This window comes from Suricata suricatta, chromosome 4 (genome assembly GCF_006229205.1).
Source record: "Suricata suricatta isolate VVHF042 chromosome 4, meerkat_22Aug2017_6uvM2_HiC, whole genome shotgun sequence".
NCBI lineage: Eukaryota > Metazoa > Chordata > Mammalia > Carnivora > Herpestidae > Suricata > Suricata suricatta.
Window position 1 is genome coordinate 63,029,489 of NC_043703.1, and position 72,089 is coordinate 63,101,577.

General features: G+C 35.1%; 1 protein-coding gene across 9 annotated transcripts; it reads left to right on the top strand.

Moving 5' to 3' along the window:
- The first annotated feature begins 17,579 nt into the window (after positions 1 to 17,579).
- Positions 17,580 to 52,803, top strand: POSTN (periostin). 9 transcript variants are annotated; one of them, XM_029938606.1, is made up of 23 exons: positions 17,580 to 17,723; positions 19,014 to 19,112; positions 23,344 to 23,408; positions 25,215 to 25,372; positions 28,098 to 28,262; positions 29,156 to 29,302; positions 29,803 to 29,944; positions 31,611 to 31,823; positions 32,408 to 32,542; positions 33,686 to 33,834; positions 35,178 to 35,314; positions 36,201 to 36,331; positions 36,842 to 36,972; positions 37,077 to 37,179; positions 37,286 to 37,353; positions 38,037 to 38,082; positions 41,279 to 41,359; positions 44,465 to 44,554; positions 45,233 to 45,322; positions 45,911 to 45,988; positions 46,361 to 46,444; positions 50,735 to 50,776; positions 52,032 to 52,803. In XM_029938606.1, exons 1-23 carry the CDS (start codon positions 17,605 to 17,607, stop codon positions 52,067 to 52,069), a joined length of 2,511 nt encoding a protein of 836 aa, XP_029794466.1. In that variant the 5' UTR covers positions 17,580 to 17,604; the 3' UTR covers positions 52,070 to 52,803. The 9 variants fall into 9 exon arrangements, with proteins under 9 accessions (XP_029794466.1, XP_029794468.1, XP_029794469.1 ...); XM_029938608.1 differs by lacking the exon at positions 46,361 to 46,444; XM_029938609.1 differs by lacking the exon at positions 44,465 to 44,554.
- Positions 52,804 to 72,089: the final 19,286 nt, after the last annotated feature.

Genomic DNA, 72,089 nt, shown 5'->3' on the forward strand with positions numbered 1-72,089 from the left:
ACTTTCACATTTTTTTTGATGTAACTCATAAAGGTTGTAAATAAAAGCTTCATAGCGGAAGAAAAACAAATGTGAGAAAAGTTTAGTACTTTTCCCTGTGTCAGATGACATGTTTGTGGAATAAGATGGGTTTTACATGTACACCTCACTTCAAAGAGGAAAAAAAGGAAGAGGGAAAAAGAGCAGGTACAAGATGGGGCATGGGAAGGAAGGGAAAGAAGATAGAAGAAAAATTAGCATTTCTTCAGATAAACATTTTACCTCAGACTTTCACAAGAATTATATTTCATAAACTCCTTTCCCATATCACTCAATATTGATGATCATAGAGGTTTTGTGATTTTTTCAAGTGATTCATAGCTAAAAGGTAGCGGAGCCAGGATTTGAACTAGGGTATTTTAAAGGCTCTTGTGATTATATCATGGTCTTTAACTTTAAGAGAAAAATAAAGGCAGAGTATATTCAGTTTGTTTTAGAACTCAAATTGATTTTCAGAAAATTGTATTTGGGCTGATTCTTACAGTCATGGTAAATTGAGAGATGTGGTAGTCCTTCTTTTTCACAACTCCCGTTGTTTTGGCTAGCTGGAGTTACATTGTTTACATTTATACATTAATACGTACACATTAGTGTGTAACATTTATGCACTAAAAATTAAAATATGAAGGGATAATGATTAATAAGCTACTGCCCCTTACACATCGTATTACCCACATGGGTAATTGTTTTCTCTGCCATCAGAAAACCTGTCAGAGAACCACTGTACAAACACGAAAAGACTTTTTCCCCTTTCTTTCTACCTCTATAGAACATACACAGCTGGAGTCCCCACGTGAGTCTCGAACACGATCTGAAATTAGCCCCAGGAGTGAGCTACACAATGAAAAATAGAGTGTGGTGTGACATTAAGTGCATTTTTCACTTCAGATGCATTAGAATTACTGTATTTTCAGTTAATAAAGGTAGAGCAATTTTAATGGGCTGTGCCAACTCCAACTTTTCACATCTGTTCTCTTTTCTGGGCTCCCATGCCATTTCATTGATTCATGTCATCACCAACAATATGCATTGTAGACTCTGTTAAAAGCTTCTCTGATCTGATTATTGAGTAAGTGATGCATATAATAACAGGAGATGAAAAATCACAAGTTACTGAAGTCGAATTCAGTTTTATGTGCAGAGAAAAAGAGAAACAATCGCATCAACATACAGTTAAAACAGATTCTATTGTCATAACGTAATGTTTTACAAAGGTTTACTGAATGCGTTTGATAGAAGACCAAAGGAAACAAATGCTGCTTCTGTTTGTAGTTTTTACCATATTTTTAAGATTTCTGCTATGAAATTTTTGATACCCAGTCTTTGCCTGACCCTAAAATAAAATAAATATCATAGGCTTCCCACACCCTGCATGGGATAACTTTAGCTATTGAACAGAGTTGGCTATTGACTGGTTGGAAGAAAACAAATGAGATCACATGCTCTGTGTCTATTCCTCTCTGTGCTTGTCCTTCATCCTGTCGTCTGCTGAATGACTAGTTCTCAAGATCAGTGATGGCTTTTTGCCCATATCAGAATACTCTCTTGACCTGACTCAAGCAGAGGTAAAATGACAATTGTTTCAGTTTTAATTATTTTTTAAATTAACATTTGTTTATTTTTGAGAGAGAGAGAAAGAGAGCATGAGCAGGGGAGGGGCAGAGAGAGAGGGGGGAAGGGGACAGGCTCTGACAGCACTGAGCTCTATGCAAGGCTCAAACTCATAAACCATGAGGTCATGACCTGAGCCGCTGAAGTTGGATGCTTAACCCACGGAGCCACCCAGGCACCCCTCAGTTTTAACTTTTCTAACACAGGTTGTGGTAGTAACAGTCTCTATTTTCAACCTTTCACTCGCTGTCAAGGAGCAGGTGACATCTCTGAGGGAATCATTTTGCAGAAGACATACGAAGGGATGTGTCCAGGTCCCAAATGGCTTGCTTGTGAGATGGCAGTGAGAACCGTGAACTCCAGTCAGAGAGAGAGTGAGTGGGACAGGGTGATTTCAAGCTGGGTTGGACCTCTGGATTTACTTTTGAGTGTGAGTTTGTACACTGGCGCATGTGTGTCTGTGTCATAGGCAGGGAGTAACCACACGGCCTGGCTCCAAGTTCAGAGGAAACTGTTGAAGGTCGTTCTTCCCAGTGGAGAACATTCAGGCAGTGGCAACAAGCTCAAGTGTCATATAAGCTTACCGTTGTGAACTTGGGAGAGTTTTCCATTCTCTCTGTTTATTTGTACCATGAACTTCCCTATGAGATATTAATATTAAATATAATTAGAAAAACCACAGAATATGATGCAGGCACTGCAGATCTTTTAAAAACATTTACTCTAAATCTTTCCAAATAATATGTGCTATTATTTCCACTGTAAAGATGATGAAACTGAGAGTCAAAAAGCTTAAAATGTTGCCAACTCCTCCACAACCAGTAGACCTGTGCCAGATTCAAATTCTGTTTCGAGTACTAGTTGCTTGAGTATTACAGAAAAAAACATCATCTACTCTATACTGTTAGAAATAAACTCTCCCCCACTTTTCTTTTGCACACTGCATGCTCTGAGCTTCTTGGTCTTGCTCTCTTGTCTGGGCTTGCTCACGGGAATCCAGGGTCTAAAATGAGACTGCTGCTAGGAAAAGGAATCCCAGAAATGTGTGAAGTAGCAGATGATCTTTCTTCCTGTGCAGCCGCGGTAGAGACACACCAGTCTGAGTCATAAAACTAGTTCAAAGAATCTTACCTAATAAGTAGTGAATCAATACCACTCTTTTTTTTTCTTTTCCAGGATGGAGACTTTTATGAAACTGTATAGCTATTAACTTTCTGTTTGTTTTCTGTTATGATAAAACTATCCTTGAGTGTATAGGTTGTATACCATTCTCTGAATACCGGAAATTGTTGCTTTGACCCATATAGAAGTAATATATTATTTCTAAAACTACTGTCATATTTTAAAAAAAAATAAGTTTGTTTGTATATTTTGAGAGAGAGAGAGAGAGAGCCAGCAAGGGAGGGGCAGAGAGAGGGGGGAAGAGAGAGAATCCTAAGCAGACTCCACACAATCAGCACTGAGCCTGATGTGGGGCTCCAATCCACCAACGATGAGATCATGACCTAAGCCAAAACCAAGAGTAGAGCATTTAACCAAGTGAGCCACTTGGGTGCCCCTAAAAATTGTCATCCTAATTGTCACCCTAATTGATTGTCTCACATAACATATTGTTGTACAGTAGTCTTCTAATTTATATGCTCTTAAAATGTGTAACTTTTATAAAAGTTATTTGTCGCAACAGTAGAGAATCATTGACACATGTCCTGTGCCAAAATGTATAAAGCTATAGATTTTTTAAAATTCATTATTCAGAGGAATATTTAAGAGTTGTTATCTCATTTAAATTAACACTATAATGTAGCTAAAGACTTTCAAGTAGAAGGGACTCTTTAAAATCATCTACTCTAACATTCTAATTTTAACTGAGGTCTTATGAAGTGAAATTATACTTACAAGTTTACACAGCAAGTTAGAGAAGAAAGAAACACTGAAATCCAAGTTCCCGGATTCCTAAGCCAGCATCTTAAATTTTATACTGAGTGGCATATAACACTGATTAAATGCTGTATTTTAGAGCTTCCTACATAAATCTCTCACATTGTATGAGACATGATTGGGGCTGCTCAGAATCTTCGTGAACTTATGGCAGGATAACACTTAGCTAGAACTAAACTATGCTTAGAGACTAGGTTGTAGTATGTAAGTTAGGCAGGATATCTCTACCAAGTCAAATTCAGGAAGTTTGTGAATGAATTTTTAAACCTGCAATAATTTGTAATATTTCATCTTCTTGTAGAATTTTTTCTTCTGGGTAATGCTAAGCAGCAGCACTAAAAAGTTTACCACAATCTGGGGTCCATTTATCACAATTTGGTTAGTAGTAGCTTGTTCTGACTAATCTAAAGCAGTGTAAAAAATCAAAAGGCTTAAAATTACTCCAGAATCCATCATTTAGTCTTATTCCAACTTGTCTTCACCAAAAGCTAGTTGCCTTAGAAATAAAATGGAGTTAATCATAGCATTTGACATACTAATAATAAGAACAAAATGAAGCTAAGTGTGTGAAAGTTCTTTGGGGTACAAAAAAGTAGTAAACAAACATAGGTTAAGAGCTGGCTATCTTGCCTGAATACAGTTTATAGATGTCACAAAAGCAAAGAGAGTTTGAAAGATGCCAGAATCTAACACACATACACACACACACACACACACACACACACCCCTAGAGAAAAAAACATGTTTTCATGTTACTGGGGACGGAATGTTAACCTAGGGCATTATAAAAAGAGCACAAGTTAATGGATAAATTTCTAGATGTCTATCACTAAGAGAATGGGTATCAACAATGTTCCATAAGTGTAATATTACATATTACACAGCAGTCAGAAGTAACAAACTAAATTTACATATAACTACATGGAATGATGTTTAAAACGTAGTGCTGAGTAAAAAAATAGATATATACACATAGATATATGTGTATCTATAGAAGAATACAATGGTATAAATTTATAATGTGCACACATAAAATAAAACATTGTACATTTTTTCCTGCCACACACAGATATTTACAATCACTGAGTTTCTATGGGAATAAGAGGAATGCCATGTGGGGAGAGTTTTGAAAAAAGAAAATAATAAAACAGAACAAGGAAGGAGACTTAGACTTCCCTACTCTGGCACTGTTTCATGAAAATCATAATCTTCAATCCACCAACCCCATGAATAAAAAAATGGCGGAGCAGGAAGACGAAGAGGAGTTAGGAAAGGAGGGAGCATCACTTACCATTAGGCTCAGCGGGCTGTGCCTCCCGTCTTCACTGTTGGTACAGAAAAGTGTCCATCTGACAGTTCCACAGCAACCACCCCAGAAGCACATGTAATCTTTAAGACGTGCAAACTGTCATTTTCTTTTATTGATAATTATATTCACACACACAAATCCCCCTCATGTCTTTACTGTCTGCTTAGATAATAAAGATACACTGAAGAGACTATATGTGTCTGACTCCGTTTTTGATGTTTGATCACTAACAGCTTCCAAGCCCCACTCCTCCCTTTTCTCCTCTTGACCCCCATCCAGACAAGCCAATGAGGGAGCCCACAACGCTCTCTCCCTTGGTTCTGGTAGGAAACTGAGCCAAGCAAACCCAGGGTCTGGTATGAGACCACTCATTCTGGCCTCACAGCGTAACTCCAATAGAGTCAAAGGCAGGTCTTCCTTCCAAATCTCCCAAACCACTTTCGAGCCTTCTCCAGGATCTACCCTGCTTCCAGAGAAAGCCTTATTACATAAGTAGTATGTATCTTTATACCCTCCTTGTGGGTGTGTGGCATCACTAGTCTTGACATGCAGACCAAATTTGAGTAGTGGAATCAATCCTGTCCCTGCACTCAGGGCAGCCACAAATCCAAAGGGAAAGTAAAATATACACAGGTACCAACTCATTCGCATAGTCATTCATATGATGTTGGCCTGAGAAGCCAGCACACAGTTATGTAAAAGAAAGTTTCAAAAAAGAGATAGGTATCGATTACCTTTGTTCTTCTACCTGAAATTACTATTAAGGCTAAAGGCAAATATATATATATAATTTTATCTCTATTTCATTCTGAATAAAATAAAAAGAGCACTTAAGCAAAATAAGTCTTTTATAAGCCACAGGGAAGATATTACTATGGTAACATGATCTCCAACAGAAATAGCAACACTGATCTTGACATGTTCCTGGGATTAGTCTTCTCTTGATACAGCGCCTGGCGTGGAGGGAAGACTGCAGAGGCCTCCAGCTGACCACCTGAGCTACGACGTGCCGCGGCCTCATGAGGGGCGGCTAAAGCTTTACCCGCCAAGTCCCCATGCCAAACCATCGGAGACTCCTCTTTAGACTGTGTATTTCACATGCTGAGAAGGGGCACGGAGCATAGCTGCTTGTCAGCACACACCAGTCAGGGGTCAGAGACTCCTTACGTAAAGCACTGGGAACCACCTATGTCTCCTGGCAGACAGGAATCAAAAATCAAAACCCAAACAACACAAACTCAAAATACCTTAAACCTTTCTAGACACAATGCTCAAAAGGGATTTTTAAAAGTCAATTTACATTTATTTACAAACAGGTGTGGAGAGTTATTGCATATCATCCTGATACATTTGAATAATATTCCTATGCATAGATACATTTTTCTCTTTAATTTAGATATGTTCTAATTTGAAAACTTGTCAGTTTAGCATCTCCCTGTCACTGTGACCTAACCATACAACCCTCAGAGTAAAAATTATTCAGCAAGTACTTTGCCTTTGCTATATACAAAATATACAGCATGGTCTCTCTCTTTGCCTCAAGTCATTAAGTTTTCATTTCTTTACTCTTAAGTCTTTTTATTTTTATTAATATTCAAATCTCCCTTTAAATTTTAACAGTAATACAGAAGTTTTCTTGAAAGAATGATCCAATACAAAGGTTATAGAGAGGAAGGAAAGAAGAGAAATAAGGAGAAAATAACTTTTGTTAAATGATAGACATGCGCCAGTTTCATATATTTACTTAGTTTTTCCAAAGTTTTCTTCTCACAATCTGAATTCAAACAGAAATATCATAAACTCATTTTTACCTTAAAAAATAAGTAACTGACAACAGATTGAAGTTTTACTTCTGCTTCTCAGAGGCATACCTTAACAGATAAAATTCTTTAAAAAATAAAGACTTCCAAACAGAAGAATTCCAAAATGGTAGAGAACCTTAGAAGGATAAGGAATTTGGAAGGGAAGAACACGTGTCTCTGCCGGTCTCTGAGAACATCCCTAGTAAGAAGTTTAATGCTCAGCCTTAAGACTGGACGATTAGGGTCACTACAGCCTCCAGGCTAACTCCAAACACCATCCATCCCATCTTCACATGTTCAACTGTGTGAAGTGATAGAACACTATTTGAATCAAAAGTGGTCCTAAGACTCAACTAATCTACTTGCTTTATTTTGAGCTCATCAAAACCACAATCTTTATATTGAATTCTAAATATTTTATTTATTCAAGTGATTTTTACATGCTTAATTTATTAGAAGCTTAAAGCATTTGTTTGAAAAACTTAAAAGGAACAATAACAAAATCCACCTGATATACTTTGTGTCAGAGTCACCAAAACCAGTGGTTCTCAATCCTAGCTGCTTATTTTTTGAGAAACAAAAATTTCTGGGGTGATGGTCTGGTTATCTGTATTTTTTGAAAGCTCTTCAGGTCTTTCTAATATGTCGGTAAAGGTCAACCAACACAACACTGATTTAAACATTTTATATAATAGTGCTTTAGAGTCCAAATTAGCTGTTTGATAGTCAAGATATTTTCTTCCCTACATGAGTATGAAAGCCTTACATTTTTTCAAGATTTAAAACTGGATATATTGATAATTTAAAGGTCAGCTTTTAAGCCCATAGTCACTAAGGCATCTGCGTGGCTCAGTTGGTTGAGCATCTGACTTTGGCTCAGGTCATGATCTCATGGTTCGTGGGTTTGAGCCCTGCATCAGGCTCTGCACTGACAGCTTGAGCCTGGAGCCTGCTTCCGATTCTGTGTCTCCCTCTCTCTCTGCCTCTACCCAGCTCACACCCTCTTTCTCTCTGTCTCTCAGAAAATGAATAAAAATGTTAAAAAGATTTTTTTAAAGGCTTTAGTTACTGACAGTTTATCAAAAATATTTTATCTGCTGCATCCTGGATTTGTTATTTTGTCAATAAAATCTCAGAGGACTTAGGTTAGTTATATCTGAATAAGCTATGAAGAAAATACTTCCTGAAGCTTTGAAAGAAAAATAAGTCACTTATTTTTGCTTTATTAATACATTAATGAAGAGCTATATAATGAAAATAATAATTTGGACGAGTAGAAATCAAGAATTTCTAATGTTGCTAAAAGCAAAATACAAACAAGTGTATCTTTATTTTTGAATGTATCAGGTTTTTCAGCTACATGATCATGTATTTACTACTTAAATAAAATGTAAATGCTCTGAGTATGTTCCTCCCCACTAACACAAAGTAAGCAACAAGGCACTTAGTTGGAAATGTAGTGATCAGAAAATATTATCTTTTTAATTAGTGTAAATACAGGTTGAGTTGTCCAAGAATTCATTTTAGCAAAAGAACCCTAATTCTGGTATGAAATTATTCCACAGATTGAAGTTTTGAGAGCCCTTGGAGAAAATGCCATGTTTGTTCAAGACTGTCACCTCTGTTAAGGGCAAGTCTGAACATAATCAGACAAGTATCCAAAATATTAAAATTTATCTTTTGTAAAGCTCAGAATAAATATCAATAATACCCAAAGCCATCTATAGATTTAATGCAATCTTGATCAAGATTCCAAGGGGAATTTTTACAGAAATAGAAACAACAATTTTAAAATTTCTGTGAGAACACAAAAGATCCTGAATAGCCAAAGTAATCTCATGAAAGAACAAAGCTGGAGGCATCACACTTTCTAATTTCAAAGTATATTACAAAACGTATGGTATTGGCATAAAAATAGACACACAGACTCACATGAATTGAAAGCCCAGAAATAAACCCACACATATATATGGTCAACTAATATCTGACAAGGAAGCCAAGAATACTAAGTAGGTAAAGGACAGTTTCTTCAATAAATGATGGTGGGGAAACTTGATATTCACCTACAAAATAAAATAAAATTGGATCCCTATGTTATAAAAATTAACTTGAAAAAATTAATTCACAACAATTAACTTGAAATGGATTAAAACACTTAAACATAAAACCAGACAGGTTAAAATCCCAGAAGAAGGGGTGCCTGGGTGACTCAGTTGGTTGAGCGTCCAACTTCGGCTCAGGTCATGATCTCACGGTTCGTGGGTTCGAGCCCCACATCAGGCTCGGTGTTGACCGTTATCTCAGAGCCTGGAGCCTGTCTTCATATTCTGTCTCCCTCTCTCTCTCTGTCCCTCCCCTATTCACACTGTCTCTCAAAAATAAATAAATGTAAAAACAATCCCATTAGAAAACATAGGGAATAAAACACTAATTATGGACAAATGAAAAATTAAATAGAAAAAGATCTATCATTTGTAATAGCATCAAGCAGCATAAAGTACTTTGTGAAGACTCATCTCAAAAAAAAAGAAAGAAAATGCATACTGATTTACAGTTGCAAAAATTAATTGCAACCAGCAGAGGTTGCAATATGAGGCTCAGATACTAAAGTCATCCAGTTCAGAATTCTGTACCTGATTTTCAAAATATTTTTTTCTATTATTTAAAGCCCTTTCCTTTCAAAAAGCTCAATCCATTCCCTGCCTGATGGATAGGTGTTTTATACTGTATTCAAGGCAAGCTGCAAAATCCCAAGAGGAATGTAATCCAGTAACTCGGAAAGATGATGCACTAACAACACAGTGATTCTGTGATGAGTTATGAAAAGAAAGTAACTATTAGATACATATTACTTTCATATACCTTATCTGATTTAACCACAAGTTAGAAGACTGTAGGCATTTCTGGGTCATATGGGGAGTCTCAAGAGCCTAAATGCCATTCTCTCATGGCTACAAATATTTGGATCCTCCTGCATTTGAGGGATGGAGGCTATATGCTCTCCTTTTATATTTGGGCTGACTTGTAACAGCTTCAACCATTAGCAGACTTGGCAGAAGATCTCCACGTGTGCCATGTGAGGCCAGGTCTGAAAAGACCTTGCAGGGGCCCCCAGGTGGCTCCTTGGTTGGGTTAAGTGTCTGACTTCAGCTCAGGTCATGATCTTGCACTTCATGAGTTCAAGCCTGGCATTGGGCTCTCTGATCTGCCGTCAGCGTGGAGCCTGCTTTGGATCTTCGGTCTCCCTCTCTGCTCCTGCCCTACTTGTGCACATGTGCACGCACTCTCTCTCTCTCAAAAATAAACATTTTTTAAAAAGACTATGCATATTCTGCTTTTTAAGTGGATATTTGAGCTGACATGTATGAAGTCCAACTACTCTGAGGCCATCATGGTGGAGAGAACACATGGAAATGCTCCCGACAGTCCCCTCTGAGCTAGGTCTTGCAGCCTCCCTCGCCGATGGGCGGGAGATGTGTGACGACACAGTCTTGGTAGTGGACCCTCCAGTCCAAGGTGTTCCAGGTGGCTTCTGGCAGTCACTGGAATCACCCTAGCCATTCTTGTCTTTCCAGCTGAAGCCACAGACATCATGGAACGAGATGGCTTATAAGCAGTCCCCACTGCACGCTGTTAGAATCCCTGACCCACTGAAACCTTAGTGCAATAAATTGATTGCTACTTTATGCCACTAAGTTTGGAGTGATGTGTTAGGTAGAAATAACTAGAACACCTAGAGAAATTAACTGAGCTCCCTCCCTTAACCGGGCTTTTGTCAAAGCAGAATTATCCAAAATGAGGGTCAACATGGGCAAATGATTTGGTTGCTCTTCTCTCCGGCTATTAATCTTGTAAGAGTAGGGGCTGGGGAAAAACTGGAGAGAAGGCTGCTGCGTGTAAAAATATGTGCTGATAGATGTTTAAACACAACTGAAAATAGACATAGTATGTTCCAAATTGAAGGTCCTAAAATATTTTCAGATTGAAGAATTATTAATTTTCAAGCTCTGTGGCTTTACACGGTTTGGCTATTAAAATTTCTCATTGTTTCAGCACTACGGGTTTCCACCCAAAACAATGTTTTCTTGCCACATTTTACTTTGTATTTGAATCCCAAATGGTTTGAATGCATATGATGATATGCATTGTAATCAGTATCTGTCATTGTTATTATTATCTTAACCAATCTCTGCATAATTAAGAGCTTATTCTATTTAACTGAAAATTATTTGTTTAAGGCAAAAAATGTACAACTGTCTGTGTTTCTGTCTATGAAACTTAAAGGCAGACTTAAAGAATCAAAGGTATTTTCCTCCTGTAAAGGCCAAAGCTTTCATTTTATAGGCTTTTTTTTTTTCCTGAATAAGAACCATAGACTTAATATCTACATCTACTTGAATAATTTTCCTCCCCAGAACTGCTTCTAATAATGTCACCTTCCTTCTTGTGAAACGAAGATGTCCAAACCTCTGTGCAGGTCAGGCATATACACATAACTTGAGGTCCTGTGATTTGTCTAATTCCACTTTTTCCACAAGTATGGGTATCACTGGGAAAAAGAATAAAAATATAAAGAATGTTGCACATTTGTTAGCATAAAACAAATCGCGTGGTTTTTTTCCATTTTATTCCCCCACAGCACCCCAGATTGGTTTGCATATAAGAAAATTATAGTGAATAAAAACCTTTATCAGATCCACACATTTAGAGAAGAATTGGCATTTTTGAGGAAATTTGCATAAGGAAAGCAGGCAACTTCATGATATATGAAGAGAGTAAGAAGAAAACATCTCTATCAGTAACAATACTGAGTTGTTTTAACTTGAAATTAATCATGTAAGATTAATATCTAGACAGAGAAGCAGTTTATTTTGAGCAGAATATATTCAATGCCTATGAAATACCAGACACATTATGGTTAGAAAATGAGAAGTACCATTTCTGTTTTGTTTTGTTTTATTTTGTTTTGTTTTACCTGGAAGAAGCACAAGAAGCATTTCAGAAGCGGAGAGAGGAGAACATACACCATGTAATACAAACACTGGAAGTAGACGACGAAAAGAATTTGAGGTCAGTGTTGACATGGACAAAGAAACAGAGGGCATATCAGCAGATAGCGATCTAAGTGTGACACCTGAGGATATTTCTACGGCAGAGAAAAGCGGCCCAAGAAGATGATACATGGGTGACTATCAATTATAAAATTATTATAATTCAATTCATTCTTTCATCAGACTATGCCGGATGGGATGATGAATCTCTGCTACTATAATAAGATCTAGCCCTCTACAGATTTCTCCTAATTGCAGTAATTATGCACGCCTTCATCGTACAGTCTGATGTGAAAGAATATTAAAAGTTACTTGTGAGTGGGAGACAGATCATGACTAGGGTCTTAGTGGTCTCTGAAACAAAGTTGTCCAGATCAAAATGAGACAAAAGATGAAAGACACAATGTCAACAGTATCAAGGATGCCAGAGATGAGAAAGAAAGGGTTTGTAAATGTGAAGGGAACCAGTGAGTAAAATCAGACCAAGAAAATGATTATTTCTGATCATTTATATGAAGTTGAAAAATCTGTCACAATTTCTTATTCTTGTCATTAGTCAATGTCAGTGTAGAACAACAATAAAAATCTCACATAAAAAGTTAGGCAATTCATTGTTCAGCCACATTTAAAAAAACAAGACGAGATTTTTCACTTAAATTTTTTAATGTTTATGTATTTTTGAGAAAGAGATAGACAGACCATATGAGCAGGGGAGAGGCAGAGAAAGAGTGAGGCACAGAATCCAAAGCAGTCTCCAGGCTCTGAGCTGTCAGCACAGAGCCTGATGTGGGGCTTGAACTCACAGACTATGAGATCATGACCTGAGCTGAAGTTGGATGCTTAACCGACTAAGCCACCCCGGTGCCCCTAGATTTTTCACTTAAAAAATTTTTTTAGCATTTATTTATTTTTGAGAGGCAGAGAGAGACAGAGGCTGGGTGTGGAAGGGGCAAAGAGAGATGGAGACACAGAATCTGAAGCAGGCTCAAGACTCTGAGCTGTCAGCACAGAGCCCAACATGGGGCCAGAACCCATGAACCATGAGATCATGACCTGAGCCAAAGTCAGACATGTAACCAACTGAACAACCCAGGTGCCCCTAGATATTTTATTTTTTAAAAAAATTTAATCCAAGTTAGTTAGTATATAGTGTAAGAAAGATTTCAGGAGTAGAATCCAGTGATTTATCTCCTACATATGACACCCAGTGCTCATCCCAACAAGTGTCCTCCTTAATGCCCCTCACCCATATAGCTCATTCCCCCACCCAAAATCCCTCCAGCAACCCTCAGTTTGTTCTCTTATGTTTTGTCCCTCTAGATTTTTCACTTTCTTTTTTATCGAGATTTGGCACCATTCATATGGTTAATCTAAATCGGCTCTAAACTTATTTTGTTTAAGAGATTATTAGTAATCTTCAGTTATTTGGCATTTTGAAATGTACATAAAATGTTTAAGGTTTTTTTATATCAATTTCACATAAATTATTATTTAAATCAAAATAAGCAGTATCTGTGCTTCTAGAAACATATACTGTACTTTCTCCACTAGATGTCTCCAGAGAAATACAAGTAAACACTGTTAAGAAATACTGTTAATAAGCACCCAGCTTAAAAATTTCAGAAGTGCTCAGTTCAATTAAGGACAACAGTTACATTAATTAATTACTAAGTATTAAAGTGAGACCTGTTACTTGGTAAGCTTTTAAAGGAAAAGAGCATATACATTTAAACACAAAAGATGGCATACTATATATCACAGAAAACCTCTGTAAGCCTTCAAAAGAAAGAGCATTAAAGAGACATAATTTACTTTGGTGCCAAATTAGTCACTTGTTTCTCTGAATATGATTACCTTAGACATGTTAGGCCGGATCATAACTGGGAGATCTATGGAAGTAGAGGAGGAAATCCATTGGCTTGAGAAATTCCAATTCTTATAGACTTTCCAGTGTGTCAGCCACAGAATCTGAGCATATACATTGCCCTTTTGAGTTCTTTAAGTAAGGCATTGACATTCAATTTCATTTTAGCTATATTTTTAGCTATATTTTAGCTAATATTTTAAAGAGGTTAAAAAACCCTCAAAATTTAATTTTTGCTTAATTTGAATTTCTTTTACAGTGACTGTCCTCCACTCAAAGGAAACAAAGATCACTGGGTCTTTTTCAGAACTTCAGTTTACAGGGCTGCACACCCAGGTACCAAAAAAGGCTAAGACCTTCACTAGCCAAGCACTTGGATACTGAGTCATGCTGCCCCCAAGAATGTGCGGCATTAACTTCAAGACCTTATCATGTTTCATAATTAAGTTCTATTATCTGTAGTTTATGAATAGGCCAGTAAGAAAACAAAGTGGTACTCAAGAAATGTTTTCAATATCCCACAGAACATATGTTAAACAGCAGGAGTTCATACATAATTTAAGGCAAAGAACTCCTCTGGTCATTCTAAACCATGGAAATGTCTTCTAAAAATCTACTCTTGGCTTGGGTATCCAGTTTTGTTGAATCCATAGGCAATCTCCAATCCTACAGTGTGTAGGGCATACTGGTTACATGCTAGTGAGAGTAAGCGTGCTATCACAATGACTTCACAGTCTCCAGAGGTTACAGGCTTGCTATAAAGATCCACTGGATAATTTGCAAACTGCCCATAAATTAGCATCTTGATAGCTAGAAACAAAGGGCTCTGTCTTTCAGACACATTATTTTTCTTCTTCAGTTGCACAATAAGCCACTTCCTTTTCATTAATGACTTACATTTCCAGGTCAGACTTTACAACCCTGAAAATTAGATTCAATTGCCAAACTTTCAGTGCTGCTCCAAACTGCTAATAACATTACGTAGCCAACCCCGGGGCAGGATCCTTTCGTGAAGCAGAAGAATAAGGACCTTGTGTGAAGAGTAAGAATGAGAGAGAGAGACTGACCCCTGCCTAGCGCTCCGAAAAAGAGAGATTTTTCTCTCCTCTCCACACCTTAGACTAGCTTTTCTCCCGCTCTCTGAAACTGTTTCCCTACCCAGCACTGTCAGATAGGGACTAGGGTTCAATTCGTCTCCCGGAAGCTAGCATCCTGCCTAAAACAGTTGTTTGGACTTCCTACTACTGCATAGATCACACAGTATCACACTTCAGAGCTGAGCGTGGCTTTTCTGCTTGCAGTTCTCTCGTTTTCATGTTTACACTAAGGTTTTCCTTCTCTTGGAATGCTCTCCACCCTCTAAATTTTCGTGTAGTTTATATGCAATCTGGCCCTCATTTTCAAGATTCTCCATGATGGCATTACTCATCCTGAGTGTAAACATTTGCGGAGGGTAGCATTTGTTGATTTCCATGGGACTTATACAAGTTCCAGTATGATGCCCAGGATGGATTGATTTAAGACTCTATTCGTTGAAACTCTGAAAAGAAAGATTTAAGAATCTTTTGGGTGTGAGCATATATCATGTGTTTTGTAAAAAGTAAACTTTTGTCTCCAGTCAGAAAGGTGTAGTCCTCTTTTGAAATATGAATGCAATTCTTTGTCCATTTAGACCACAGAAGGAATCCAGGTGAATGGAAGTCACTGATTCCAATGGATAGAATTGTGGTAACAAGGAACACCTAGGTCAAAACTGGTCTTTAAAATTATCAATATTTTTTCAATGCACCTCAGGCACTACTAAGAAAGGAGGTAACATGACAGGAATTTTTTCTTCTCCCTTCACTCCGTACTCAAAATCAAATCTGTTTCTTTTCATTCTGGAGTGTGTTTAAAGAGCTCTTTTACCCCGATACATATTATCCAAGTCTATAGCTCTTTCTCTCAATACCTCATTGCTTCCTGTCCAATAGAGCGCCATCGTATTTAAACAGATTTCAGCTTCATCACCCAAAAGCTTATCCATCATTGCAGCTCTCTAAGGGGGGAAAGTTTGTATTAATAGCAGTGAGCATCCCAGGAAAGAATGAATGACTACTTCTCACAGTGATGTTGGAGAGATTTCTGTTTATAAGTTTGGCTTATCCCTCTATAATTCCAAAATTCCATTATTATGTCTTAGAAGATGAGTAATCTACAGTATAATGTCTAACCAGTCTAGAATTGAAGATTTTTATATAACTATGTTACCAAAAATATTCTATATCCTAACAGCTAATTTACTAGCATTAAGAAGAACTAATTTCCATAAAACAGTCTTCCTATCTTAATAGATAATTACTGACCACCTATCAATTTACACAACATGAGAACGATAGAAACCTATTATGTAAAGCAAACCAGTAACATACAGATGAAGTTAGGATAATTTCTTTCAGAGAAATATAAATGTTTGATTAATTTTCTTCCTACAAGGGACCAGGGAGAGAACTTAATTTACGTTTTGATGCCCTCTTCTCTCCAGTTCTCCTTTTGACTTGCTCTTTCGTTTCCTATACCTTAATAGCAAGATTTTCAAGTGGACAACAGCTCTCATCATATTTCAGAATGTATATCTAATTGTATGCTTTCTTAGTAAACTAGCAGCCAGTACAGAATTATTTTAGTGCCTCAAAGCAAAACTCTACAGCAAGCTTAATGTGACTCTCCTGAGACCTGGAGTCATCTCAGGCCCCTCCAGTCTCCCCTAAAAGCCCTTCCAACTGGAAAACAGGGTCAGTATAAAATGTCTCCATATTGCCTGTGGGGAAACTACTGATGTGCCATTCCAGAGTGAGTATTTTGCAACAAGACGTATTGGAATTACACTTTTACTTTAGGAAAGTATGCAACTTACTTATTCAAGGAGACTCATTGTAGCTTATCATTTCAGCTCATTGCTGACATCTGACATTCAGGTTTCTTTTATGCATGTTCTGAACATTTGACGTATCATGTATGGAGCGATAAGAACTCATATTCTCTTGGATAGGAATCACATAGTGTAACATTAAGAGACCTTAGTTACTCTTGGTAAAATCAGAAGAATTTTGGTAACGCTCCTGTTTCTTACTATGTATTTAATATATTACAGCTAGATTAGTAATACTTGTTTCCAGTAGGGGCTGCTTTTGTCCAGTGGCTATCGGATGTGCCGCCGAGGCAAGTTCATCATTGTGTGAAGTATGTAATGATGAAACAATAAAGGCCAATGTTTTTCTCTTCTGCTTCATTTCAAGAGTTAGGAAGACATGCCAGAAGTAGATTTCTGTTAACTATCTATTCCTTGATATTTGAAAAAAGAAGTGAAGTGGAAAGTATCTCCTGGTTTAGTAGGATTGCAAGGCAAATGTGGTCTCTTCTTCATGTTTCATCAGCAATTAGAATTCTTATTTCATATTTTGTACAAGTTTGAAATCTATCCAACATCTGTTTTTGATCAACAGCCATTACTGCCTTATGATTATCAAACTTACATCTACATTTGTTTCTGGTCAAAAATTATAACCTTTCAGTTCTGATGTGAACTAAATATGATAAGCTGTGATAAGATCAAACAATGATCTCTGAGCACAGGGACATATACTCTGAAAGGGATGAACAGCAGAATATTCCTTAAAACCCAAACAGAAACATTTTCCATAAACCCCTCCAAACTGCAAAAGAATAAAACTGAAATATGAACATGCAAGGAGTCAGCTATTAAAGGGAAATATAAATAATTTAAAAGTAAAAATAAGTATCTTCTTCAGAATGAGAAGTAAAAGAGGCTTGATACATTCAGTGGATTTTAGCTGCCAAATTGAAGTTGCTGATGTTTTTTGGAAAGAGCTCAGATTCCCAGGTTATACAGGGCTCCCTCCCACGACTCTGACATGTATATAAACTCTGAGCTCTCCAAAGCCCACTGCCAGTTCTCTTCGTGGACTCACTGTAACGGAGAGACTAAAGATGATTCCTTTCTTACCCATATTTTCTCTAATCTTGCTGGTTGTTGTTAACCCTGCAAACGCCAATGGCCATTATGACAAGATCTTGGCTCATAGCCGAATCAGGGGCCGGGATCAGGGGTAAGTCAGTAGTTCGGTTTTATAAACCTTTTTTCCCCCCTTAGCTTGTTTTATGTATAAGTATACATATAGTTCCTTATATATGCCTCAGGGTTTTTTCTACTTATTAAAAAGTAATAAGAAAATGAATATTCTGTGATTTATAAATGGGTTTCCAACTTTAAAAGTTTCTGTCAAAATAATTTGCATGTAATTGCTTTTTCTGAAGCATTATATAATTTTAATCTAATTGACAACATTTAATGGGGCATTTCTTTATTATTCCATTTATTTGTATTTTTATTTCCTTCCAAAAACCTGAAATGAGGTTTTAAAATTTAAAAATATATGGCCAGGGCTCTCATTAAGTAAGTTGGCTTTGAAATACCTTGCATACTGTTAGGGAAATTTTCATTTAAATTATGTATGAAAATAAAATAATGAGTAATATAACTAGTTCTGTGAATATTTTAAAGCATTTAAGAATGCTTTTAAATTCTGCATTCTGTAACATTTGCAAAAGTAACATATTTCTTGGAATAAATCCAACTACAACTAGCATATTTAAAGTTACCAGGCATAATTTAGTAACTTAACCAACCATTTATAATTTTATTTTGAAATGGATCTTGGCACTTCTTCTAATGTCTCAGAGAGATTTTCACAATGCTCAAAAGTTCCTTTGCTTTACAGTGAAAATAAGACTTTCATCCCTTTAGAGAGAAAAACACTTAAAATTCTGGCACAGGATGTTCTGATCCACTGTTTCCACTCAAGGAAATAGACTGTCCTTTGTGCAGCCATATTATTCAAGTTAATCTTAGCACTATTTACTTCTGTGATTACTTACCTAGAAAATGACAGCATGTCGTGTTTTTTGACATAGGAAAACTTGTCTCTTTTGCTCTCTGATTCCTCACGATTCCAGAGTCCATTGTTCCAGATTAGAGTCCCACATGAGCACATTTGATTAGATTATCATTCTATTAAAAGTAATAAGACACACATGATGACAAAACGAAGTTGAACTTAATGCTGCCTGAATATTCCTACTAGATTGACTTTTGAAACACTGGTGTTTTCCTTTCCAGGATATAAAATTGCCTCTCTCTTTTTTTCTCTCCCATAGACTTTAGTTTTTCTAATGATTCAGCATGATTGTATCAAGAAGTAGATTTGTGCAAGAGTAGAATCACATCTTTGAAAATTGGGTCCACATGTTAACTTTTTTTCTGAATTATCTGACCTGAAGATATGAAACACTGTTTGTCATTAGGACACTAACTCTCTTTTCTTCCCTCCGTCTTCCAGCCCAAACGTCTGTGCCCTTCAACAGATTATAGGCACCAAAAAGAAGTACTTCAGCACTTGTAGGAACTGGTACCAAGGTGCCATCTGTGGAAAGAAAACGTAAGTCTCATCTTTTCCTTAATGTCCCAGTCCCAAAAGCAACACTATGCCTTTCCTTGGACACGTGCACCATTTTTCTTGAAAATATTCTCCCAATTTGCAAGCTTTAAAAATAAGAAAGGATCATATACATGAATAAAGAAATTCTCCCTTTATTTCTCCTTCTGCTAGTGCACGTTTTATGATCCTCGAATCTACGTGTCACAGAGGTCCGAAGGAGGTCAATGGCAATCACAGTGCCATGTAATTTCATATGGAACCAGGGTGAGACTATGACATTTCTGTCCCTGGTTTGGCACTCTTTTTTAGGCAAGATACTTAACCTCTATGCCTCACTTTATAAGAATGGTTTCCTCAGTTTCCTCATTTCACCCCCCAAAAAAACAGTCAGAAAAACAAATTGATCTAAAATATCAGGGTTTTTGAAGCACTTGGAAATTATCTGAAGTACTCCAGTTAACCTCAAAGTTTTCGTCAATGTTTGAGGTTGGAAAGAACTTAAGTTTCAACTCTTCATTTAATCCAGTTATTCCATCCCAAACTGCGAGATCCTGAAAGGTCCAAAAAGATGATAAAGCTCATTATTGTATAGCTATTTCAATAGCCAAAAACACAATCACTCTTTACTTAGCAGAAAATATATTTTATTACTTGATAGACATGCATAGTGGTTTAATCTATCAATAAGCCTTGGTAGAAAAATACAATCCTGAGCATATACAAGTTGAGAATTACTCATGTGGTTTAATTTTTCTTTTTATTTTTTTTAATTTTTTTAATGTCTTTTATTTATTTTTGAGAGACAGAGACAGCGCAAGCAGGGGAGGGTCAGAGAGAGAGAGAGGGAGACACAGAATCCGAAGCAGGCTCCAGGCTCTGAGCTAGCTGTCAGCACAGAGCCCGATGCGGGGCTCGAACCCACAAACTGTGAGATCATGACCTGAGCTGAAGCTGGCCGCCTAACCGACTGAGCCACCCAGGCGCCCCTTAATTTTTCATTTTAAAATGAAGGAGCTGAGTCATAGAAAGAATTAAGTTATTATATCAAAAAGATTAGTGATACCATTCCTGATCAAGAAAACAGTGCTTCCTATTAATTTGGACTCCACTCTTGATGAAGGATGCCTTGAGAATTAAGTATCTGAATGAGAACCTGCTTAGTATATCATCATTAAACTTTTGGTGGAAGGATTGGGGATTGCTAAACTTCTTCCTAACTTAATAATATTGGTATAAATACTAAATATGGCATCAGTTAACTTCTTGGAGCCTTTGTTTCTTTACCTGTGAAATGTTGATTTTACACTTACAGAGTTTCTGGAGTGGGAGGTGGGGGCAAAATGATTTGATGACTGTGAAATTGCTAAGTAACTCACAATATCAATTGTCCTTAAGTGTAAAGTACTTTAACCAAGAATATATGTGGATGGGAAAAGGGGTTGTGACCAAATGCCTACCTAAAATGCATAAGATTATCTTTATTTCCAGATACAAATCACACAATCAATGTATGCAACCTTAGCTGGCCTCTACTTCCCCATGGTTACTAAGTCTAGGACAACACGGAAGTTTGCTGCCTCTTCCTATTCTTTGGCTTAATGGAGTTTCAACTGATTTGATAGAGTTACTGTTTGGCCTGAATCTACTTCCTACTAGTCTGCAGACATCTGCTAGATTTGTGAATCACTCACACCATTACAGCGTCAGTCAGGGATTGCAATGATCATGGCCATGATGCAGGTCAGGCCCCAGTTGGGAATCCAAAACTCTGGATTCTCCTCCCTTTGTTCATATTCTTGGTTACCACAAGGCATATTTGGAACGCACACCAACTATGTAAGAAAGGACCTTCTGTGTGAGATATTCAGGGGATATCTTTATTACATTCTTCCTGAAAGTAGGGAAAGTATGATATGATCTCACTTTAACCATCTAAACATATGAGAGATGCCAAGGCTTGTGCAAAGGTCATGCCAACATTCTTTTTTGTTCTCCATTCAAAAACAATCCTGCTTTGAAGCCTACCTTTTCATCATAAACATAACAGTATCTCCTTTGTTAAGTTGTATTAGCTTATTTCCCTCAGGTAGCTTCATTTTCACAACCACATTTACATTTGTGCTCTGAAATAAGTGTATATGCTAGCTGCTAGTTTCAAATAATCAAATAAATCAATAACACTGACAAGAGGAATGTCTGTTTTGCCATTGGCTTGCAGCTGCTAAAATGTCCAAAGACATCTTTAGGACTCTTTGTATCAGTTGGCAGAAATGTTTGTCTTCTCATTGAACAGTTGCTTTGCAGATTTGAAGGAAGTAATTGGGCAGCTTGAATGATAAACATGAATTTCCCAAGTTGAAGATCTTTTCCACATCATATATTGCCTGGGGGCACCTGGGTGGCTCAGTCGGTTAAGCGTCTGGCTTCAGCTCAGGTCATGATCTCACGGTTCGTGGGTTCAAGCCCCGCATTGGGCTCTGTGCTGACAGCTAGCTCAGAGCCTGGAGCCTGTCTTCGGATTCTATCTCCCTCTCTCTCTGACCCTCCCCTGCTTGCGCTCTCTCTCTCTCAAAAATAAATTCAAAATTCAAAATTTATATATTGGCTGAATAATATAGTATTTTGTAGACTTCTCTTCATTTTCCATTTTCTTGAGATTTTAGATAGTATTCAGAAAATGAAGATGAATTCTCCACTTTTAGAGATGTGCACAGTTATGATTTTTTTTACTCTTGTTTTGTTCTACCAACCAAATGGAAAATTTAAGTTTTGTATAGAGTAAATGTTCTCCTGAAAAAACCTACTTTTTTGTTTTTAAATTATCAATTCACATAACCATATTGTTCAACTATCAGCTGAAATTGCAACTGATTGTTCTGGAATTTTATGCCATCTGGTGTACTGTCCATGTGAAGGCTAATCTTTGGTTCTTATTAGCAAGTGTTATAGAAATTTTTGTTAGAATAACAATTTCCTCCTCTATTCACTATTTTACTTTAAGTCAGTACTATCAATATTGGACCAATAAATATGTTTCATTTTTTAAATCATTTAAAATGTATGCTAGAGCTAATGTGTAAGCATTCTGAATCAATCCTTTGGCATCCAAATATTCATATTTATTTATATGGGGATGTAAGTGAACAAACTATTTGAGACCATATTAGGATTTGTCTAAGTTTCCCATATACTTTCTATATGTTCCTAATACCAACTATTACTGAAATTATTTTAAAATTGAAGACAATTTGAAACTGGCATTTCCCACTTAAGTTTGTCCATGTCTTCTTATCTATCAACTATCTTTAGTCAATAATTCATGCAGGAAATTTTTTTCTCTTTCATGTTTCGTATTTTACTGCATATATGTATATCCATGAATAATGCTACATTGTACTTTTTAAATTGACATCAAGAAAATACAGAAATAGGATTCTAAGATCACAAACAGGACCACAAATCATGGATAATCACTTAATGGACCTGGCTTCAATTTGAAAAGCTAATTTACTTTTTAAGCTATATAAGATAATTTCTTTTTAAATTTTTTTATGTTTTATTTTTGACACACACACACACACACACACACACACACATACACACGCACACACAGTGTGGGGGAGGGGCAGAGAGAGGGGGAGACACAGAATCCAAAGCAGGCTCCAGGCTATCAGCCCGATGTGGAGCTCAAACCCACAAGACGCTAGATCATGACCTGAGCCAAAGTCGGACACTCGACCCACCGAGCCACCCAGGTGCCCTAAGTTGATTGAAATGGGTTAATGTATTTCCTCATGTTTCTAGTTTCTAATAATCTTATACTAAAAAATATTTCTATTTATAATTTACAAAATCATTCCCAAAGCATTATTTTTTATTTTTGAGACTCACAACTAGCTTGTGAGTAGATGTCAGGGCTACTATATCCAGGTTCAATAGTTGGAAAAACTGAGACTCAAATTTGTTAAATTACTGCTCAAGGTCACACATCCACCAAGTACAGAACTGGGAACCATAAACCCCATTCTTCTGCCTCAATATCCTGGTACTTTTCTACAATGCCATGACACTGTACAGAGAAATGAAAGTAAGGTAAGTAACTTGATATCAGGAAAAAAAATTCTAGAGTCTAATAAATCATTGCAGCAAGTGGTACGTTTCTCCTAAGATTATAACACAATGAATTCTATGTAGTTCCCTATTTTAATATTAATTTTCTTCTAACATATAGGACTGTGTTATATGAATGTTGCCCTGGTTATATGAGGATGGAAGGAATGAAAGGCTGCCCAGCAGGTAAAATTTCCATTACTAAAATAAATGAGGTGCTCGTCTTGTGTGAAGAAAAATATTTGAGGTAGCTCAACTTGTAGAGAACCAATAGTGTGTGTGAATGTGTGTATGCATGCATGTGTGTGTGTGTGCGTGCATGTGTGTGTGTGTGTGTGTGTGCATGTGTGTGTGTGTTTAGCACCATGATAAACCCAAGATATACCACTAATATCTTTGTGTTAATCATGAATTTGTCACGGTAATAAAGTATTAAAACATAGTGCTCATGTACTGAATGTTGGACCAGACAACAGGAGCTTGGTCATAACTTTAAATTCGTTAAACTTTCCTTCGAGAATGATAATCCCCTCTACAAAATCCCTGTCTTTGAATTTGTCTACAAACATGGAGTAGACTAGTTGGAAAGACATAATCTTTAACTGAACAGCTCTGCTTATATTGAAAGCTGGTTTCCTAACACTGCCAACGCAGGAAAAAGTTAGTCTATTTTCTCTTTGAAATAACTTTGAAACAACATTCAGATATTTAACACCAGTCATCACATACTTCCTCCACTACCCTCACTTCCCCGACAGACTCTTCTCTTCTCTGAGCTAATCATCCTTATTTATTTTAATATAACATAAACATTGGAGTCACCATCATGTCACAGTCACGGACACCAACACATAGCAAGCCTCTAGTCCAGTCATCTTTTTTTCTGAATGTGATCCCAGACTGGTGTCTGCAATCTATGTGGGTCCCAGCATCTGAGAGAATAAAATCAAGACAAATACTTCCCTTTGGGGGGGGGGGGACCTGAACTTTGGTTACTGTCATTGGTAACCACATCCTATCATTAGCACATGATGAATTTATGATCAGTTAAATTGATTACATTTCTTTCTATCAAGTCAGGCATTTCTCTAGGAATTTTTTTCAACTTCAAATCTGGCCTATCTGACCATGAATACTATCAAGTCAGGTCTTTTTCTAGGACTTATTTATCTCAGCTGGGGCATAAGGACATACATGGGACTCTGTTACATTTAACTTGTTAAATTTTGACTCATTTTCCTTATCCTTTTGGGATCTTTTAAATTCTGATTTTTTAATTTATTGTGTCACCAGTCTTGATATATTCACAAATGTAATAGCCATTTCTCCTATGGTATTATCCAAATCATACTAATTTTCAAAGAAAATAGGGTCAAAAATTGAATAAATTGGCTGTCCCTACTTTCAGATTGATATTCATATAGTAATATTTCTTCTAAAGTTCAGAAAAAGTATTCTGGGAGTCTTAGATACTTCAATCTATTTCCTTCCTGAAATTATGCTGAAAAGAAGCAGGTCTACATATTTCTTTTAGAAACCCAAATCTATAAAAATTAATATCCAACACCTAACAATATTTTACTGTTTAAGAGCATTAAGTCAACATGAAAGGAAATATTACCTTTTGCCATTCTCAGTGAGAAGTGAATTCTTTTAATACAGTGCATCAGAAATATTTACTGATACTTATAATTGCACTCTTACTGACATAGCAGGAGTCAAACCTACATAGAGTAAATGTTATACCAAGATGATAATTTAAAATTCATTTCCCCTCAACACACAAGATCTATGAAGTAATAGTTCTCAGTGGTATTTTATTATCTAGCACCCAAGTAACAACCTTTGTATAAAATTGATCATTCATGTATAGAATTTTATTGCTAAAATTTTCAGTTAAATGTATTGAGAAACTTAGTATAAAGTTCAAATGATTATGAAATAATATTTTTGAAATGTTATTCTAAGACATTTATTCCTTGATTATTTCAGTTATGCCTATTGACCATGTTTACGGCACTCTGGGCATTGTGGGAGCCACCACAACACAGCGGTATTCTGATGTCTCAAAACTGAGGGAAGAGATTGAAGGAAAGGGATCATTTACTTACTTTGCACCGAGTAATGAGGCTTGGGACAATCTGGATTCTGTAATTCATTATTTTTATTAATATAATTATTTTTTTGTTCTTATTCCATTTGAATTGATTTACTATCTGGAAATGAATAGAAATTATATATCTTTTTATCATACGTATATGAGGATACATAAAATGATGAGTTATTAAATATAAAAAGTAAAGTATTTGAATACATCCGTAAGTGGAATAACTTCCCCAGCAGGTTCATAGACCAATTAAGAAAGGGAAAACTAAGCGTAGACTGAACTGGTGTTTGTCATTATTCTATTTCACTCCTATCCTTTTTCTTTTTTGGTTGGGAAAAATTTCACTGAGTTTTAGATGACATATCTAATAGAAAGATAAGTTAAGAAGCCTAGTAGAATTTAAAATTTATTATAAAGGCATATTATAGAGATGTAATTAGTTATTTTTATTTATATGTAAATATGGTTGTCAAACATTGACATATGTATATGTGTGTAAGAATATTTAAATGAAATATTATAAATGCATTTGATTTTCACACTTTTTGTGCATAATGTGCCTTATAATACACTAAACTTCCAATCTGTAAAATTGGTATAGAAATATATTTCTACTTTCTACTTGATATGAAGACAAACTTATAATTACTACCAGAGTCAAATATTTAGTAAAACTTAAGCAGATTCCTCTAGATACTATCTTGTTACGTTAACTGTACATTTAATTGCTTGCAATATGGATCTCTTTTCTGGTTGTCCTTGACCTGATTTCTTAACCACTCTTCTGGTTCTTTCTGCTGACTCCACTTCTTCCTTCACTTAAGAATGGGTCTTCCTCGTCGGGAGACAATTCCTCATACGCCCACGCTGCCAGCCCTCCAAGGCGATGCCTGGGAGTCTGGACTCAGTAAGCACAGAGTCAGGACAGAGGACAGCGTGAGGTTGCCAGTAACATAGAGCCTTTCTGCTTGTCACTTCCCCCACAGGGTTCTCCTTACCCAATGGCCATACCTAGGTGTCAAGAGGCACCAGCATGTGCCCGCCCTTCTGCAGCAGCAAAGTGCTGCCCCCTCCTCTGTTGGGGACACAAAAGTCGGAGATAGGGATAAATGGAGAAGAGAAGGGTATCAGGATAAAGGGGGAGAGAAGGCTGGGCTGATAGGGAAGAGCCCCAGCAACCACAGGATATTTTCAAAGTAATGGTTTTATCAATTTAAAATACAGTCCTTCGGGTGGCTGGGTGGTGCAGTGGGCTAAGCGTCTGACTCTTGATCTTGGCTCTCATGATCCCACGGTCCGTCCGTGAGTTCAAGCCCTGCGTTGGGCTCTGTGCTGATGGCACAGAGCCTGCTTGGGATTCTGTCTCTCCTCCCTGCCCCTCCCCTGCTTGTGCACATGCCCTCTCTTTCTCAAAATAAATAAGCAAAAAAATTAAAAAGTAAAATAAAATACCGTTCTCATAAAAAAAAAAAAGAATGGGTCTTATTAAAGTCTCTACTAGGAATTAGACTCTGCTCTTTAGATACACTTCTGATGACTTATCCATGACTGTTGTGAGTTCAGAAACCATGAAATCTGTTTCTGTAGTTGTTTTCCTTGAAAGCCCAGAAGAGTATTTCTAATGTTCATTTTAATGTATCCCCCTAGATACACTACTGCATCTTTAAACATAAAGTTATCTAAGACATTTGCCATTTTCTCTCTCTACATCAACAACTGCTTTTCTGCTGCCTTCCCCTCCTCCAAATTGGCAGTACCAATCTTAGTATTCAGACTTGAAAATTGTTAGTCATTATATGTTAGTCACTATGTTAACCTTCCCAAAGCACAGTTTAAACATTATATTCCAATGCCACAAAATCTTCAGGGGCTCTTTGTTGCCAGTTTAGTTTATGCTGTACTCAGGCATTAAAGTCTTCCACATTATTGTCCCACATACTTTTTTAAACTTCTTTCTTAATATTCTCTAAGAAAGATAAAAGTATGTGCTAACCAAACTGGACAACCTCTGCTCTCCAACATTCACCCTGGGTCAGCAATTGGACTTAGAATGATAACTACCACTCATATCCTATCTACCCTTCAAGGCCTATTACCAAGCCTTGAATGGCTGCCTTTCGTAATTTGACCCTAGAAGACTTTTTTCTGCTTCTGTTCTTTATATTACTATGCTTATTTTTAACTGCTCCTATATGATAAGTACATTAAAGATAGAGACTTTGCCTTACCTATTATATTTCCCATAGCACCATATATAGTATCATGCAATATATATACTACATTATACATATTGAATACATATAATACATGTATATAGGATATATATTGGATAAATAAAAAGGTACAGGATGATTGAATTCTTGAATTTGCTACAAAACAAACTCCTCATTAAAATTCAAATGTTGTATACAAATATAATGTCATTTTTGTTTTGGTTACCTCTCAAAATAAATACCTGATAATTTCCTATTTTCCTAAGCCTTTAATTTACATCAAGTTTATCTCTTCATCAATGTCTTTACTTAAAAAAGTTTTTTGTCACTATAAATATCCAAGCACTCTATCAGATTCAGGAGCCTTAACGCAGTACTTGAATTTATAAAATTCGTTAATCAATTGAAATCATATAGTTTTAATTGTGTTAATTTGGTTTGGCTACCTGGGAAACACAATAAGAAAGTAACAAGAGAGTAAGAAACAGTGTTATTACAAGTATTTTAATGATTAACCTCAATAAAATAAACTTCTATCGTTTCAATTTTTCCTAGGATATCCGTAGAGGCTTGGAGAGCAATGTAAATGTTGAATTATTGAATGCTTTACATAGCCATATGGTTAATAACAGAATGTTGACCAAGGATTTAAAAAATGGCATGATTATTCCTTCAATGTATAACAATTTGGGGCTTTTCATTAACCATTATCCTAATGGGGTAAGTTTCACTAATAAAAAGTACATTTCTGAGTAATAGAACACAATATTTTCTATATGTTTTATATAATGTTCACAGAAATAGTACAATGTTACTGAATGTAAGTACAATATTAGGCCTTTTCCCCACATTTATAGCATGCAAATTTCTAAATCAGTGGCTGATTTCTACTAGAGAGTGATTGTGAGGAAGAAATTAAATTCACAGTTGACTGACAGTAGACTTAGATGCTCTCAATAAAAGAAATTTTAGTAGTTGATGTGTTTTATTTTTTATGTGTTTTAAAAGTAATGACCAAAGAAAAAATAGTAAATAAGAATTTATCAAAGAATAATCACAGGATGAGTATTCCTTTATTCATCCTCTCTACTGATTTATGTTCTTGTCTTTGTGGGAAACATCCAACAGGGTCATAGGGTTCTTTCAACAAATTTCCAGGGATGCAAAGGGTCAGGAATGAGGCAATAATTATGAAATCACTGCAATAGAACTGATTATATTTTGAAAAAATCATTTCTCTCTCTTGGAACTTATTTTAGGACTGATGGGCTTTTTTATGTAATTCATTGACATACATTTGAAATAGTTTATGACTATTTCTATAAAGGGAAGAGAAGGAGAAAAAGCAATAACTCAAATGAAGAAAAATACTTTTTTGCCATAGTTTCTAAGTTTGTTGAGTGTAACTGGATTGGGTTTTCAACTGGTCCTGTTTCCTCTTAGTTTCCTTTTTAGACAGAACAATATGTGTTCTCCTCTTCAACATTTACATTTAGAATGTTGGCTCCTTCACGTAACGTTTACTAGCAGAAATGAAAAATAATGGCCTTGCAGTCTCAGTGGTCAAGGGATGGCTCTGATTTCTGCACTTGGATTTTCCCAAATAATTATAGGTTGTCACTGTTAACTGTGCTCGAATCATCCATGGGAACCAGATTGCAACAAATGGTGTTGTACATGTCATTGATCGTGTCCTGACACAAATTGGTACCTCAATTCAAGACTTCATTGAAGCAGAAGATGAACTCTCATCTTTTAGAGTAAGTACAAGAAATAACAGTAGATTGCCTTGGATCATTGATATTTCTCCTTTTTCTCTCTCAGAATCTAACAATAAAATGCTATTTAAAAACTCAAGCAGAAATGTAACAAACATGTTTCTTGAAATGAAAAGACTTCTATTTTACACAGAAGAAATCACCTCCTATGACATAATCATATTTATGTGGACATGACAGATAAAGAATGGCTAGTTATGTACCCATAGTATATTTGGTGTGTTTAGTATGTGTCCATCTCATTACAAGTACTGCCGGATATTGCTAGAGTCACATTAAGATGAGCAGAATTCCCATTCTTACAAAAAAAGTTGGAAAGGACGTAGTTGGTTGTGCCAAAAAATAGTTTAAAGATCTAACAAGAACAAACTTCTATAGTTTCCTAAAGAATCAATTCCCTTGCATCAGCCAAGGTGAAGTGTGTTGTCATTTGCTTTTGGATTTGCAGTGTGCAAGCCACTAAAATGCACATTTGTGTTTAGGCAGCTGCTATCACGTCTGATATACTGGAGACCCTTGGAAGAGATGGTCACTTCACACTCTTTGCTCCCACCAATGAGGCTTTTGAGAAACTTCCAAGAGGTGTCCTAGAAAGGATCATGGGAGACAAAGTGGCTTCTGAAGGTACTAAAAATGTCCTCCTCTGTGAGAAGCCTCCAAGAATTTCAAAAAGAAAAGAAAAATTTTTTAAATTAGTTTATTGTCAAATTGGTTTCCATACAACACCCAGTGCTCTTCCCCACAACTGCCCTGCTCCATCACCACCACCTCTTTTCCCCCCTGCCCCTTCCCCTTCGTTTCGTTTCAGTATTCAATAGTCTCTCAAGTTTTGCATCCCTCTCTCTTCTCAACTCTCTTTCCCTCTCCCCCTCCCCCTGGTCCTCCATTAGGTTTCTCCTGTTTTCCTGTTAGACCTATGAGTGCAAACATATGGTATCTGTCCTTCTCCGCCTGACTTATTTTGCTTAGCATGACACTCTCGAGGTCCATCCACTTTCCTACAAATGGCCAGTTTTCATTCTTTCTCATAGCCATGTAATGCTCCATTGTATATATATATACCACATCTTCTTGATCCACTCATCAGGTGATGGACATTTAGGCTCTTTCCATGTTTTGGCTATTGTAGAAAGTGCCGCTATGAACATTGGGGTACATGTGCTCCTATGCATCAGCACTTCTGTATCCCTTGGGTAAATCCCTAGCAGTGCTATTGCTGGGTCATGATTAAGTCATGCCAAGATTATCAGCTTTTATAAGCATAGGCAAAGAAAAACTTTTGTTCTTAAGGTGGACTCTAAAACTCTTAAAAGAAAACAAAGCCCTTAAAAGAGTAGGCAGAGTAATTTAATAATTGATAAAATTTAAAAGATACGAATATCCTAAATCTCACATTCCTTTTTTACTGCTTTCAAGTAAATAAGTTGCAGGCATTAAAAAGTATTTAGCCATTGTTGAAAAATATATTAGATCATCAAATTTTAATATCGCATATGTATTATGCAATGCTTTTCATTTTAAATTTATGCTAAAAGAAATCATTGAGTTGAGAAAATTGCATGAATATCTTGGACCATTACTTATTTGATCCACAGAATTTGGATTCTGTCTAGTCTCACTATTTTCCAATAGATTTACATTGTGAGTAGTAGTATATTTAACTTACTCTGCTTCTCCCAAAATATATTTTAACTGATTTAAAGTGAGACATTTGGATGACGCAGATATGGATATAGTATAGTTGAGGCATTCAGATTCCTTCAGCTATCTTCCAAGAAAACTTCTTCATTTTATCTACCCTCCAGATGTTTTTCCTTAGGGAATGATTTGTCTTACCCTACTAATCTTATGCTCCTAATCTCTTTATAAATTATATGTAGCCATTTTGTTATGAGTGGCTAATGCAAGATATTGCTTGGGCACTTAGGAACAGGTATCACAAATAAATACAGGTCTTTTGGAAGGAAGAACTCTTTGTTTTCACATCAGAAATTGCTTTCTTATGATAGCAAAAACTTGCTCTAATACATTTTCTAGTACTACGCAGATAATTTCATGCAACTGATCTTCTCTTCTTACTTCCTACTGAGCTGAGCTATTTCTATTGTATAGCTAATGGAAAAAGATTTCCTAGAACATAAACAGAATTTAAAAACCTTCACTCAATACTTAGGTCTTATATGTGTTTTATTTCTTAGGGATATTTAGTTCCACAGTGAAACACATCTTTTAAGGGTGAAGTGCAGTTTCCCTTGACCTAAAAACTTGCTGTTTCTAATTTGTTCTCTAGCTCTCATGAAGTACCACCTTTTGAACACCCTTCAGTGTTCTGAGGCGATTATGGGAGGAGCAGTCTTTGAGACTATGGAAGGAAACACTATTGAGATAGGATGTGACGGTGACAGCATAACAGTAAATGGAATAAAAATGGTGAACAAAAAAGATATCGTGACAAATAATGGTGTTATCCATTTGATTGATCAGGTCCTAATTCCTGATTCTGGTGAGCAACAGTTTCATATTCTTCTGCCTACTACTGTTTACCAACTATGATGCCTCAGGAGTAACTCTATGAAAAATTAATGTGTAGTATAAGTAATGGTATGTGAAGCACAGATACAAAGTAGTGAACTGAGTACTAAAATAAGTAGCTTGTTAATCACAGGCATTCCATGCATGGAACTTTGATTTTCCAGGGTTTCTAACACTTAATAATTTATAAAAGTTCTCAAAGTACCATGGTTTTTCTTGAACACAGAGGGAAAGATATAACCAAATGGTCAGCTTTGGATAAATGAAAGAACTATTGCACTCACAACAGCAGAGAGAAGAGGAAGGTGAGGGATAGAGAATTAAAGACCATGAAAAGTAAGAAGCCAGAAAGATATTTTCTTTTTGATGTTTTCTGTGGTTATTAACCCCAAAAGAGGGAATCTGGAACTCTTACTAGGGAAGGGCAGGATATCTTATCACATTGTTATTGTAGTAAATAGCTTAGAGCCAACAGTCAGGAATTGATTTACTGATTTCAGAATGATGATAATAACAATGATGACATTGTTGGGATGGTGATGGTTTACTTTACAGCTAAACAAGTTATTGAGTTGGCTGGAAATCAGCAAACCACTTTCACAGACCTCGTGGCCCAACTAGGCCTGGCATCTGCTCTGCGGCCAGATGGGGAATACACTTTGCTGGCACCTGTGAATAATGCATTTTCAGGTATGTACTGGAGACTGTCATTCCTACTCCCCTTCCCCCAACCAGCCCTCACACACCTCTTTTCTTCACAATGGTTGTCTGCATTAAGGAGTAACAGACATTTTACAAGGCGCTGATTATTACTTTATTGGCTACACTTCATTAGCACTACATTGTCTCTATTAAAATGTCCTTCATTTCAAAACATTTCATTATAATAGATAATAGCCTACAGGCAGTGAAAGTTTGTGATAAACGGTATTCAGTTATTCTATAACCCTAATCATGTTTCCAGCACACATAAGAGATGTAGTAATAGATCTTAAGAAAAATAAATCTGATTCATTTATTTAACACCCACATAATATTTAAGAACAAATAAGCATATTTTTCATCTCAAAATTTGATGTAAGGTGTCAAATTAAAAACAAGTAAAAACAAGAGACTATTATCACTTTCATATTATGATGTAACTATTATTATAAGTATTTTATCTAGAAGCTGCTAATCAAGGATGGTGTTTAGATTAATGCAACCTGCCACTTTCTCCAGAAAAGTGATTTCAGAAAGATATATTTAAATGATAAGGCAAAATTGAGTAATTAAAAAATAAGCATTTTTTAAAAATATTTTTTGAAATGCAAAATTGTGGTACATAAAGTTATTAATAAAAAATCAAATACCTAGAAATGCTATTACTCCTCTCTGTAATAACTATGTCCATATGTGTTGACATTAACCCACCTTTAAGAGAGCGTATGTGTTTTGATTTTCTCTTCAGTGGTAAAGATAAATTTATAAATGATTCATCAGCAGTCTTTCATCTGATTGATGTATATCAAGTTCTCAGAAAAAATCTTGGCCAATATTAGAGTTTAGCTTTTGCCAATGACCATATAACACTATGTAGACCTTAAAGAGATGGAATCCATTCTTTGGACTCCTTCAAATTATGTTATACTTTTTTAGTGGAATATCTCACAGAGTTTCTAATTGGTGCATAGAATTCATAGCTTTGAGCATTTAGTTGACTCATACACTTTTTGAATACAGAATCTACAATATCGATAGTATTAGGTATTATTCATTTTCATGATTTTCTCTTACCAGGAGGAATTTTAATGCTTTCTAATTAATCTTTTGTCCTCATGAATTTATTTATAGATGATACCCTGAGCATGGATCAGCGGCTTCTTAAATTAATTCTGCAGAATCACATATTGAAAGTAAAGGTTGGCCTTAACGAGCTTTACAACGGACAAAAACTTGAAACCATTGGAGGCAAACAGCTCAGGGTCTTCGTCTACCGTACAGTAAGTGAATCAGGAAAAGATAAAGTATCCACCTTGGCCTAATTATCAAATGGCATGTCCTTGTCTGAGAATGTTGTTACAATAAATTTTTCTAGAATTCTATTAATGTGATTTTAATAATAGTAAATACTCAGAAGAAGATCAGGGAACTAGTAATATATGTAAAGATCACAAGGAAAAGACACAAAAAGTGCGATGTATTAATAATTCAGACAATTTGCGTTTGTTTCATTATAAATAAATTTATGTGCTAAAGCACTGATTATTTCAATTCTAGAAATCACTGAAAGCCTTCTAAAATAAGCTTTTGATTATAAAGTCCTGTGCAGTTTACAAGGTAATTTTTTATAGACACGTAAAGATCTCTGAAATCTATAAAATGGCTCTGACATATTTTTTTCTGAGGGAAAATTTATAGAAATTATTGCTTATGAAAATTACAATTCAACTAGTGGTGCTGTTCAATTTCTGTCCAGGTAACAAATGCATTTACAGCTCAAAGATTTCACAGGAAGTCAAGTATTACCTGATAGGACACACAGCAGCAGCTCACTATGCCTCCACAATTCTGAGACACACATTTTACAGGCTGCAGAAAATGGGCTGCATATATATATATACATGTATATTCAAAATACATACATATATATGTTCAAAAACACTACAAAAGAAATTGATAGGGACTCACAGTCAGATAAATATAATAAATATTTGTGAAGATCACAACAGGCACTGAAGTCCCGAAACTTTATGGTTCAAGAGTAGCCTAAAGAGTTAAAAGGTTAAAGGGTGAAAGTTTCTCAAAGGGGATGTGGAAGAATGGTTAGAACCTGAGAAGAATGATGAAAAATATAGACATGGGATTCTATGGAATTTTTGTTGCTCCCTGATGAAACTACCTACCTGATACACAGAGTAGCCTAACTAGTAACTAGCTGAGTAAGAAGTGTGAGTTCAGCTTGTGCCAGACCTTAAAAACAGAACTGAGATGCTGTTTCCTCCAACTAGAGGGGTCAGGAGACCTCTTAAAAGAGTTTTTCCAGAAACCCAACTATGCAGCTACTTCCACATAGGACATTTCAATTAAAGAAATGTAGGGGTGCCTGGGTGGCTCAGTCGGTTAAGCCTCCGGCTTCGGCTCAGGTCAGATCTCACGTTCGTGGGTTCGAGTCCCACGTCAGGCTCTGTGCTGACAGCTAGCTCAGAGCCTGGAGCCTGCTTTCAGTTCTGTGTCTCCTTCTCTCTCTGGCCCCTCCCCCTCTCATGCTCTGTCTCTCTCTGTATCAAAAATAAATAAAACATTTTAAAAAAAGAAATGTACAACCATGTCTTTTCTTTGCTAGGCTGTCTGCATTGAAAATTCATGCATGGTAAGAGGAAGCAAACAAGGAAGAAATGGTGCCATTCACATATTCCGAGAGATCATCAAACCAGCAGAAAAATCTCTCCATGAAAAACTAAAACAAGATAAACGCTTTAGGTAAGCCTAGTTTAGTTTCATTTACACACACACACACACGAGAGAGAGAGAGAGAGAGAGAGAGAGAGAGGAGAGCAAGAGAGAGAGAAAGAACTATTGGCATAGTTGTGTTTCATAGTTAATATTCCAAAAGGCATTTAGAATTCAATCATACTGAACATAAAATTTACAATAAGAAGTCCATGCAAATGTTTTCAAAACTGAAATATGGTAACACTATTTTGCTTTCTAGTTCAACATAATATGAATTGGTGAGTGAAACAATCTAATAGATTGACTTACACCTTGCAAATTTTTTATTTTAGTTTTTAAATATTAAAATCATTATTATTAAAATTTAAACATGATAGTATATTCTAGCCAAGACTACTTTGCAGAATTTAAAATGAAAACTACACACTTCTATTTTGTTATAAAGTGTGACCTTGTCAAGTTTTGTAGGATAAAAATCAAGTTTTTTATTAAAAATAAAAACATTTTAATACTTAATAATTTTTGAGAGAGAGAGAGAAGGGGAGAGGCAGAGAGAGAGAGGGAGACACAGAACTTGAAGCGGGCTCCAGGCTCCATGCTGTCAGCACAGAGCCCGACATGGAGCTCAAACCCGTGAGCTGTGAGATCATGACCTGAGCTGAAGTTAGACACCTAACTGACTGAGCCACCCAGGCACTCCCCAAGTTTAGGAAATTTTAAAAACCATATGTACATTTAAATAATTTCCACCTGATAAAATCTTCTTAACAGGTAAACTGCATTTGAACCATTAAAATGTGTGAAAACTTTTCATGCTTTCCACCATATATGGATTCTATTTTATTCCGTGTATTGTGGGTGAGCACAACTAAATATAAATCTAACAGAATAAACATGTATCTTTCCTGGTTAGCGTCTTCCTCAGCCTACTTGAAGCCGCAGACCTGAAAGAGCTCCTGACACAACCTGGGGATTGGACCTTATTTGTCCCAACCAATGATGCCTTTAAGGGAATGACACATGAAGAAAAGGAAATTCTGATTCGTGAGTAAAAAAATGGATAACAGATATTTGTCCCTTGTGTTCAGGATCTCATTTCTTCCTCGAGCTTTCCTGCCCAGAAGTCAACCTCTAAAATATTCCCTTTAATATTTATGCCCAGCCTAGTTTCCTTTGATTCCACATGGAATATGTGGAGAGTCACTCATTAATGTTCTTAATTACTTGCTTGCTGTCATGGTGTTGAGCTACATGTTCACTTATACTATTTCTATTAAAGTCCACACAATTAGGTGACAAGGAAAGAAACAATTACAATTCCAAAACTAATTTGATTGTTTTTCTTCCCAATAAGTTGACTAATATTTTGATTGAACAGGCTGAAGTGATTGTTTTGACATTAGCTTCATTGATAGCAACTTAGGAGAACAATGATATGATGAGAATTCACCGTGTGAAAAAACTAAAGATAAAGAAATATTTTACCCTTAGTTTTTCTAGTATCAAAGTATTAAAAAATGACATGTTATAAATAAATATATATTTTCCTTCTAGGAGACAAAAATGCCCTTCAAAACATCATTCTTTACCACCTGACACCAGGAGTTTTCATTGGAAAGGGATTCGAACCTGGTGTGACTAACATTCTGAAGACCACGCAAGGAAGCAAAATCTATCTGAAAGGAGTGAGTTCTCTATAATGGATTTATGATTGCAGCCATTCATTGTTCAATTATCTTATGTCATTTTTCATTAAATTTCTGATTGACATTATCCCTTGTTTTGATAGGTAAATGATACACTTCTGGTGAATGAAGTGAAATCAAAAGAATCTGACATCATGACAACAAATGGTGTCATTCATGTTGTAGATAAACTCCTCTACCCAGCAGGTTGGTAATTACTGAACTCATTAATGGACTAAATCTTTTTTAATAGAAGCCTATATTTTTATTTTAAATTCTTTGATCAATATTCATTTAATATTCCTCTTCATAGACACACCTGTTGGAAATGATCAGCTGCTGGAAATACTTAATAAACTGATCAAATACATCCAGATTAAGGTACAGAACATTATTGGATTTGTTCCTCGACAGATATTGCAGGTTTTCCATGAAAGACTAGAGATGTATACCTTGGTAGCTTAGATGTACACTGGACTTAGACTGACTGCTCTTTGTTGATTATGCACCACTGGCTTACCTGTGAATAAATGAGATAATTCCTTTACTGTTTTATTCAACAAATATCTATTAAAACCCACTTGAGCTCAAGCACAATATTATAATGGGAAATATTAAGCTGAATCAGAGACATCCTTTTATTTAAAAAATTATAGTACAATTGGAAAGAAAAAATACAGATAAAAACACTATAATCTTTCTATCACCAAATGCCTTTGCTACAGAATATAAGGGAAAGATAAAGTATGTACTTGTAAAAAAAAATTGTCACTAATCACAGTAGTTAAAGGCAAGCAAGTATTTTCCTCTTTTGTCCTTATATGGTCAAAGTATCAAAAAGTATATGAAATATTATTTAATAAACATTTACTTTGGATTCAGTATTCTATAATTTTTAGGACCCTTGAGTAACACCTTCAATAATTTTTCTGCCATCTGACTCAATAGCAGGAGACTGCAAAATAATTTATATGAAGACTTCATTTCTATTAAATGTAATGAAATGTAATTTCATTAATAAAATTACTAATTTCATGTTACTAAATATAAGTATTTATTTTCAGTTTGTTCGTGGTAGCACATTCAAAGAAATCCCCATGACTGTCTACAGTAAGTACATAATGAATATTTGTCACATACAAGTGGCAAGATGTATAAAAAAGAAAACACAACAATGTACTTTGTACTTAGAAACAGAAATTATTGATAATCTGGTATTTAGAATTCCAAACAATGGCAAATTTCATCCCACTTGACATAGGCTTAAGGTCTTGAGGAGACCTCTCTGCCAGGGCCATTGCCATTCAGCTCCTAGGGACCACTTTCCCATTCATCTGAGAAACAAGAATAAGATATGAGAAAAGCAGTAAAATATAATTGCTAGCATGGAAGAAAAGACATACAATTGTAGAAAGAGGAGAGACAGCTAAAAGTTATTCCAGAGCTATCTGAAAATTCACATGTGTGGACCCAGAAATAACACTGCTGAAGTATCTGTGGCTCATTCCTCCCTCAAGCCATCAGCTTTCTAAGGGCATGGTGGGAAATCGTGTGCCAAAGAATCCTAATGTTTATGAATTGGCAGTTCAAAAACTCTCCCCATCCAAAACTGGATGGGGAGAAATCCAAATCCCCAAATTGGACTTTGCCAGGCAATAAACTTAAAGTTTCTAGATTCCAAGGTTCTTTTATCCCTGACTTTACCAGATTATCAAAGTTAAACCTCTACTACTTAACAATGGTAAAAGGGCATTTCCTCCTCCTAAATGTAACTTGTAGTGTTCCTTTTTTCCATGTGTTTTTTTCCTTTGTCTTTTCTCTTTCTTTGTTGTAGTTTTCAGAGCAGAAGTTCTTTTCATTTTGTTTTGACTCTACAATTAAGCACTCAAAATGCACAAGTAGCTAAAGCACACTTATCCTGGCTAGAAAATAATTCCATTTTATATTATGAGCATTGTGTTATTTAATTTAAAAATTTTTTCTTAAGATTTACCCCAGATATGGAAAAAGAATAAAGAAAATGTAAGGAGCAAAACAAAATGTCTGCTGATTTCAATTATGTAATAATAACATATGCAAATCCAGTATCAGGCCAGCTCAGCACTGTTTTAAAGATTTAGCGGGAATAGCTATGATTCAACATGGTGTAAATTCCAGTATGGAAGTATACAATCTTGTATATATTTTATAACAAATTAAAGCATCATTATGGGCTCTATTCACCAGAAATGTTATGTCATCTTTCTCACTAAAGATGTATAATTGTACCACATTTCTTTACCCTTCCTACTTTATCCATTAAAGTCTCACTACTTTCTACATATGTCAATGCAATATTTTGCTTATAATGAGCCAAAATCTTATAATCTCTTTATTTTCCCCTATTAAAATTGGATCCTTACTCACAGAAAATACATTACAATTTATGAAAATATGTAAGTCTAATAAACCTTGTCTACCTACTCAAAGCTCTTGAAACTGCTCAGGGATTTACATTCTGATGCCAGATGTTTCTTTAATTCCTTCCCTGATGGGTGTTGGGTATGCTACTATTTAGAAGTATTCCTCAAATAGAGGTGGAGAGTAATTAAAACATTCCATTTTTATGTTCTTTCATTGACTTGTCTCTAAAATTTCTTTAATTTCCTTGATACATATTATTAATCTTATCCCCAAATTATCATAGTTTTCAATTGTATGGGGGAAAAAATCTCTTTAGTATATATTGCCAAATATCTAACATTTGAGGTACAGCAGAATAAAATCAGTATTTGATTCTCAGCCCAGGACCTGTCAAAACTATTTAAGTTTTCAGTCAAGCAAGATTGAAACAAAGCTACCAACCTATACCAACATCCCATACTTCAAGCTCCAAGTGAAAATTTATGCTGTGAGTAATTAACCCATTTTCATGGTAGCAGCAGAGACCTCTGTGGACTTGGCCTTCATAGAAGAGGTTTCTCTGTGGCAAGACCACTTGTGGGATCAGCAATTAGATGCATAAATTTGATATATTTTAGAGCTTCATAATTTAAGATTTCAAGATATAAATTTGATATGACTGAAATATAGTCACAATTAAGGACTAGAACTCACTCATATGAATTTGAAAGTTGACACAGATAAACATTTCAGAAACCGTAGGTGAGAATGTGGCAGAAACCTGAATTCTGCTAACATCTCATCTCTAATGTGTCAGCACCATCTGTTATAATTGCACACTTAGCTTTAGTGTGATCTAATGGAGCTATCGTTAAAATTTTTTTTATATATGTTTGAGAGAGAGACAGACAGACAGACAGATAGACCATGAGTGGGGGAGGGGCAGAAAGAGAGAAGGAGACACAGAATACGGAGCAGGCTCCAGGCTCTGAGCTGTCAGCCCAGAGCCCAACACAGTGCTCAAACCCACAAGCTGTGAGATCATGACTGGAGCTGAAGTATGACACAACTCAGTCCCCAGGTGCCCCTAATGGAGCTAACTTTTAAGATTTCTAATTAGAAATGACAAAAAGCCAGTAGCTCTGGTTGTATGGTCCCACAGGCACATTTCCAGTTAATCTGTACCAAAAAAGACACAACAAAACAAAAAACCCCTAAATAGTTTGCTGGTATTTTAAATACATCTTGCATATTATTTTCTGAGTTCGGTGGATGATGCATTTAAAATACACACTTTTAAATTTTAAAAGAATGATGATATTAAGGCTGAAAATTGAAGACATTTTAGCCTATAATTTAAATACTGATCATATCATATTTGTTGCATAGAGCTCATATTTGGCTGGTTGAAATTTATTTTTACTTTTAATTATTCTGAACAATTTTTCATATTTTCCTTCCTATATCACTGTTATCAAATGCATGAAAAATATTTTGTCTTCGTCTTTCAATTTTTTCTTATGAAAAAACCAACAATGCAATTTAGGATATTATGAATTGCATGAAATTAATCATGTTTATTTGTCTTCTGTTGCTATGCAGCCAATATTTTCAAGAAGTACTAAAGAAGGTAAAGAGCTTTAGTGGTGCAGTTCAAAATTACAGAGCTCTAGGTAGAATTCCTCACTTAGTGTCTATATATTTCACTGGAACAAATCCAAGTCACTGGACTTCAGAGTACACCATCTGGACATGAGAAGACAATAGATACCGTACCATGAATATTTACTCTATCTGATTGCCTGGACATATTACTCCACCTTGTACCTCAGTACCCAGCAAAGATTCAAAAAAAACAAAGGACAAGTTCATTCAGGTTGTTTTTATGTAAACATCATTTATGTTCCACTTTCTATACTTTCAGCAACTAAAATTATAACCAAAGTTGTGGAACCAAAAATTAAAGTGATTGAAGGCAGTCTTCAGCCTATTATCAAAACTGAAGGTAAAAATCAATGTTATACATGGTTCCTTTTATTGTGAAAAAAATCCAAATAATAGACTGATTTCTATGAATGTATCTACATTCTTGTTGAAACTAACTTGCTAAATATTTCTATATCAATGGCATGCTCATGTAATTGCAGAATGCGGAATGCAAATTATTTAGCAGAGTAGATGGTGCATTCCTAATACTTTCAGTACATTTGCTTGTACTTGATTTCATTTGAACCTAATTGGCCATTGCATTAGCACTAGTACCCAGATAAATACATAGGTAAATAAACAAATAAACAAATAAAACTTAAGCTTTTTTTTATACTGCAATTAGACTCCTTCAGAGTACTTTTTTTTTGTAGCTTTATCTCCAGTTTCCCCACATGGATGCCTTGTTATAAGAAGCTTTTCCAAAAATACAGGCATTTTTCATTCAGCAACCTAAGAGAGCACTGAGGCTCTATCGATGAAAGGTTTTAAAAATTATAACCACATATGATATATTTTTAAATCAGACCACCAGAAACAGATGAAGGAATAAGCAGCTGGTGCAGTAAGTTAAACCTTAGCATTCCTAATTGCAGCCCTGACCATAAATATATGAGAATACACATATTCTTACATACATATATATAATGTATATCAATAGGTATATATATTTTCCTCCTGGTATTTCAGACTAGAACATTAAATCATTTTCTTTCTACCCTCACTATGTTAGCTAACTCCATATTTGATGCCACCTTTATTTCATGGATTTTAATTATTACCAAGGGTCAGACCATAAGAATGTCTTATTTTTATGTCTAAGCATCTTAATGTGGTGACTTGCCACATGAAAAGACCAGGTTTCCTCCTTTATTCTGTAAGGATAGAAACAATCTTCCAAAAAAGGAGTAAATCATGTTGTCAATTGAATGTCAAAAAAATTATTACTTTAATTATCTTTGATTTTGATATTTCCTCTCACTCTATGAATTGAGATGGCAATTTCTTCAATATTTTTGTCTATTCCTTTAAAGTCAAGCCATGATTTACATAGATATTGGAAATATATATATTTATACATATATATGTTTCTTTCCTAGCTAATTAGTTATCTATTATTTTATTCTTGAGACCTAAAATTGATAATTAATATAGTCTTTGAAAACTGTGCTTATTTAAAAAATACCATACCTGTGGTCATTTGATTTCTTTTAAATTTTGTTGGGAGTTTGGCGTCTTAAGAACATAAATCACAGAAATTTTGTTGACAAAATGTTTCTTGATCATTTTAATGAAAAATGATCAAATAATCCTTGGTAACACATTTGATTTTTAACATTCTTGTACTGTTTTTAAAATTAGATTCCCTAAAAATTTGTATAATGACTTGAACACAGCTCCTATAATCAAAATCATTCACATGTGTTTTTCTTATTTCCAAAGATTCCTATCTTTTCTGTCAAGCTTCTTCCTTCAACCCATTTATCTTCCCCATTTTTGTCAGTGGGACTTTATTGTATTAATCTTTCTTGAATTAGGATCATAGTGGAGCATCAACTCTACCTGGGTTCTCCCTAGAAAGGGAAGAAGGATGAAGATGGGGTCATATCACTGATGTATGAAAAATTCTTAAATTCATGGATTCAGAAGTTTTACTTCTGTACAATATACTGAAGGAAACACATAGTTATTTTGACAGCCCTTCACAATTGTCTAGCTCTAAAATTGCTACCGACATTACTGTATCACTGAGTGTTCGCAGGCTCATTGATGGATCTCGAATTCTTACTAAGTACATTAGAATCCAAAAGAAAATTTTAAAGTGTTTCTTATAAAGGGTATTTAACCAAATTATAGAATCAAGAATAAGTCACCTGAAATTCATTTCAACAATCACTTATTGAGCATCTTACTATTGTGCTAGGCATTCTCCTAAGTGCTGGCACTAAATGTGAAAAAAAGATTTGATAAAAATCCCTATCTTTATAGAGCATCATGATAGAGGTGTTACTGAAATTTTAGTTTAGGCTATTCCAAAAGAAATGTTGATTTGGATGTTTTATTAACTCATTTCCTGTTCTTAAAATCCTTAGGTGTATTTTCCTTTTGAAATTTCTACACCTTAAAAACCTGGACTTACACTTGATACTCAATATACCTTGATCCCACAGATCAAATATTATAATATCAGTCATTTATTATTTGAATGAATAATTATCTTCATTATTTTAGATTGTTCTAGACTAATTCTGGGTAATGGTGTAACACTGACAATTTCTGAACAAATAAATCCTCTTAAAGATAAGCAAATATGGTGACATTCAACTACTGAAGGGTGTTACAGTATGAGTTAAATGTACTGAACTTTACTCTTCTTCTCTATAAAATAGTCTTGGTTAACTAATGTAGTAGTAATCGGCTTTCTAACATTCAAAATGATTTTCTCTGGGAGCAAAATCATTTTGTAAGTCAAATGCAGAATTTGTTTAACTTTGCATATGAAGTCCTGTTTAATCATTAAATAGTAAAGTAATTACTAATTAGCAAGTTAATTAGTAATTATTAATTAATTAATCATTTTCCTATATAAGGTAAGTACTCAAATCTGTGTTCCCATAAAATCTGAAAGTCCTAAATGTATGCACCAAAGTTGAGATTTTTTTAATGTTCAGTCCTATGCCCAATTCATAGTGTACAGTACTGAGTAATTAAAAATTAAATTTAAAAATTTAATAAAACTTATAGATGATATCAGTAAAGTAAGATCTAAATTATTTATCATTAGAGCAACTCAAATTTGTACATACTGTATGATTCACAAAGTATAGCCACATATAAAACCTTGTGTGATTCTACTTCACAACTACAAATGAATGGATGAACTTATGCTAAATGCTAAAACATGAATTATGAAAGCAATTTTAGTAGCACCAATAGACTGAGTCATTTGTTCTCATAAATACTGCCTAATTTGAAGACAATGGGAAATGTTTAAAATTGATTTCATAGAATCTGAAACCACTTTGATGTTTGAATAACACCAATGTTAAAACAAATTTCCTGTTCTGTCAAAGTTAAAGAACTGCCTTACTATGATAATTTGTCTCCTAAAACAATGTCTCAGGACCCACAACAACAAAGGTCAAAATTGAAGGTGAACCTGAGCTCAGGCTGAGTAAAGAAGGTGAAACAGTAACTGAGGTGATCCATGGAGGTGCGTTATGTGTATTTCCAAAAGCCTAGTTAGGATCACTGTGATTATTTTGAAATAGTGTTGGTTAAATATATTGAACATCTGACGTTTTCTCTTGGCTTTTGTTTTATATAAATTGTGGAAATATTTTTCTCACAAATAAAATATAATTTACCTTTAATGGAATTAAACTAATGGAACAAATTGGAGTTAATTTAACCATTAAGTCACCAGGTCCAACATATGCTTATCATCCATATGCAAGTGATGATTATGATATATAACGATGATAATAATGTCAATACAAAGTGATCTATTGGACTTAGAAGCAAAACTGACCATGTATAAGGTTGACTAGTAAGTCACTGCTGGGACTCTTCAGCAGGGTTCCCACTCTAAGGATGTATAATTCCCTGGATCCTCACTAAATACTAATTCCACAGTCAGAAAGTAAGTATGGCATGGAGAGTTAGCTTGCCGGTTGGCTCTCTTCCTCACTCAAGATTCAGGATATAACTACTATGCTTTTTAGACACATATTGATCTCAATCTATTTGAGATATGTCCCCCAAAAGATTATGATTGAATTTTGAATGGTATGGCTTTGAGAAATATATTTAATAATGAAAATGTCTATATTTGGCAGTTTAGGCATCATAAGGGGATACACCATATGCATTTTTCTTCCCCTACTTTTAGAGCCAATTATTAAAAAATACACTAAAATCATTGATGGAGTGCCTGTGGAAATAACCGAAAAAGAGACAAGGGAAGAACGAATCATTACAGGTAATCTTTGATTCCATACATGGAACTATGCTTGAATTATAAAGATAAAACCATAATATATCTTAAAAATCTGTCTCTATAAGAACACTAGAGAAATTGACTAAGTCATTTGCATGGTGCTTACTGAAGATGTATCATTTTTTGACAGCAATAATATTATGCTAAATATTTAATCTATGTTTTTTTCTGATTTGGAAGTTGTGGACAAATCTATAAGCATGTGTTTTTATTATACAGGTTCATACATGTTATATAATATTTTCCCTTGCTATTTGTTAATGAGTTAATAAATTTTAGAAGAAAAACCATTCCCTCCTCTGATTTTCCATTTAGCTTCAGGTCTTCTACACATCTACATACTGAAATATACAATGGCTTGCACATGTACTTATGTAAAGGTCTGTTTGGAACACAGTGTGACCAGCCCTTCATGCAATGTGAATGACTGTTTTCACACTACAATGAGAATGTGAATAAGCCATATGGCCTACAAAGCCTAAAATAATTCCTATCTGGCCCTTTCGGTAGGAAGTTTGCCTACCGCTGTTTTAGACCTTTAAAAAAAAAAATAAATTGTCTTTCTTTTAGGTCCTGAAATAAAATACACTAGGATTTCTACTAGTGGTGGAGAAACAGAAGAAACGCTGAAGAAATTATTGCAAGAAGGTCAGCATGTCTAGAAAAATTGAAATGTGACTTTACCTAAGCTATCTGTTTGAAAGTCTAAAATAATCTTTGAGGCCTTTTACAGGTTTCAACTCTATCTCATTTCTTTCGTTCAAGTTCCATGCCAACATAAGAAAAAAAACCCCAATGATAGAGAATGAAACCCAAATTACAATCATGTTGATTTTTCTGCACTATACTGTTCAAAAGCCTTATGAGAAAATTGGCATATCAAAAACAGCACTAAAGATAGAAAACGAGCAAGTGTTGGTCTGGAATTCATTGTTAACCAGATGCCATTATGAATCACATCAAGACTCCTGTGTTTCTATTACATAAATCAATTTCTGCTATAAACATGTATCCTCTCAGAGGTCACCAAGGTCACCAAATTCATTGAAGGTGGTGATGGTCATTTATTTGAAGATGAAGAAATTAAAAGACTGCTTCAGGGAGGTTAGTAAAAGGGAAACAACTAACCCACTTAACAGGTTCTGGTGACTGAGTTCTTCAACTTTTTAAAGACTGAGCATTCAGGTGTTTCTTTTAACAAGGCTGAAAAAGACAATATCACGAGTTGTCTTAAGAGATTGGTTGGTTCAATAGTAGTTTAAGTAATAATAATGAGGAAATGATTACTAGTTTAAACAGTCTTTAAAAAGTTCTATGGTATAAACCTTGGGGAGCAATGAATATTTTTTCTTTGATACAGATAATTGTAAGGATATTTTAAGTATGTGAAAGAATACTTTTAAAATCGGTAGTTGTTTAAAGAAGGCCAAATTGACATACTTTTTATATTTTAAAAAAATGTATTCACTGCCCCCACAACAATAATAAAAAGCATGTTTATAGATTTTTTAAGTGCATAGATATAGCAAAACAACAACCTCCCCAAAAATAGCGCATTTAGCAATTTTCTTTTCCAAACTACATTCTTGAGAATGAATATCTGTTTCTTCTAACAGTTTGAGTGATAATCTATATACCTGGAGCTGTGAATTATTTTGCATATGAAATTAATCTTTAAAGTATGGAATGTTCTCTCTCTATGGCATTAAAAAGACCTACTTTTAAAAGAAAAGGAGAAAAAAAAGAATTCAAAATCTTACACAAACTCTAAATGGTATTTATTCAAAGAAATAGTAAATGCTAATGATTTATAATTTGGGTAATTGGCATTTGAACAAATGAATTTCTAGTTCATTTATTAAAAACAAAAGTATTTAGATGACAAATTATTTTAGAGAAAGAAACATTTAAATTATCTACAAAAATCAAAAATACTTCTTGAAATATACTATGAATTGAGAAACACAACTGAAACTTGGTATCTCTCTGAAGTATTGTTCAAAATGGCTTTTCTGCTTAAACTGTTATCACTATGTCCAGGAATATGTAAATTCTCTGGGGACCATACATATTTTAAGCAATTGTTTCTTTATTTTATATAGGTAAAATCTCTTATATAGTGTTGACACTCTTCAGTGATAAAAATAAGTAATTTTTATTCAACCAATGATTAAATTTCCCCTCGACAGATAAATATGTGTCTGAAAAATACTTTTCCTTTCAGACTTCAGGAAGAGTGTGACACAGCCAAAACCATAACATAATCAGAGTTTTCTGTATGATCTAATACAGAATTCACTCTTATACCCACAAATGTTTAACTGTCTGCTAGGAAAACAAGGATTTGAGGGAAGTGATGAAGATACTGTGAAGGTTAAATTGAATTCTTTTTTTTAGTCCTTGCCGTAGTGAGCAGCTTTGTAGAATGGCAGTGCTTTTTAGAGAATGAATCAATTAGAAGCCGCATCTATATGTACATTGTTTTTACTTTATTTAGACTTAAACTTCAGGTAAGTATGATTTTTCTCTTTTAATAAGTCTCAGTTAACAAGTTGATTATAAACAACGAGCTAAGTACATAGCAATAACTTCAGGCAAAAGAAAATATACCTACTAGAAGAATATGATATTCTAATTTTAGTTAAGTCAATCTTTCTTTACCTCTTTCTTTTGTCCCAGAGGTTATTTTCATTCTCAATATTTAGTTTCTCTACATATCTAGAACGCATTAATTTTCACAATGAACACATCATAAATTTTTAAAAACATTTCTAAGGCTTTTCTTCTCATAAGAAAGACAATATAAGCAGTATAGTCACTAGTATCTGGACACTAATTGGACATGCTAGTATTTTTTTTTTCTAGACCGGTAAAACTAATTGGCCATCACTGAGTTATACGTGTCCAGATCCTGAGATACCTATTCCCAAAGAAGCTGCTGTGAATAACGATCACATCATGCAAGGCTTGCTTTTGTTCTCTCACAGTATAGGTAACTGATCTCTGTCCAAACTGCAGTCTTCATATTAAAGCTTGGAGTTTTCTAGGTAGACTGCTTATAGTGGTACATGTTGTACATTTTGATGAATTCAGTATATTTCTCAATTATATGAGTCATGACTGGTAACATGGCTCAGTAGTTCTTTTGGTATCAATGTTGTGATTTATCATTGAAGTACTTCTGAGCCCTCGACTAAAACATGTCCACATGAAATGCATGGAAGTTTCACACTTACCTTAGGTGAAATTACATTTACTAAAACTACTAAAGTAATCAAGGAATAATATCAAGCTACAGAAGAAGGAACAAAAAGGAAGTCATTTTGGATGGTTTTGACAAATCTGCCAATATAACACATACAGCATGTGCAGAGAATAGGCATCAGCTTGGAGGTCAGGCTTTTGATCTGGGCTCCAACTCTAACTTAAGTAAGTTAATTCTTCAACTGAAAGTGAGGATAGTAATGGTACTTACATCTAAATGAATTAATGTATGAAAAGCACTTAGAATAATGCTCAGCAAACACAAGCTCCCAGTAATGCTAGCTATCATCAGTATCATGGCCAATTATATTAACACAATAAACTTATACAATATAAAGTATATTCATATAAATATGAAGTAATATTTTACACCTAATTTAAATTTCTGAAAGCCATACCCATGTAAATATGCAAAAATCTTGTAAATAATTGGGCTGAAGCACTTTGCATATTTCATGAAACATGATAGAGGGGCCTTTATGTGGGATCAATCATATGATTGGTTTATCTTCCCACATTTTCTTCTCTGAGCATGACTTAATATGCCTCTCATTAATACTGAGACAGCAGGAGCCACTGGGGACAAATCTGGCTTTCTACACTTCATTAGACTTTCTTCTAGAGATTTTTTTTACTACAATTAATACTTCTTGTTTTAATTTTATCATGGCAAAATAGTAACAAATTAATTAATTACTTAATTGGATGCTGCCAAGTGTATGAAAGAAGATCTGAGTGTGAGTTCCTGTTTTGAAATGTAATGTTGTGAATACTTCTGTGATCTTGTTTTAAATTATACAGTAACTGTTAGTTGGAGTTTAACAAGTCCATTATAAACAATGGTATTATTCACTAATTAACACTGGATCCATCCTTTCTTGACTATATCTTATATGCCCTTACTTCATTACCAAATAGACATGAAGTTAATGGAAATATATCAACTGGAATATATTCCATAATTCAGACTTTCCTATCTCAAATAAACTTTGCCTTAGTATCCAATCTAATAAGGTTTTCTACAGTTCTGTATTCTATTGTTATCTTATTAACATGGTATCATAAGTGGTTATACATCTTATATTCTGTGGGCAGGACCGTGTTGGAAATGTGCCACATAGAAAGAAAATTATTCAAATATATTTAAAATGTGTCTTTTTTACTTGGTGTCTTACAGCCAAGATAACTGTTGGTGATAGTTTCTTGCTTTACTTTTTAATGGAATTTCAGAGAATTGAAAAAATATATATAATAGAAAGATTTTGACCTGGTTATTGGGTGTAAATAATATATAAAAGCAAGAAATATATAGAAAAAAGAAAAAATGTTTACAAGGTAAGAAGAAAAATGAAGTCACTGTAGGAACCACATTTAATCTTGATCTTAAGCATCCAATAACAGAGTGAAAATGTAAATTTAAGCTTACCAGGTAGTCTTGTTGATGAGTTGAAGAAAAACAAGGAATTGGGAAATGCAACTATAACAACAAAAAACTGCAGTTATGAAACACTTAAGATATTAAATATGAAAGCCTTTATTATTTTTAACTAGTTAATTTTATAAATGGTCTTCTAGGATTGGAATTAAACTTGGGAGTATGTTGGCATGCATTTCCTAAATTGCTTAATATTATATTTCTAGAGTTATTAGGCCAATGCTCTCTTGTTGTCTTCATGTTCTATAAGGTAATCGTGAATTGATTTAATGAGAATTTCAGAGGCAGAAGTCTGATACATCACAAATAGGAATGACTGGAAAAAATGACTCAGTATCTCTGGGAGGACGTGTCTGTTAAACTGTACATAATGTTAAATATTCCTTCATCATAAAGTAATGCTTTTTATAAAAAAAGGTGAAAAAGTCATATAAGTCACTTACTCTATGCAAAAATGATACATTGTATGGGACTCCAAATGCCATAATGAAACAATGTTTTGCAAATAGTGAGCATTAATTCTGATCTCTAGAAACAAATGACTGTAGCCAATGAAAAAATCTCACCATTCCAAAAGAAAATCTATATGTTTAAGTGATGCTTATCTTAAACTTCATACTTTTCTTTAATTATAGTCTTCTGTCTGTGCTAGCCATAATGTGGAAGTATTTCTAACTACAACTATTTACTTTTAGACACACCTGTGAAGAAGATACAAGCCAACAAAAGAGTTCAAGGTAAATGTATTGATAGTACTGTGCACAGAAGATTCATGTTTTGTTAAAAGAAGCCACAGGATAATGTTTTAATATATTTTATTGGATCGTGTTGTCTTTCAGGGAGACCAGTTAGCAAAATTTGAAGCAAATTATTTTGCTGATAAAAATCAGAAAATAAATTATTTATGTCCTGCACTATTAGTAAGATGCAAAGATAACAAATGTTAAAGGAAAGGCAAGCATACTCATGTACAGGGCTAGATTTTTGAAACCACCAAAGTAGATTCAAGTAGGGTTAAGTTTAAAAGAAATCCTTGAATATGAGCCAAGCAAAAGTTGGTTGCTGATGAACCTGAACCCTCTAAAAATGTTAGAGATCAGGCTACAGTTTGAAACGTTAGTATATTAAAAACTACAAACATATAAGGGTGCCTGGGTGGCTCAGTCCATTAAGCAGCTGACTTCGGCTCAGGTCATGATCTCAAGGTTTGTGGGTTCGAGCCCCACGTTGGGAGCCAAGCAGACAACTCAGAGCCTGGAGCCTGCTTTGGATTCTGTGTCTCCCTTGCTCCCTGCCCCTCCCCCACTCACACTCTGTGTCTCTTTCTCAAAAATAAGCAGTAAAAATATTTAAAAATGAAACTATATGCATAAAGTTATTAATATAACCTTGTACAAAATTTTGATATAATCTGTAGATTATACACATGTATATATCACCCACACACTACAATTTTCTTCATAGCTATACTTATGTGCATTTTCTAATCTTTCACTTAGGTTCCCTCGCATTTTGATATAGTAAACAACCAAAGATTTTCCATGTGGAACATAGAATAAATTATAAGATTAGACTTTCTAAAATAATTACATATTAATAGTAAAAAGAAATTGCAAGGCTTGTATTATACCTATATGCATTATAGGTATATCTGATTAGAAGCCAATCCAATATAGATGTTTGTAATTAAAGAATCAATTATACAAATACTTTTTAACTGAAGTTTTTATCAGGGATTTCTTCTAAACATCCTAATTCATCCAAAGTTTCTAAAGAACTAAAATCAAACTTCAAATTATTTTCATGTATTTTTAATCAAAAGATAACCTTGATTTTGTCACCATAAACAGAAGATATTATTAATAAAACATAATCTAATGTTCAATACAGTGAGAAATTATAGTTTTTATAGATATGCATAGAACATCATATTGTTAAATTCTAAAGTTTCATCACATTTACAATCCATGCGTTCTCCCTTCTTCCTATCAGGATCTAGAAGACGATCAAGAGAAGGTCGCTCTCAGTGAAAATCCAGCAACCAGACAACAAAGTTTATACCACCCTAAATCAATAACCTGATGTTAAGGGAAAATTAGGAGAGCCACATTGACTTCAGGAAATGAACCACCAGCCCCAAAAAAAGCAATCACAGAACAATTCTGAATATAAATTCCATCTTTTATTTTCTCTGAATGAGAAACATGAGGGAAATTGTGGGGTTTAGCCTCCTGTGGGATAGGAAATGAAGGACATACAGGCTTTTACATCTTGAGATTAAAATTCTGGCTAACTTTGGAATTGATCAAAGAAAATTCTTGTCACTGGATTTATTAAAATTCAAATCTCACATTCTATTGAGAAGATTAAGCCTTGAATCTAAGAGACAGATAAAATGCATGCAAGCAGGGACCTCTCCATGGGAAGCTAAGTTATAAAACTGGGTGCTCAGTGTTAAAAAACAAACAAAACTTTTATGTCAAAAAACTTCATATATTTGTAATACAATGTGGAATTACCAGTAAATTATGCTATTTCTTCAACTAATTTTGTACTCTTGAAATGTTTGTCATATGCTTTTTTGCAATACATATTTTTATCTCAAACATTTCAATTAAACCATTTTTTCAGTTATAAAAAGAATTACTTCAAATTGGGTAATTCAGAAAACTCAAGGTTTAAATTAATAAGTGGTTTGGACTTGGGAACAAGACTTTATACCTCTTTTTTTATAACAAATACTCAATAAAGGAAATTGAATGAATTTAGTGTTTCTTGAGTTTTTATACTATATTGTTACATAAAGAATAATTACACAATGAAGCAATCATTCAGCATCAACTGAATACCTAATACAACCCCAGAACCATGCTAAGTTGTGAATCAGACATTACTCCCCTCAAAGAGTAAAGAGACAAATCACCAATAATTTACAATGTGCCATGAGCTACAGTAGAAGAATAAACATTACTATATAGACATGAATTTATCAATCATTTTTTTCTAGGATTTTGCTAGATATCGGAAAAGTCACAGAGATTCCCTTAACTAAGACTGAAGTAACGTAGGAATCCATTGCATGGGAAAAGAGAAAAAAAAATATTTGTTTGCAGAGAATTCTAAAGATATTGGTTGATCTACTTAGACTCAACAAGTGACGTCCTTGTGAATGAGAGCCATCAGGGAACAGAATCCATACTCATGAGAAAGTGAGTGGTGATTATGTAATAAAATTATATCATACATGTAAAACAGGAATGTCAAACTCAAGACACTAGTCTTGCTCACAGATGTCCAGCTTGGATTAGAGGCTCATTACTAACATACCATTAAAAGATCTAAAAAGTTTTTTGAGTAGGTGAAAGCATTGGTTCTTTGGGAAGCAATTGGGATCAGGAAGTAAAATATAAAAATATGGCAGTGACTCTTACTGAAGAAGTATTCAATAGCCTTGGTTTTCCAGAATGCTTTCTATAGAGGCCAGGATAGTGGTGAAAGTTATGTACATAGCATTTAGAGCCCTTGCCAAGAAGCAAAATGCCCTGCCAACTCTGTATTCATGTAGAGAATCTTGGGACTACAATCTCAACTGGACAGAGTGTGGCCATAATGGTCCCGAAATGATTCCGAGGAGATGGTTATATAATGTAATACTGGTAGAATATATAAAACCATCATCAACAAAGATGACTGTCCCAAAAAGACAGCATGTTGTTTACGATCCTCTAGAAGATCACAAGATATTGTACAAAACAAATAGTAAGTCGGCTGATTCATTCAGCCCCTTTCAGGGTTTTCGTTTGATGATGAGCCAGGTGTTCCAGAGTTGGATTTGGACATGGTAATCCAGGACAATAGGAATGAGGTTAAGGTCTTTTTAAAGACTGCTAACTTAAAAGCCCTGCCCTTTTTTATATTGTTATTATTGAACCAAAGAAGAGAAAAGAAATCAATTTTGGTTAGTATACATACAAAAATCTAGTGTATCTCTCTGGTAAAGGACAGAGTCTTTCAAATGGCACATCCAAATATATTTAAAGATAAAATGTAAAGAATTATTAATAAAATATAAATAAATTAAAACAATAATACAAATAAAAATAAGAGTTAAAATATATAAACATTAAAAATAATCTTAAACTCCAACATAAGGACTTAGTAATAAATAAATAATATAAATATTAATCTATCCAAACACTTTCTGTAAACTGAAAAGGCACACAATATTTAATCCTTTAACACTTCTGAAGTTTGGGGCACCTGGGTGGCTTAGTTGGTTAAGCATCCAACTTCAGCTCAGGTCATGATATCATGGTTCCTTAGTTTGAGCCCTTCACCGGTCTCTGTGCTGACAGCTCAAAGCTTGGAGCCCGGTTCAGATTCTGTGCCCTACCCCTCACTGCCACTCCCCCACTCACACTCTCTCTAAAATAAATGTTAAAAATTTTTAAATAAATAAAAATTCTGAAGTTTTATCATCATCTCCAGTTTTAGATGAAAAAAATGGGGCTCAACTAGTTTATTACGTAACTTTTTTTACCTTGTACTGTTAAATTGGGCCATCGTTCAACTCACCTCATGTCCATTATTCAACAAGACAAACTTGGGTATAGCAAACACATTTGTTTTCCCAATTGGGCTGACTCTGTACTACCTGATTTCAGCTTTTTCTAACTGCCCTCTGCATAAGTAGCACATAGGTTTGAGCACACTGAACTTAAGAACGCAGTTCCAAATAAGGCTTCCTAACTGATCCTGATGCATAAGGTCCAAAGCCCTAACTTTGAGAAATTTTGCTTTATAGAGATTTCTGCTGAGACCAGTTTCCAAGCAACTACTGATCTACTCTGTGTCGTTCTAGATAGTGACATTTTCTAGAATTTTATATAAATTGAATCACACAGTGTGCATGGCTTCTTTATCTGCTTTTCTTTCTCTGGATTTTATGTAGGAGTGGAATTATAGGACCACACAGAAGGGATATGATTAATGTTTTAGGAAACTGCCAAAAAATACTCCAAAGCAGTTCTACGATTTTAAATTCCCACCAGAAGTATATGGGAATTCCAATTTCTCATGCCAACACTTGATACAAACAATTTCCTTAATTTTATCTATTCTAATAGGTGTGTATTATAATCTTATTGTGGTATTATTTTGCATTTCCCTGATGGACGTTTTTCATGTGCTTATTTGACATTTGTATATATTCTTTGAAGTGTTTGTTCAAATCTTTTGCCATTTTAATTGGGTTGTTTTTTTAAAAATTATTACTATTGAGTTTTGAGAGTTCCTTATATCTTATGGAGATATATATATAGCTTATATATCTTTATTAGCTATATAAAATGTAAATATCTTCTCCTAGTATGTTACTTATCTTTTCATTCTATCAGCAGTGGTTTTGAAAATAGCTTCATAACCAATCAACTTTATTGGTTTTCATTATTTTTCTGTGCTGTTTCTGTTTTCTATTTCATTGGTTTTCACTCTTTATTATTGCCATTCTTTTGCTTTATATAATTTTAATTTGATTTTGATTTTTCAGTTTCTCAGAAAGCTGGAGTCATTGACTTAAGAACTTTCTTCTTTCTAATATCAAAGTTTAGTGGTATAAACTATTCCACCAGGTATTATTTAGTGTTATCTCAAAGATTTTTTATATATTTTAATTTTCATTCATTTCAAAGTACTTTCTAAGTTTCTTTCTAAATATGCTTAAAGAATCAGTTATCCTTTGAGGTGCCTGGGTGGCTCAGTCAGTTAAGTGACAAAGTCTTGATGTCGGCTCAGATCATGATCTCATGGTTTGTGAGACAGAGCCCTGTGTCTGGCTCTGTGCTGAGTGTGGACCCTCCATGGGATTCTCTCCCTGCCCCCACCCCTGCTCTCTCTCTTTCTTTCTCAAAATAGATAAACATTTTTTAAAAAGTTAGTTACCTTTTCAATATATTGGACTAAGAAAAATATTATCTATTTACACATGTAGTGATTATTTCTTGTGCTCTTTGTTCCTTTGGTAGATCCATAGTTGTATCTGGTATTATTTTTCCTTTCTTAACATTTCTTTTGTGTAAATCTGCTGGCAATAGTTTAAATTTTTCTGCCTGAGAAAGATCATTATTTTATCTTCATTTTTGAAAAATATCTTTGCTGGATATGCAAATCTAGGTTGAAAGTTGTTATATATACTTTTTTAAAGATGTTATTTCACTGGATTTTTTTCTTGACTTGTTTCTTATATGCTTTATATATGACCTTTTTTCCTTTATCACTGCTTTAAGATTTTATTTTTATCGCTGGTTTTGAAAAATGTGATTATGATGTGCATTGGTGTATTTTTTCCTCATGTTTCTTATTCCTAGATGTGTTGAGTTTCTTGGATCTGTGGATTTAGAATTTTTACCAAATATGACTTACTTCAGTCACCAGTGATTTGGTATGTCCCCTCCCTTCTTGGATTACATATTACACAGCTTTGTCACACAGCTCACTGTTGTTCTTTTATTTTTTTTTTAATTATTATTGTATCTGTGTGCCTGTCTTTTGGAAAGGTTCTATTTTTGTGTATTCATATTCATTAACCCTTTCTTCTGTAATACATTTGACATTGAATGCACACTGCATTTTTCATTTCAAATGTTGTAATATTCATCTCTAGAAACCCTATTTAGATATTTTTACATCTTGCATGTCTCTCCATAACTTTTTCAACATATGAAATATAAATATAGTAACTGTTTCAATATCCTCTGCTATTCTAACAATCGTGTCAGTTCTGGGTCGGTTCAATGAACTGATTACTCTTCTGGTTATTCACCATATATTCCTGTTTATTTTCATACCTGGTCATCTTTGGTTGGTTTCCAGATTGTAAATTTTGTCCTGTTGGGCACTGGATATTTTGTATTCCTATGAACATTCTTGAATTTTGTTCCAGAATGTAGTTAACTTGAGATAGTTTGATCCATTGGGGTCTTGCTTTTAAGATTTGATATGATCTATGTATTTTCTGGGACTAAGAACTCTCTATTTAGGCATGGGCCTCCTGAGTTCTATTCCCAATTCCCAATGAATCATGAAATTTCCCCATCTGGCTGGTGGGAACAAGTGTTATTCCAGGAGCTCTGTGAGTGTGAGGTTCTGTTTCCTCTAATCCTTGAAGGTGACTCTTTCTCTGGCCACTATTAGTTTCCACATATGCATGTGTTGATCAGCACTAAAACTCAAGGGGGTCCTCTGAAGATCTTTGAAGTTCTCTGTAGGTGCAGCTCACTCCTCTCTGAGACTTTGTCCTGTATCCCTTCACATGCATCTCCATCTCACCACCTCTGTGAGTCTGCAGAACTCCACATGGATTCTTGCTCCCTGCAGTACAGACTATAAAGTCTCTCTGGACAGAATGCTGTAACAATCACAGAGCTTGCCTCATCTGTATCCTGTCTCTCAGGCATCACTGTCATTTGTTGTCTGATGCTCAGTATCTTGAAAATCATTTCTTGCATATTTTTAATTGTTTCACTCAGGAGAGGAAATCTTGTTCTACTGTTCCATATTCTAAGAAGTGTAAGGTCTTCTCTCAATTTAGTTATCTTAATTCCATTCCATAATAATGAACTGTAACTTTAATTTGTTAATTATTTATTCCTTTACTTTTTTAACTCCAGTATAAGTTAACATACAGTGTTTTGTTAGTTTCAGGTGTATAAAATAGTGATTCAACAATTCTATGCATCACCTCACCCAGTGCTCATCACAGTGCACTCCTTAATCCCCATCACCTATTAAACCCATCCCCTTACCCACTCTCCTCCGGTAACAATCAATTTGTTCTCTATAGTTAAGGATCTTTTCTTAGTTTCTCTCTCTCTCTCTCTCTCCCTCCCTCCCCTTTACTTGTTTGTTTTGTTTCTTAAATTCCACAAATGGTATTTGTCATTTTCTGACTAACTTATTTCACTTAGCATTATACTATGTGGTTGGAAATGGCAAGATTTCATTATTTTTACGGCTGAATAATATTCCCTTGAGTATATATACCACCTCTTCTTTATCCATTCATCTATAGAACACCTTGGTTGCTTCCATAGTTTGGCTATTATAAATAAAGCTGCTATAAACATTGGGGTGCATTTATTCTTTTGAGTTAGTGTTTTTGTATTTGGAGGAAATAGACAGTAGTTTGGATAGTAGGAAAGCTCTATTTTTAACTTTTTTAGGAAATTTCATACTGTTTTCCACAATGGCTGGACAATTTGCATTCCCACCAATAGTGCAAAAGGATTCCTTCTCCTCCTCCACACCCTTGTTGCAGAGATGTTTCTTGATTTTAGCCATTCTGACAGGCTGAGGTAATACACCACTGTAGTTTTGGTTTGCATTTCCATGAGGGGTAATGTTGATCATCTTCTCATGTGTCTGTTGGTCATCTGGATGTCTTCTTAGGAGAAGTGTCTGATCACATCTTCTGTCTCTTTTAATTGGGTTATTTGTTTTTGTGTGTGTTGAGTTGTATACATTCTTTATATATTTTGGATACTAATCCTTTTTTGGAAATATTATTTGCAAATATCTTCTATTCAGCAGGTCACCTTTCAATTTAGTTTCCTTCACTGTGCAAAAGCTTTTTATTTTGATGTAGTTTCAATAGTTCATTTTTGCTTTTATTTCACTTGCCTCAGGAAATATGTCTAGAAAAATGTTCCTATGGTCAATGTCAGAGACATTACTGTCTACTCTATCCTAGAATTATTCATCATAAAATCCCTTAACAAGGTAGGTTTAGAGGGAACATACTTCAGCATAATAAAGGCCATATGGAAAACTCCACAGCTAACAGCATCCTTAATGGGAAAAAAACAGAGCTTTCCCCCTAAGTTCAGGAACAAGACAAGATGTTCACTCTCACCACTTTTATTCAATATAGTACTAGAAGTCTACTCCTTTTTGTCAGAAAACAAAAAAACAAAAAAAAATAAATAAAAGGCATCTAAACTGATGGGAAGAATTATTTGCAGATAACATGATGTTATATATAGAAAACTTGAAAGATGCCACCAAAAAACACTTGGACTGGTAAATGAATTCAGTAAAGTCAAAGGATAGAAAATCAATGTGTTGAAATCTGTTGCATTTGTATACACTAGTAACAAAACAGTATGAAGAGAACTTAAGAAAAAAATTCTGTTTACAATTGAACCACAAATAAAAAGATACCTATGAATAAACCTAACTGAAGAGGTGAAAGATCTGTACTCTAAAAACTATAAAACATTGATGAAAGAAATTAAAGATGACACAAAGACATGGAAAGACATTCCATGCTCATGGATCAGAAGAACAAATATTGTTAAAATGTCTATACTGCTCAAAGCAATCTACACATTTAATGCACTCTCTACCAAACACAAACTCCAATTTTAAATATTAACAACTAATTGGAAAATGCTCATCCTATGAACAGCCATATTGGAAAATGTTGATGAGATGCACCAGATCTATCATAAGTAACAGAAAAGAAATTCAAGATAAAATATCCTAGAGCCAGTATCACTGCTATATAATGTGCACACGTACTCACACATAAACCAATAAGAAATTGTCAAAAGGAAATAGTAGTTGAGTTTTATTTTTTGAGATTTCTTTTGTACTTATCTGAACAGATATTTCTTTTCATCAAAAAACACTGAAAATAATCGTTCTTAAAATATTAAGCATATCCATTTTTCTTAAAAATAGTGTCCTTGTCTTCTGTGAGGTCTTTAAAAGGTTTTACATAACATTCGATAAATATTCATTGATGAAATTTCTACAGTATGATGAGAAAAGACTGGTAATTTTCTACCAACCTAAGTACCAAACACAGAATTTGGAAAACTAGACCATATGTGAATAAGGCTGTTTGATGACTTTCACTTTCAGAAATAATGCAATTATCTAATGCATTTCCTAAACTTTTATAAAGTCTCACAGAGAGCTATAGGAACACAGAAAAAAAAAGAAAAATAAAAAGTAATTATGGAACTTCATGAAAGATGAATCAAACAATTCCATAATTACAAGCTTCAAGTAATTGACAAAAACACTTACCTTGGAAAGAAAAGTAATATTCCATGTATGAAATTTTGCATTTGCAACAACATGGATGGAACTAGAGTGTATTATGCTAAGCAAAATAAGTCAGTCAGAGAAAAACAAATATATGTTTTCACTCATATGTGATATTTAAGAAACAACGATGAACACAGGGGAAAGGAAGAAAAAAATATGATAAAAACAGAGAGGGAGGCAAACCATAAGAGACTCTTAAATACAAAGAACAAACTGAGGGTTGCTGGAGGGGAGGTGGGTGGGGGGATGGGCTAAATGGATGATAGGCATTAAGGAGGGCACTTGTTGGGATGAGCACTGGGTGTTATATGTAAGTGATGAATCACTGGGTTCTACTCTTGGAACCAATACTACACTGCATGTTAATTCCATTGAATTTAGATAAACAAATTAAAAAAACAAAAGGAAGAAAGAAACACAAAGTGAAATTGAGAGACTGAAGACAGGTCATCTGCAGGAATCAGCAGAAAACTAGTGAGGTGCTAATGCCTTGTATGAGGAGGAACTGGTTGTTTCAGTAAAGCAACTTTATTATTAGTAATATTGGAACTCTATCATATATGTTTCAAAAACATACATACCTGTTATTCCAGGCAATGTATATATATTACTTCTAAAGAAATATTCCATTTTTAGAATTACATAGGCGTTCACAAAACCTAGAAAGTCATTGTGTCTAATACCGATACCTACATAAAAAGTCATCATTAAAGTAATATCCAGGCTTGAAATGACAGTACTCAAATCAGCATATTTGTTCTTCTTCATTGTATGAAAGAGAAAAAAGTGGGAGGGGGATAGTGACATCAATAATTTAGGTAATTCATTTATATTTTATCAAGCAATCCAAGAATAAACTCAATGAGTGATTTTTTAAAAAGGAAATATTCCATGTGAATTAAAAACACCACTGAACAAAAATAGAATCAATAAACAATGTACAAATTATGTATCCAGCTTAATTAAAGGAATTTTAACAAGTGTTTGCTGAATGATTTATTTCTGAAAATAAATTTGTGCTTCAAAGATGGTGTTGAAGACATACAACAATTTAATTTTATTAAACTTCTGAAACTGTTTATTAGGCTGAAGCTTTATCATAAAAATCTAGATTTTTCTTAATATGGCAAAGCAAGACATCATGTCATTTAAAAAAATATTGGGGCGCCTGGGTGCTTCAGTCAGTTAAGTGTCTGGCTTCGGCTCAGGTCATGATCTCACGGTTCGTGGGTTCAGGCCCCGCGTCTGGCTCTGTGCTGACAGCTCAGAGCCTGGAGCCTGCTACAGATTCTGTGTCTCCCTCTCTCTCTGCCCCTTTCCTGCTCACACTGTCCCTCTCTCTCTCTCTCTCAAAAATAAATAAAACGTTAAAAAATTTTTTAAATATTGAAATTCACCAATTTATCCTGCTCTAAGAGAATGAAATGTAATTTCTCCTAAGTTCAATACTTGAATTACAAGCACTTGAGCCACAATTTTTGTTTGCTTCTCTTCTACTACTGTAAAATAATCATCTCCACACCATTGAGATTGACAGTGTGCACGTACATAACCATCAGAGACAGCAAGTGACCTGCTGGAACCATTCGTAACTGCATTGTTATCACTGTGAACCCAGAGCGGCTCTCCCATATTCTCCCTTATTCTTAACTGCAGTGTAAATAGATCTCCGGAAAAAACAAGCATGAAGCAAAAATAGAACCCATGGATTTTGTTTTTCTACGATAATTTTTTCTACGTAACTTCATTGCCAAACATAGGAAATGCATTAGAAAAAATTAATGCAGAGTCTTAATAGACTGAAGCAAAAATTAACACAGTTTATGCTACAATACTCTTTGAATATTTAACTATTTCAAGTAACTTTTGTGCCTGCATTATTTGGTAATTTCATCAGTCCTTTATTACCTTTATTGTATAGGTATGCCTTTACATAGGTCAGAGAAATAGAGCAGTTAACTCCCTGCATTCCCTTAAATACAAAAGTGATATGATCTTTAATGTTATTACAGGAATTCTACCAAACCAAAAATATCATTTAATCTAGCTTGAGTGCACGTTAAAGGATAGGCAAATTATGGCCAAATCCAGCCCACTAGCTGTTTTTGTAAATAAATTTTTTTGAAACAAATAAAACATGAGTATTTGGGGATTTTTGTTTGTTTATTTGTTTTAGAGAGACAGAGAGAACACAAGCAGGGGAAAGGGACAGAGGGAGGGGGGAGAGCGAGAATCTTAAGCAGGGTTCATGCCCCACATGGAGCCCGATGTGGGACTTGATCTCACAAACTGTGAGACCATGACCTGAGCTGAAATCAAGAGTCAGACACTCAACAGACTGAGCCACCAGGTGCCCCAAGGTGTCAGTCTTCATGTATGTGCTGTCTATGGCTTTCTTCGTGCTTCAAGGATGGAGTTGAAGACTTACATCAGAAACTGTACAGCCCAAGGGACTATTGAAAGAAAAGTGCCAATCTCTGGTAGAGATCCCAAATTATAAACTCTTTCTATAATTTTGTATTTAACTCACATACTCAATTTGTAATTTTGCACCACACTGGAACTAAATATTATACAGAAATCAGTCCCTTTTACACAAATGCAAGCCCCAATTTAAAGAGATTTTTATTAGTTGATGACTTTATATTTATTTCTGGTAATTCAGAAATATACGTGTTGAGTAGTAGAAAACGAATGTTGATATGTTAATTAAAGTAAGGTTAATTGTATATGATTTGCATATAATCAGTAAGACACAGAGAATAATTCGTTTCTTTTCAGAAACTATTTCCCAACGTTGGAAATGCCAGTGATGGAGGCTGCGGGAGTTGTCTTCTTCAGGAACCTGTACCTTTAGAACTGTGGCCAAGTTTGAAACATTATTTCTAAAGGAGGTATTGCTTGTATGAGGTATTAAAGCCTCCCATTCAGGCGTCCAAGAAATAGAATTTTCTCCTTATTAATTTCCTAACTTAGTCTCTATTTCTAGCCACATTCTGTATGATGGCAAGAAACTGAATCTTGGTCAACTCTAAGTATTCTCAAGACATTAAGGTTTGAATGTGGATGTTTTTCTTCCACTTATTTCTTAGATATGCAGTATAGCCTCGTTTCAGGTGACATTTACAGTAATTTCAAGGTATGGAGGGAAGATATGGAATTGCTTGTATACACATGGAAATTGGAGACAACTGCTATTTCGATGTAGTTGGATTTGTTTGCTGCTCAACTCTCATCGGATTGTCCATGTTGGCCTGTCCTGAGGTGTACACATTCCTGCCTTGTCTCTGGCCAGTTTGGTCCATGCAGCTGTACTCTTCCATTCATCCTTCTTAGGAACAAAGTTCTTTTTTTTTTTTTTTTTAAAGGTTAAGGTTATTTATTTATTTTGAGAGAGAGAGAGAGAGAGAGAGAGAGAGAGAGAGCACACGCAAGAAGTAGAGGTGCAGAGAGAGAGGGAGACAGAGAATCCCAAGCAGGCTCTGTGCTGACAGTGCGAAGCCTGATTCAGGCTTGAACTCACGAACCATGAGGTCATGACTGAGCCAAACTCAAGAGTCAAACACTTAACCGACTGAGCCACCTAAGTGCCCCAGGAACAAAGTGCTGCATTCATGCTCTGTGGAAGTAGGAAACTCAAATTTTCTCAGTCCCAGTCTGCCAAAACCCCAAACTACTACATTACCATCCCAAGAGGGCAATATTTAAAATATGATGCTACATTTGGGCAAAACTAAAAACAGTAACACTATGTTTTGGTGAAAATGGAAGTACAAGGGGGTCTTGTGGCACATTTTCTTCTCTCTACCTCCTCTTCCTACTACATGTGACATTGTGGGAGGCGGAGGCAAGATGGCGCCTTGGCAATCCTCCCAAGCACATGACAAAGTATGGCCCGCCTGCCTCTGGTGTACCCACCTCCCAGCCAGATACCGCGATAAGTGTACGACCAATGCAAAGCCATGAAATTGGTTAGCCCTGTTGCTGTCAGCCAATCATGAGCAGCTGCGTAGCCTGGACGGCCTGTATATATGGGAGAGCAAGCAGCAGGGAAGGGGAGAGAGGAAGAAGGAAGTAAAGAACCAATAAAAGTCTCTGCAACGAATCCCGGTGTCGTCAGTTCTTCAAACTGCGGGCAGTTTGAGCGGCTCTGGCATGACATTATCTCATACTTCATGTTCTTACATATCTCACAGTTTGCATCACATAAAACAGTAAGCCTCTCCTTAACAAGAAGAGGAATTCTTATTTTATACATAGATAACATCTATGGAGGCGTGTATTATATGACAGGACCTATTAAGCGCTTTGTATGACTCCTCCTGACAACCCCATGAAGTAGGTGTGATTCTTACCCTATTTTAGAAAAGAGAGAACTGGATCACAGACAGTTTAAATAACTGGCCCAAATTAGCAAGAAGCAGAAATAGATTTGAATCCATATAGCATGGCTATATGATGTGAGCTTTTAATTACATGATAGACTACTTATAAAAAATTAATGCTTTGAGCAGAAGGAACCAAATTCTGGCAACAGAAGGAAGAGAATTAAGTTAACTAGTGGATGCGAGGATGTCCCCAGGCATCAGGGTCCTCCTTCCCAGGAGATGTCACTACACATGGGATCACAGGTAGAGCCTGAATATACTGGAGGGACATTTTGCTGGACTTTATATTTGACGGAACTACTTTGAAATGATAGCACAGTGTAAATATAATGATAAAAATATGCATATTTACTTATTTTCAGAAGTACATGAGTTTTATTTTTTTTCAGCACATGAGTTGTTGGAGGCCAGAAACTCCCCTGTAACACTGATGGTGTCCTGCGCAGCAACATGGATTCATATCAAATGTAATTATTAATATTATGTACTTATGCATGGTTTCTAATAAGAAATAATCTCAAAGTCTGGGAAAAGGCAACACCTTTACAAATGCTAACTCATCTCAATTTTTAGCTAGTGAGATCAGCTCCTTAATATGTTAAAATTGTTCAGCTTTTGTGCATAGGAAAATAAAACTAATAGCACCTACCAACACTATAATCTTCAAGATTTCAACACATCAATATGTGAAAGGAATGCATGGCTGTCTTTTTGTTTTAATCTTATGTAAATAATATTTTAAACATAAATATCTTGATTGGTGATTTCATGTTACCTTATATGTTGCTTTTTTTTTTTTAATAAAGAGCTCAAGTTTTATTTTCAGGTCCTCCTTCTTGACACACTTAGACATCCAACTAGAAAAGTGCTGATATCAAAAGACAAAAATACTAGATTTTTAATTTGTCAAGTTTTGAGATATAAATTAGGTTTTCATTATAATTTTTCTTGTTTAAATCTATTCTCTTCCTAATGTGATTTCTTCTTAGTAGAAGTGTGGCTGAAAAGTGTGATACTATCATTAACACATCGGTACACATAAAGGCTTCTAGGCTGTTTGTTTTTATTTTTATTAAAATTTTTTTAAATGTTTGTTTATTAGAAACAAGAGAGAGAGAGAGAGAGAGAGAGAGAATACACGGACATGGGGGAGGGGCAGAGAGAGAGGGAGACACAGAATCCTAAGCAGGCTCCAGGCTTTGAGCTGTCAGCACAGAGCCTGATGCAGGGCTGGAACTCACAAACTATGAGATCATGACCTGAGCCGAAATCAGACCCCAACCAACTGAGCCACGTGGGTGCCCCAGACTTCTAGGCTATCTTAATGGGGAGACTAATTTTGAACCCTGTGCTCCAGTTTGCTGAATCTCTTTTCTCAGTTTTCCTTGAATCTGGCCTCAGGTCTCATTACTATCCTTTGGATCCTAATTATTTATTTTCTGGACTGCAGCATTAGTTTCCCAACTGGGCATCATTCTTGTAGGGTCTCTTTCTTGGTCCTGTTTCATATGTAAAATAAAATCAATTCTTTTTTATTCAAAAAATCCAATTCTGATAGCATCACTCCATTGCTCAGTAACTTTGCTGATAGCATCATTCCATTGTTCACTAACTTTGAACACTTTCACTTAACTAGAGAAGGAAGTCTAAATTTCTTTTGAGGCATATAGGATGTCCATCAACATTAACCTAACCTCACACTCACTTGACAAATCCTGAATATACCAACTAATTGTATTACTCCTGACTTCCTAGATGTGCCTATTGTGAATTTACCACATTTATTTTCTTTTCATGCTGCAAAGGTTCAGCTCAGCCCATGACGCCTTGTCCATGACACCCATCTTGATTTGTCCAGTCAACCTCCTCTCCTCTTCTAATCTCACACACTGCTTTAATGGAAGCTCCCTTTTGCCACACATTATAGTCAATCTTAATTTCACTGGTGTGAATTCATTCAGCAAACATAAAGCTATATATTCATACCATTTTTCCTGCAAAGTTTTAGATTTTAGAGAAAGTACTACATTTTTAATCCTCTGAATATCCTTATGGTTACTCATCAGATGTGTTTTTCATAGATTATACTTAATGAATGATGATTGAAATAAATACTTTAAAAAAAGAGAAATAAATACTTTTTGCTTGTTCAAAATTTTATTGAATACTTTTCAGCAACTTCTCCTACATCAAAGTTGTACTGTTTCCAGCTGTGAATCAGACCAATTTCTCTCCATTTTTAACAGTCATTCCTCAACAATAAGGGTGTACACAAAGCATTTGTAGGGGAAAAGTGGCCTCAGAATCTTCTCAAGATGCTGTTCATCTGCGTACATCTGTTGGTCATTACTGGTCACAGGAAAATGTCTAAGAGTTACAAGTTTTATTTAAGTTCTCCTTCAAAGTCTTATTATTAGCCAGCCATCATTAGATCCTGGGTATACTAGCCCTTTCCATGTACAAAAATTTGGCTTCCTGCTCATTTTTTATATTGATAAACTGCAAAAGCCCATAATCAATATCAGGTTGAACACAGTTCTGGGAACTCTAGAAGCCCTTTTTCTTTTCTTCAGAAAGAATAACATTTCATACAGAGATATTACTTTGAAATCACTACATATTTTTACCATTTTGAGGTTTTGAGAGATTAATTGGTTTTTAATAGCGTGTTGTTAATGAGCAACTGCTTTTAGCAAAAATGATAGCCCCATTATGAAGCTGATCTCACTAACACAGACCCAATGACAAATATAAGCCCCTGAAATATCATAAACTTAAGGAATTTTATTCTAAAAATACTAAAATAGTTATATATTCAAGGGCATAATAATAAATGTGAGTTCTATGCACAGAGCATATGCAAATGCATGGACCCCGAATTCAGAATGATGTTAAATTTAATTCAGTATGCAATTTCTCTCAATACTCTGAATCACTACAAATAAGAGCTAAAAATTTTAATTTAAATGTTATGTTCTCACATCATCTAATTGACTATTACACACAATTTTTTAAACCGAACTTCTTAGTTTTTTATTCATGTGTTATTATTCAGGAGTCATTAGCTTATAAACAACAGAAAGTCAACATATCAAAAATTGAACCAAAACAATAAGCATTCTAGTTTATAGACCATAAATATAATAAAACAGCTCCTCAGTTTCAAAAATAAAGGTGCAAACCAGAACCTTAGAAACTGGAACTGGAAACTCAGGGAAAATAAAGTCCTACTCTTCCTGGATTTTTTGTTTTTGTTTTTGTCTCTTCATGTTCCCACAGTAGGAAACATGGTTGCTGATTATCCCAGTCCAGAAAGCCAAGAAGAAAGAATGGTTTTATATTTCAGTGCCTACAAAGGAAACCAATTCATCTTCCTGAATTATGTGCCCACTCTTTGAACCAGTCACTGTAGGAAAGAGAATATAGTAATAAGGATACATATAACTTTATGCAGACCCATATCTCTCCCAAGAAAAACTACCACAGTGTACAGCAATGTGTAATGCTGGTGTTATACCCAAGTTTCCAATATCGCCCCCAAAAACCAGAGACCACCAGGGAGACCGAGTCACGCGTGCAAAAGCAAAGGGCAGTTTTATTACGGGCTTAGGCTGTCCGAGCCTAAGCTCGGGCTCACAGACTTTACCAGTGCAGTGGATTCACGCAGAGAGCAAGCCCCGAACATGGTGGGGAAGGGGCTCTTTTAGGAAGGGGGCGTTACAGGAAATGGCGACACAGGCACAGCGATCCAATCCCTACCCTCTATCAATACTGGCAGTAACTTCAACCATACATTGATATTTTTAGTGGGAGCCAATCACAACATTTAGAGTATTGACCAATCACAGAGTGGGCCCAGGACCCTCACGTTGGGCGTGACTAGTCTTAGCCTCCATCCTTAGGCCTGCCCTTAGAAATGTTAATGGTGTTAGCTGGCCTTTCCTGATTGGGTGTTACAAGGGTTTCTGAGAAGCTGATACTTAGGCCTCCAAGGTCAGAGTCAGTTTGATTCAGACCTGTGTCCTTACACTGGGAGCCGCACCGGCCTTGCTGGATGACAGGGTCACAGTAAGGAAATGGCAGACGTGCACGGCTCCTGCCATGAGAGGCAGAAACTGGCATCTCCTTCTGCTACTGCTGCTCATGTGAAGTTAAGCCTGTTGCTATTGATTAGGCCTCACAATGTTCCAAGTCACACCGATATTCCCCACACAGATGCCTCATGGGAAGAAGCATATTCCCACCTCTATAAAGAGGAATTTAAACAAAGCACTGCAGAGGTTTGTCAAAAGGCTCTTCTATTGAGCTTCACAAACTTAAGACATGGATAATAAAGGGGGTTAAAGAACGCAAGAATAATATTTACTCTGGCTCAGAGATAAAGAGCCTAATTTAGGAATAAGAAAACAAACAAGAGCCAGGCATAAGTATTGCGCATACAAATGCTAATTTGGTGCCCAATGTGAGGATAGGTAAGAGTAGTTACAACTTAAACTCATATGCAAAGGCCCGCACATCTAGGGCGCCCAAGGCACTTTTACCTTCAACATCAAAGAACAAGGTTGACAAAAGGTTTATTTACTAACCATTCCAAATACATTCTTCCTCTTGTGAGCCAAATAGAATGCCTTCTAGCCTTGTTTATTCCTGAATCTTAGCATCATTGTTATAAAATGTGTTTGCTATCTGCTTCTCACTGAAAACATCCTGCTATCTTCTTAGTTGTAAGATTTCGGTTCAAACCAATGTGTATGTTATCTGCTTTTCACTGAGAATATCCTGTTATCCTATGATGTGTAAGTTACCTCATTGTAATTAGAGTAGTTCTGCAAAAAATGCCTCTGTAAAACCTGTTTCTGCACCCTTTTCAAAGCATCTTTATCATTGAGAATTATTTGTAAAAATTCCACTTTTTGTTGTCATGTTAACACTTAAATCTATAAATAAAGGCACAAAACCTGGAAAGAGAGAAATGCCAGACTGGTGACCAACCAGGAAAGAAAGAAACTCCAGGCTCTCTCGCCTCCAATTTTCCACCAATTTTTCACCAACACCGTCACTTCCTTCGGGGGACCCTGGACCAGCTGGAGCTAGACTCCAGAGGTGTAATATGTTGGGGACTTATGTGATAAAGTCAGAAGGAAAGTGTAAGATAGCATAGTAGAGTGATCAGGGGAGTCTATGCTTCGTTTGGATGAACAATATGAGATCTTAGCAGCGTGATACCATTTTACCATGTATGGTTAGGTAAAATTGAGTTTCTGGGCACTGAAAGAATTAACAATACTTCAGACATTCTCTCAAAATGGGAGATGCAATGTGCTGAGAGTCTCTGTTGTTGCCTCCTCATTTTACTAGAGATGTTGCACCTGTCCTCCTCAGGAATAGCGTCTTTACCTGATGTCCCCTGTACCTTCCTTCACTGCTTTTTCTAAACAGATGTTCTTGTCTGGGTAAGGAAATGAGAGCTGTGAAAACTTTTATTCTGGTTTCTGATTCTTATAGCTTTCTAAACAGATTTGATAGTTTAAAACATTAGTCACTGCCAAAAATGTAAAAAGCATATGAAGGTATACAGCAATTATAAGAAATCATCAAGGTTTTATTTAGTCCTTTCCATACCTAGGCATTCTTTATTTATAACTGGGTGATCTAAAAAACTACTATAAATTACTCTGATCCTTCTAGCTATCAAATATTTTAATGGAGTATATCATAATATAAAGGGAAAAGGATCTATTTGAGAAAATACATGTTGGAATTTATTTTAACATTCAGCCAACCAACTTCCTAACCAAAGGTGAAATTTCAATCTTTATTAAGTCACAAGCTGATACTTACTCAAAGTAGCGTCTGTTTAATAGAATACTATTATATCTCATGAATTTCATACATTTCCCCTAATGATATCACTAAAACCAATGGCTTATGGGTGCTACATATATACCATAACAGTTAACAACTCTATGATGATTGGCTACTAACAGAAGAGTTATCCATATCACAGAAGTTACAAAATATTTTATAATCATAACTTTAGTATTGTTCTTTATAAGATGTGGTTTTGGTTATTTCCCCTCATCTGGGTACCCTTGTATTCTGGTGGTAAAAACAGAATAGAGCTAGTTTTTCTAAGTGTCATTGAAAATTACAAACATGCCAACCTTTTGGCCCAGTAAGTCAACTTACAGTACTTTATTTAAAAGAAATAGTCGAGGAGCACACTACATATTTAATAAAATGTTCACCACACATTCATTTATAATAGTGGAAAATGGAAGTAACTTTCATGTCAGACTTCAAAAGAACTGTTAAATTATGTCTAGGAGAATAATATCCAGTCAGGAAAGGTTTTCATATGCTCTCATTAAAGAATCTGGCAGAATGATCAAAGAACAATAGAATAATATGTTATACCACAGGTTACTACAAAGAACATACAGAATGATCCATTTGAGAAAATATGCATGCATCAGAAAAAATACAACTTTTGGAAATATCTTAAAAGTGATTATCTTTGGTGGTAAGAATTTTTTATGTTTGATAATTTTTAAAAGCTAATAGGCATCACTGCTAGAATAAAAGTTATAAAAATTAATCTTTAGTTATTTAATTTTGTGCTGTAATATATTTACATGTACTCCATCCAAGTGTGAGAGAATATATGGTGATGTTTAGGAAGGCAGAAGTGAGGACAAGTAAAGAACATTTCTTCCAATTTACAAAGGAGAAGGTTGGGATAGGGACTATTTCTGTTCATAAAGAGAGGGATCATCATTTGCTTATAAAAGCAGAAAGGAATTGAAAGATTCTTTTTTTCTGTAAAGCTTTCTTAGATTGGATAGTGGTAGGAACTTCTGGCATACCATTCACTATAAAAGAAAAATGAGGACCAGATAGAAAGCTACTGACATAATCTGGGTGAGAAATCCTGGTGGCTTTGACAAAGGTAGTGGCAATGAGGAGGGAGAGAAGATGATGGTTTTACTATATATTTTGAAGGTAGGAATGATAGGTCTTAGTGATGGATGGTGAAAGGTAGAAAGAGAGAAAGGAACCAAGGCTAATTCCCAGGTTCCTGGCTGGATTAATTGGCTTGATGGGTAAGCCATTTAATAAGATAGGAAAGTTTGGGAGAAAAAAGATGAACAGAAAAATCAAGAGATAAATTTTGGACTTGATAACTCTTGCGGTCTCTATAAACACACAAATTGATATGTCTAATAGATTTTTGGACACAGGTATTTTGAATTTGGAGAAGATGCTCTAATGAGAGTAAATTGATATAAATTGTCTATGCAGTGGCACATCGATGTTTTTTGAATGTATAAAATGAATTTGATTAGGGGACATGTGGGAGAAAAGAAAGACAGGATATACACCCCAGAGAACTTCAGTAGCTGGAGATCAGGAGGAAGAGGAGGAGCTAGGAAAGGAGACTAAGACACAGTGACAACAAAGGTGGGAGAGAAACCAAGATTGTGCTCTCAAGGGAAGCAAGGGTCTCAAGAAGAACAGAATGGATGGGGCGCCTGGGTGGCTCAGTTGGTTG

Bases quoted from the DNA above. Each gene is read 5' to 3' on its own strand.
- POSTN (XM_029938606.1), top strand. From the start codon at position 17,605: ATGATTCCTTTCTTACCCATATTTTCTCTAATCTTGCTGGTTGTTGTT. The intron at 32,543-33,685 runs GTATGTACTGGA...ATTTATTTATAG, and splicing joins TGTGAATAATGCATTTTCAG to ATGATACCCTGAGCATGGAT. The intron at 41,360-44,464 runs GTAAAAATCAAT...ACAATGTCTCAG, and splicing joins GCCTATTATCAAAACTGAAG to GACCCACAACAACAAAGGTC.